Genomic DNA, 71036 nt, shown 5'->3' on the forward strand with positions numbered 1-71036 from the left:
TCCTCACAATGTGATCTGTCGTTCTCGGATTGTAATGCTACCTCCGGTTTTAGGGTGGAGAACATTCTTTGGGACTCTTATTCTGAAAAAAAAAACAGACACAGTGACTGAAACTATGCTGCACGGTATGATGTGGAACACGGCCTGCTCAGGTTTGTGCATTTTCCCTGTAGTCCGGTGTGTTTCGTGTTCCGTGTAAACGTGAAAGTCGTCCTGTTTCGAGCAATGTGTGAAATTATTTAGCAAAGCAAGAATGGAAATTCCAGTAATGTCAAGCAGCTCATGGTTATTTGACGAAATCATAAGCGAACCCATATTCTCACGCACTCACAGATACATTTGTACCTGAAAAGAGTCTGAGAAGAGTGACTCAGCTTACCATTGATTTTTGTCTGGATTGATGGGCTATCAATATTTGCTGCGAAATTTTCATTGTAGCGGGTCACATCCCAGCAGCTGTGCGAGTTCGAGAGGAATCATGGAACTCTTTTGATGTGACTTTGCATCTGTGCTCATGCACGAGCACAATTGGAAATACAAGAAAATGAGGCGGCCGGGCCGGCTGGTAGTGTGGCCGAGCGGTCTAAGGCGCTGGATCCAGGTTCCAGTCTCGAAAGGGGCGTGGGTTCGAATCCCACCACTGCCATTTCTGTTAATCAACTCCAACGCTGCAGCTTGTTAACATGCTGTTTTGGGCCCACTGTATATTGATGTTGAAAACAAAAGTAAAATGGGTTTGCTTCCCAGGGAATTAACTGTGGTGTGGGATACCGCCAAATATTTCAAAATGTCTCTGCTGTCATGATCGTGTTCGCCTCCCGCGCGGAAAATCGCAAACAGTTCTGCCGTCCCAGGCCAGTTGTGCTTTTACTGGAACCGAATGCAGACTGTTATTTCATCGCTGTTGTGAAACGAAGTCCTACGGTGACTCTACTCGATGTTATTTGGGTTTCTAGCTTATGGGAAAATCGTTCCAATGAATTTCGATGTCATACCTTATTGAATTTCTCCCATTTCCTTCATTTCCGTCCTGGAAACATCGGAAGGGAAAGGTAATCTAATCGAGACTGTGATTGGTGAAATTCACTTTTTACGGCCAATTCTTATTATGTTCTTTCTTTCTCTCTTTTCAGCACTGTCTGGAAAGTGGTGGTGCACTAAGGCTGCAGTATGTTTGAAAGAGTAGTTTGGAAATGCCCTGTTGTTAGTTGTGAGATTACTTTATGACTCATGCCCTCGGACTGTATCACATTTAGCACTCATGCATCTCTGTGTCTGAAAATGAATGAGGTATGCCAGTTTTGTTTGTGTTCCGTGTTAAATGCTTTCTGCTTTGCGATTCGCTCAATACATTTCGATTTAACAGGGTTTCTGAGGTAACTTCCAGCAGCAAAAATCCTCAGCTGAGGATCTGGGAAAATTTCACCAAGTACGGTCAGTCGGAGCTAAAGTAAGGAAGTCGTTCGTGTCTGCAGTGTTTCACAATACTACCTTTCCCGTGAGCAGTCGAACAGACTAAATGATTGTGCCACAGACTGCGATGGCAAACTCCGCTAAAAAGTAATCCTTTAAAGCCGGTGGAAGCAACACGACGTTATTGGGGTACACCGTGGAAAAAGATACTTCGGTGGACCTCGTCCATGCTCACCCCATAGCCAAAATTAAACAAGTCCCGTTCCCCAGCATTTGGCCCCAATCCCTCTAAACGCATCTTATCCAGAAACTCACCCGATTACTTTTGCAATTTTATGAGTGTAATAGCCTGCTCCACTTCCTCTGGTAGATCATTCCAAACACGCACAACCTTCTTTGTGGGAAATGTGCCTCAGGTCCTTTCTCACTTTCAGCCCACTCACCTTAAAGCTATGCTGTCGAGTTTTCAACTCACACCAACTTGGGTAAAACACGTAAATACTCAGTTTACCAGCCTTCCATAAGGTCATGTCGCAGCTGTTACGCTGCAGGGAAAGTCGTCCCAACCTATTCCACCTCGCCCTACGGTACAAACATCGACGACATCTTTGTCTATATTTTGTCATCAATTTAAAGTGTCTTTTTTTTACGTTTTCAAGATGTCAATTGCGCTGGACAACAACGAGATATTGGAAACAGAAAGGTGAAACGTAGAACGGATTCAACTTCCAGTGCTGGACGCCACGGAGCCGCCGCACAGGCGGCTGCGGCTTGTTTCTGTAGTGTAGTGGTCATCACTTTCGCCTAACACGCGAACGGTTCCCCAGTTCGAAACTGGGCAGAAACTGCTTTGTTCTTCAACTGCAGCCTTTTTCATGGACAAGAGCTGAGCTTTCTTGCTTGGTTTCGCATCTGCAAACCTGCCTTAGAATTTGCTTGAACAAATCTACTCTCGTAGTGAAATGTAATGCAATTCCATTTAATTACAGTGCAAAGCGTTGTTAAGTTTTTCTCCAACCTGGTTCTAATCATATGCCATTCTGTTTGAGAGTGTAGTTACCGCCTTCTGATCCTTCCACGAAAAGCAGTACCGCATTTGCATTCCTTGCGCAGGCGGCTCGGTTCAAAGACAGGAAAGAAGCAGATGCTTTGGTGTCACAGCGCACCACGAATTCCTGAACTTGTCTGTCTGTCAAATGTACCCCAAGGTCGTCTCAGAAAGACCTCATTTGGAAGCTGTCAATCGTTATTCGACGTGCGGGAATTGGCACCAGATGTCCTGAATCATGTTTTGGAGCAATTCGCACGTTAGTGGCTCATTCAATCAGCAACAGCAATGAAAGAAATTCCACTCTCAGAGGAACCTTTCGACTTGCGCATTCATAGCGTCGCTAGTATTAAGGTCCGCCCCGAGATCTAAGTCATGTTGGAACTGAAACGGAGGAATCGACAGAGAGGCGACAGAATGACATCGCATCCATTTAGTTTTCTTTAAATCACTGACGAGCAGGAAAATGTAAACGGGGAGGGCGAGTGGAGAAGTGAGGCAGTTGCAGCTCTAGTGAAATTCCTTCTTTGTGATTCACTCAGCAGCCAGAGACGTGAAGGTGACTCAGGCGTGAGAGTTCTTCACATCGAGAACAAAAAGCACTCAAGGGCAGTTAGCACCTCTTCTGGAGTGGGGTGTGCGGTGAGGTAATTACCTTGTGACTTCTGTTACTATGTTCAGAAACTGGCTTTTATATTGAGGTGAACAGAAACTGCATTTCTAAAAAGCACCATGGAATTTCACAAAATTTATTGAGTCTCTTCTCGTCGATTCCCACACAGGTTTCCAACTCAGTTTTTTATCCATGTGGCTCATGTCCAGGAGTGAACATCTCTGCAGCAAATTGCACGGTTAAAGTAAAAGGCAATGAAAGTGGCATCTCGAACTGTCTCCGAGGTCAGAACATCCTCACAATGTGATCTGTCGTTCTCGGATTGTAATGCTACCTCCGGTTTTAGGGTGGAGAACATTCTTTGGGACTCTTATTCTGAAAAAAAAAACAGACACAGTGACTGAAACTATGCTGCACGGTATGATGTGGAACACGGCCTGCTCAGGTTTGTGCATTTTCCCTGTAGTCCGGTGTGTTTCGTGTTCCGTGTAAACGTGAAAGTCGTCCTGTTTCGAGCAATGTGTGAAATTATTTAGCAAAGCAAGAATGGAAATTCCAGTAATGTCAAGCAGCTCATGGTTATTTGACGAAATCATAAGCGAACCCATATTCTCACGCACTCACAGATACATTTGTACCTGAAAAGAGTCTGAGAAGAGTGACTCAGCTTACCATTGATTTTTGTCTGGATTGATGGGCTATCAATATTTGCTGCGAAATTTTCATTGTAGCGGGTCACATCCCAGCAGCTGTGCGAGTTCGAGAGGAATCATGGAACTCTTTTGATGTGACTTTGCATCTGTGCTCATGCACGAGCACAATTGGAAATACAAGAAAATGAGGCGGCCGGGCCGGCTGGTAGTGTGGCCGAGCGGTCTAAGGCGCTGGATCCAGGTTCCAGTCTCGAAAGGGGCGTGGGTTCGAATCCCACCACTGCCATTTCTGTTAATCAACTCCAACGCTGCAGCTTGTTAACATGCTGTTTTGGGCCCACTGTATATTGATGTTGAAAACAAAAGTAAAATGGGTTTGCTTCCCAGGGAATTAACTGTGGTGTGGGATACCGCCAAATATTTCAAAATGTCTCTGCTGTCATGATCGTGTTCGCCTCCCGCGCGGAAAATCGCAAACAGTTCTGCCGTCCCAGGCCAGTTGTGCTTTTACTGGAACCGAATGCAGACTGTTATTTCATCGCTGTTGTGAAACGAAGTCCTACGGTGACTCTACTCGATGTTATTTGGGTTTCTAGCTTATGGGAAAATCGTTCCAATGAATTTCGATGTCATACCTTATTGAATTTCTCCCATTTCCTTCATTTCCGTCCTGGAAACATCGGAAGGGAAAGGTAATCTAATCGAGACTGTGATTGGTGAAATTCACTTTTTACGGCCAATTCTTATTATGTTCTTTCTTTCTCTCTTTTCAGCATTGTCTGGAAAGTGGTGGTGCACTAAGGCTGCAGTATGTTTGAAAGAGTAGTTTGGAAATGCCCTGTTGTTAGTTGTGAGATTACTTTATGACTCATGCCCTCGGACTGTATCACATTTAGCACTCATGCATCTCTGTGTCTGAAAATGAATGAGGTATGCCAGTTTTGTTTGTGTTCCGTGTTAAATGCTTTCTGCTTTGCGATTCGCTCAATACATTTCGATTTAACAGGGTTTCTGAGGTAACTTCCAGCAGCAAAAATCCTCAGCTGAGGATCTGGGAAAATTTCACCAAGTACGGTCAGTCGGAGCTAAAGTAAGGAAGTCGTTCGTGTCTGCAGTGTTTCACAATACTACCTTTCCCGTGAGCAGTCGAACAGACTAAATGATTGTGCCACAGACTGCGATGGCAAGCTCCGCTAAAAAGTAATCCTTTAAAGCCGGTGGAAGCAACACGACGTTATTGGGGTACACCGTGGAAAAAGATACTTCGGTGGACCTCGTCCATGCTCACCCCATAGCCAAAATTAAACAAGTCCCGTTCCCCAGCATTTGGCCCCAATCCCTCTAAACGCATCTTATCCAGAAACTCACCCGATTACTTTTGCAATTTTATGAGTGTAATAGCCTGCTCCACTTCCTCTGGTAGATCATTCCAAACACGCACAACCTTCTTTGTGGGAAATGTGCCTCAGGTCCTTTCTCACTTTCAGCCCACTCACCTTAAAGCTATGCTGTCGAGTTTTCAACTCACACCAACTTGGGTAAAACACGTAAATACTCAGTTTACCAGCCTTCCATAAGGTCATGTCGCAGCTGTTACGCTGCAGGGAAAGTCGTCCCAACCTATTCCACCTCGCCCTACGGTACAAACATCGACGACATCTTTGTCTATATTTTGTCATCAATTTAAAGTGTCTTTTTTTTACGTTTTCAAGATGTCAATTGCGCTGGACAACAACGAGATATTGGAAACAGAAAGGTGAAACGTAGAACGGATTCAACTTCCAGTGCTGGACGCCACGGAGCCGCCGCACAGGCGGCTGCGGCTTGTTTCTGTAGTGTAGTGGTCATCACTTTCGCCTAACACGCGAACGGTTCCCCAGTTCGAAACTGGGCAGAAACTGCTTTGTTCTTCAACTGCAGCCTTTTTCATGGACAAGAGCTGAGCTTTCTTGCTTGGTTTCGCATCTGCAAACCTGCCTTAGAATTTGCTTGAACAAATCTACTCTCGTAGTGAAATGTAATGCAATTCCATTTAATTACAGTGCAAAGCGTTGTTAAGTTTTTCTCCAACCTGGTTCTAATCATATGCCATTCTGTTTGAGAGTGTAGTTACCGCCTTCTGATCCTTCCACGAAAAGCAGTACCGCATTTGCATTCCTTGCGCAGGCGGCTCGGTTCAAAGACAGGAAAGAAGCAGATGCTTTGGTGTCACAGCGCACCACGAATTCCTGAACTTGTCTGTCTGTCAAATGTACCCCAAGGTCGTCTCAGAAAGACCTCATTTGGAAGCTGTCAATCGTTATTCGACGTGCGGGAATTGGCACCAGATGTCCTGAATCATGTTTTGGAGCAATTCGCACGTTAGTGGCTCATTCAATCAGCAACAGCAATGAAAGAAATTCCACTCTCAGAGGAACCTTTCGACTTGCGCATTCATAGCGTCGCTAGTATTAAGGTCCGCCCCGAGATCTAAGTCATGTTGGAACTGAAACGGAGGAATCGACAGAGAGGCGACAGAATGACATCGCATCCATTTAGTTTTCTTTAAATCACTGACGAGCAGGAAAATGTAAACGGGGAGGGCGAGTGGAGAAGTGAGGCAGTTGCAGCTCTAGTGAAATTCCTTCTTTGTGATTCACTCAGCAGCCAGAGACGTGAAGGTGACTCAGGCGTGAGAGTTCTTCACATCGAGAACAAAAAGCACTCAAGGGCAGTTAGCACCTCTTCTGGAGTGGGGTGTGCGGTGAGGTAATTACCTTGTGACTTCTGTTACTATGTTCAGAAACTGGCTTTTATATTGAGGTGAACAGAAACTGCATTTCTAAAAAGCACCATGGAATTTCACAAAATTTATTGAGTCTCTTCTCGTCGATTCCCACACAGGTTTCCAACTCAGTTTTTTATCCATGTGGCTCATGTCCAGGAGTGAACATCTCTGCAGCAAATTGCACGGTTAAGGTAAAAGGCAATGAAAGTGGCATCTCGAACTGTCTCCGAGGTCAGAACATCCTCACAATGTGATCTGTCGTTCTCGGATTGTAATGCTACCTCCGGTTTTAGGGTGGAGAACATTCTTTGGGACTCTTATTCTGAAAAAAAAAACAGACACAGTGACTGAAACTATGCTGCACGGTATGATGTGGAACACGGCCTGCTCAGGTTTGTGCATTTTCCCTGTAGTCCGGTGTGTTTCGTGTTCCGTGTAAACGTGAAAGTCGTCCTGTTTCGAGCAATGTGTGAAATTATTTAGCAAAGCAAGAATGGAAATTCCAGTAATGTCAAGCAGCTCATGGTTATTTGACGAAATCATAAGCGAACCCATATTCTCACGCACTCACAGATACATTTGTACCTGAAAAGAGTCTGAGAAGAGTGACTCAGCTTACCATTGATTTTTGTCTGGATTGATGGGCTATCAATATTTGCTGCGAAATTTTCATTGTAGCGGGTCACATCCCAGCAGCTGTGCGAGTTCGAGAGGAATCATGGAACTCTTTTGATGTGACTTTGCATCTGTGCTCATGCACGAGCACAATTGGAAATACAAGAAAATGAGGCGGCCGGGCCGGCTGGTAGTGTGGCCGAGCGGTCTAAGGCGCTGGATCCAGGTTCCAGTCTCGAAAGGGGCGTGGGTTCGAATCCCACCACTGCCATTTCTGTTAATCAACTCCAACGCTGCAGCTTGTTAACATGCTGTTTTGGGCCCACTGTATATTGATGTTGAAAACAAAAGTAAAATGGGTTTGCTTCCCAGGGAATTAACTGTGGTGTGGGATACCGCCAAATATTTCAAAATGTCTCTGCTGTCATGATCGTGTTCGCCTCCCGCGCGGAAAATCGCAAACAGTTCTGCCGTCCCAGGCCAGTTGTGCTTTTACTGGAACCGAATGCAGACTGTTATTTCATCGCTGTTGTGAAACGAAGTCCTACGGTGACTCTACTCGATGTTATTTGGGTTTCTAGCTTATGGGAAAATCGTTCCAATGAATTTCGATGTCATACCTTATTGAATTTCTCCCATTTCCTTCATTTCCGTCCTGGAAACATCGGAAGGGAAAGGTAATCTAATCGAGACTGTGATTGGTGAAATTCACTTTTTACGGCCAATTCTTATTATGTTCTTTCTTTCTCTCTTTTCAGCATTGTCTGGAAAGTGGTGGTGCACTAAGGCTGCAGTATGTTTGAAAGAGTAGTTTGGAAATGCCCTGTTGTTAGTTGTGAGATTACTTTATGACTCATGCCCTCGGACTGTATCACATTTAGCACTCATGCATCTCTGTGTCTGAAAATGAATGAGGTATGCCAGTTTTGTTTGTGTTCCGTGTTAAATGCTTTCTGCTTTGCGATTCGCTCAATACATTTCGATTTAACAGGGTTTCTGAGGTAACTTCCAGCAGCAAAAATCCTCAGCTGAGGATCTGGGAAAATTTCACCAAGTACGGTCAGTCGGAGCTAAAGTAAGGAAGTCGTTCGTGTCTGCAGTGTTTCACAATACTACCTTTCCCGTGAGCAGTCGAACAGACTAAATGATTGTGCCACAGACTGCGATGGCAAACTCCGCTAAAAAGTAATCCTTTAAAGCCGGTGGAAGCAACACGACGTTATTGGGGTACACCGTGGAAAAAGATACTTCGGTGGACCTCGTCCATGCTCACCCCATAGCCAAAATTAAACAAGTCCCGTTCCCCAGCATTTGGCCCCAATCCCTCTAAACGCATCTTATCCAGAAACTCACCCGATTATCTTTGCAATTTTATGAGTGTAATAGCCTGCTCCACTTCCTCTGGTAGATCATTCCAAACACGCACAACCTTCTTTGTGGGAAATGTGCCTCAGGTCCTTTCTCACTTTCAGCCCACTCACCTTAAAGCTATGCTGTCGAGTTTTCAACTCACACCAACTTGGGTAAAACACGTAAATACTCAGTTTACCAGCCTTCCATAAGGTCATGTCGCAGCTGTTACGCTGCAGGGAAAGTCGTCCCAACCTATTCCACCTCGCCCTACGGTACAAACATCGACGACATCTTTGTCTATATTTTGTCATCAATTTAAAGTGTCTTTTTTTTACGTTTTCAAGATGTCAATTGCGCTGGACAACAACGAGATATTGGAAACAGAAAGGTGAAACGTAGAACGGATTCAACTTCCAGTGCTGGACGCCACGGAGCCGCCGCACAGGCGGCTGCGGCTTGTTTCTGTAGTGTAGTGGTCATCACTTTCGCCTGACACGCGAACGGTTCCCCAGTTCGAAACTGGGCAGAAACTGCTTTGTTCTTCAACTGCAGCCTTTTTCATGGACAAGAGCTGAGCTTTCTTGCTTGGTTTCGCATCTGCAAACCTGCCTTAGAATTTGCTTGAACAAATCTACTCTCGTAGTGAAATGTAATGCAATTCCATTTAATTACAGTGCAAAGCGTTGTTAAGTTTTTCTCCAACCTGGTTCTAATCATATGCCATTCTGTTTGAGAGTGTAGTTACCGCCTTCTGATCCTTCCACGAAAAGCAGTACCGCATTTGCATTCCTTGCGCAGGCGGCTCGGTTCAAAGACAGGAAAGAAGCAGATGCTTTGGTGTCACAGCGCACCACGAATTCCTGAACTTGTCTGTCTGTCAAATGTACCCCAAGGTCGTCTCAGAAAGACCTCATTTGGAAGCTGTCAATCGTTATTCGACGTGCGGGAATTGGCACCAGATGTCCTGAATCATGTTTTGGAGCAATTCGCACGTTAGTGGCTCATTCAATCAGCAACAGCAATGAAAGAAATTCCACTCTCAGAGGAACCTTTCGACTTGCGCATTCATAGCGTCGCTAGTATTAAGGTCCGCCCCGAGATCTAAGTCATGTTGGAACTGAAACGGAGGAATCGACAGAGAGGCGACAGAATGACATCGCATCCATTTAGTTTTCTTTAAATCACTGACGAGCAGGAAAATGTAAACGGGGAGGGCGAGTGGAGAAGTGAGGCAGTTGCAGCTCTAGTGAAATTCCTTCTTTGTGATTCACTCAGCAGCCAGAGACGTGAAGGTGACTCAGGCGTGAGAGTTCTTCACATCGAGAACAAAAAGCACTCAAGGGCAGTTAGCACCTCTTCTGGAGTGGGGTGTGCGGTGAGGTAATTACCTTGTGACTTCTGTTACTATGTTCAGAAACTGGCTTTTATATTGAGGTGAACAGAAACTGCATTTCTAAAAAGCACCATGGAATTTCACAAAATTTATTGAGTCTCTTCTCGTCGATTCCCACACAGGTTTCCAACTCAGTTTTTTATCCATGTGGCTCATGTCCAGGAGTGAACATCTCTGCAGCAAATTGCACGGTTAAGGTAAAAGGCAATGAAAGTGGCATCTCGAACTGTCTCCGAGGTCAGAACATCCTCACAATGTGATCTGTCGTTCTCGGATTGTAATGCTACCTCCGGTTTTAGGGTGGAGAACATTCTTTGGGACTCTTATTCTGAAAAAAAAAACAGACACAGTGACTGAAACTATGCTGCACGGTATGATGTGGAACACGGCCTGCTCAGGTTTGTGCATTTTCCCTGTAGTCCGGTGTGTTTCGTGTTCCGTGTAAACGTGAAAGTCGTCCTGTTTCGAGCAATGTGTGAAATTATTTAGCAAAGCAAGAATGGAAATTCCAGTAATGTCAAGCAGCTCATGGTTATTTGACGAAATCATAAGCGAACCCATATTCTCACGCACTCACAGATACATTTGTACCTGAAAAGAGTCTGAGAAGAGTGACTCAGCTTACCATTGATTTTTGTCTGGATTGATGGGCTATCAATATTTGCTGCGAAATTTTCATTGTAGCGGGTCACATCCCAGCAGCTGTGCGAGTTCGAGAGGAATCATGGAACTCTTTTGATGTGACTTTGCATCTGTGCTCATGCACGAGCACAATTGGAAATACAAGAAAATGAGGCGGCCGGGCCGGCTGGTAGTGTGGCCGAGCGGTCTAAGGCGCTGGATCCAGGTTCCAGTCTCGAAAGGGGCGTGGGTTCGAATCCCACCACTGCCATTTCTGTTAATCAACTCCAACGCTGCAGCTTGTTAACATGCTGTTTTGGGCCCACTGTATATTGATGTTGAAAACAAAAGTAAAATGGGTTTGCTTCCCAGGGAATTAACTGTGGTGTGGGATACCGCCAAATATTTCAAAATGTCTCTGCTGTCATGATCGTGTTCGCCTCCCGCGCGGAAAATCGCAAACAGTTCTGCCGTCCCAGGCCAGTTGTGCTTTTACTGGAACCGAATGCAGACTGTTATTTCATCGCTGTTGTGAAACGAAGTCCTACGGTGACTCTACTCGATGTTATTTGGGTTTCTAGCTTATGGGAAAATCGTTCCAATGAATTTCGATGTCATACCTTATTGAATTTCTCCCATTTCCTTCATTTCCGTCCTGGAAACATCAGAAGGGAAAGGTAATCTAATCGAGACTGTGATTGGTGAAATTCACTTTTTACGGCCAATTCTTATTATGTTCTTTCTTTCTCTCTTTTCAGCATTGTCTGGAAAGTGGTGGTGCACTAAGGCTGCAGTATGTTTGAAAGAGTAGTTTGGAAATGCCCTGTTGTTAGTTGTGAGATTACTTTATGACTCATGCCCTCGGACTGTATCACATTTAGCACTCATGCATCTCTGTGTCTGAAAATGAATGAGGTATGCCAGTTTTGTTTGTGTTCCGTGTTAAATGCTTTCTGCTTTGCGATTCGCTCAATACATTTCGATTTAACAGGGTTTCTGAGGTAACTTCCAGCAGCAAAAATCCTCAGCTGAGGATCTGGGAAAATTTCACCAAGTACGGTCAGTCGGAGCTAAAGTAAGGAAGTCGTTCGTGTCTGCAGTGTTTCACAATACTACCTTTCCCGTGAGCAGTCGAACAGACTAAATGATTGTGCCACAGACTGCGATGGCAAACTCCGCTAAAAAGTAATCCTTTAAAGCCGGTGGAAGCAACACGACGTTATTGGGGTACACCGTGGAAAAAGATACTTCGGTGGACCTCGTCCATGCTCACCCCATAGCCAAAATTAAACAAGTCCCGTTCCCCAGCATTTGGCCCCAATCCCTCTAAACGCATCTTATCCAGAAACTCACCCGATTACTTTTGCAATTTTATGAGTGTAATAGCCTGCTCCACTTCCTCTGGTAGATCATTCCAAACACGCACAACCTTCTTTGTGGGAAATGTGCCTCAGGTCCTTTCTCACTTTCAGCCCACTCACCTTAAAGCTATGCTGTCGAGTTTTCAACTCACACCAACTTGGGTAAAACACGTAAATACTCAGTTTACCAGCCTTCCATAAGGTCATGTCGCAGCTGTTACGCTGCAGGGAAAGTCGTCCCAACCTATTCCACCTCGCCCTACGGTACAAACATCGACGACATCTTTGTCTATATTTTGTCATCAATTTAAAGTGTCTTTTTTTTACGTTTTCAAGATGTCAATTGCGCTGGACAACAACGAGATATTGGAAACAGAAAGGTGAAACGTAGAACGGATTCAACTTCCAGTGCTGGACGCCACGGAGCCGCCGCACAGGCGGCTGCGGCTTGTTTCTGTAGTGTAGTGGTCATCACTTTCGCCTAACACGCGAACGGTTCCCCAGTTCGAAACTGGGCAGAAACTGCTTTGTTCTTCAACTGCAGCCTTTTTCATGGACAAGAGCTGAGCTTTCTTGCTTGGTTTCGCATCTGCAAACCTGCCTTAGAATTTGCTTGAACAAATCTACTCTCGTAGTGAAATGTAATGCAATTCCATTTAATTACAGTGCAAAGCGTTGTTAAGTTTTTCTCCAACCTGGTTCTAATCATATGCCATTCTGTTTGAGAGTGTAGTTACCGCCTTCTGATCCTTCCACGAAAAGCAGTACCGCATTTGCATTCCTTGCGCAGGCGGCTCGGTTCAAAGACAGGAAAGAAGCAGATGCTTTGGTGTCACAGCGCACCACGAATTCCTGAACTTGTCTGTCTGTCAAATGTACCCCAAGGTCGTCTCAGAAAGACCTCATTTGGAAGCTGTCAATCGTTATTCGACGTGCGGGAATTGGCACCAGATGTCCTGAATCATGTTTTGGAGCAATTCGCACGTTAGTGGCTCATTCAATCAGCAACAGCAATGAAAGAAATTCCACTCTCAGAGGAACCTTTCGACTTGCGCATTCATAGCGTCGCTAGTATTAAGGTCCGCCCCGAGATCTAAGTCATGTTGGAACTGAAACGGAGGAATCGACAGAGAGGCGACAGAATGACATCGCATCCATTTAGTTTTCTTTAAATCACTGACGAGCAGGAAAATGTAAACGGGGAGGGCGAGTGGAGAAGTGAGGCAGTTGCAGCTCTAGTGAAATTCCTTCTTTGTGATTCACTCAGCAGCCAGAGACGTGAAGGTGACTCAGGCGTGAGAGTTCTTCACATCGAGAACAAAAAGCACTCAAGGGCAGTTAGCACCTCTTCTGGAGTGGGGTGTGCGGTGAGGTAATTACCTTGTGACTTCTGTTACTATGTTCAGAAACTGGCTTTTATATTGAGGTGAACAGAAACTGCATTTCTAAAAAGCACCATGGAATTTCACAAAATTTATTGAGTCTCTTCTCGTCGATTCCCACACAGGTTTCCAACTCAGTTTTTTATCCATGTGGCTCATGTCCAGGAGTGAACATCTCTGCAGCAAATTGCACGGTTAAGGTAAAAGGCAATGAAAGTGGCATCTCGAACTGTCTCCGAGGTCAGAACATCCTCACAATGTGATCTGTCGTTCTCGGATTGTAATGCTACCTCCGGTTTTAGGGTGGAGAACATTCTTTGGGACTCTTATTCTGAAAAAAAAAACAGACACAGTGACTGAAACTATGCTGCACGGTATGATGTGGAACACGGCCTGCTCAGGTTTGTGCATTTTCCCTGTAGTCCGGTGTGTTTCGTGTTCCGTGTAAACGTGAAAGTCGTCCTGTTTCGAGCAATGTGTGAAATTATTTAGCAAAGCAAGAATGGAAATTCCAGTAATGTCAAGCAGCTCATGGTTATTTGACGAAATCATAAGCGAACCCATATTCTCACGCACTCACAGATACATTTGTACCTGAAAAGAGTCTGAGAAGAGTGACTCAGCTTACCATTGATTTTTGTCTGGATTGATGGGCTATCAATATTTGCTGCGAAATTTTCATTGTAGCGGGTCACATCCCAGCAGCTGTGCGAGTTCGAGAGGAATCATGGAACTCTTTTGATGTGACTTTGCATCTGTGCTCATGCACGAGCACAATTGGAAATACAAGAAAATGAGGCGGCCGGGCCGGCTGGTAGTGTGGCCGAGCGGTCTAAGGCGCTGGATCCAGGTTCCAGTCTCGAAAGGGGCGTGGGTTCGAATCCCACCACTGCCATTTCTGTTAATCAACTCCAACGCTGCAGCTTGTTAACATGCTGTTTTGGGCCCACTGTATATTGATGTTGAAAACAAAAGTAAAATGGGTTTGCTTCCCAGGGAATTAACTGTGGTGTGGGATACCGCCAAATATTTCAAAATGTCTCTGCTGTCATGATCGTGTTCGCCTCCCGCGCGGAAAATCGCAAACAGTTCTGCCGTCCCAGGCCAGTTGTGCTTTTACTGGAACCGAATGCAGACTGTTATTTCATCGCTGTTGTGAAACGAAGTCCTACGGTGACTCTACTCGATGTTATTTGGGTTTCTAGCTTATGGGAAAATCGTTCCAATGAATTTCGATGTCATACCTTATTGAATTTCTCCCATTTCCTTCATTTCCGTCCTGGAAACATCAGAAGGGAAAGGTAATCTAATCGAGACTGTGATTGGTGAAATTCACTTTTTACGGCCAATTCTTATTATGTTCTTTCTTTCTCTCTTTTCAGCATTGTCTGGAAAGTGGTGGTGCACTAAGGCTGCAGTATGTTTGAAAGAGTAGTTTGGAAATGCCCTGTTGTTAGTTGTGAGATTACTTTATGACTCATGCCCTCGGACTGTATCACATTTAGCACTCATGCATCTCTGTGTCTGAAAATGAATGAGGTATGCCAGTTTTGTTTGTGTTCCGTGTTAAATGCTTTCTGCTTTGCGATTCGCTCAATACATTTCGATTTAACAGGGTTTCTGAGGTAACTTCCAGCAGCAAAAATCCTCAGCTGAGGATCTGGGAAAATTTCACCAAGTACGGTCAGTCGGAGCTAAAGTAAGGAAGTCGTTCGTGTCTGCAGTGTTTCACAATACTACCTTTCCCGTGAGCAGTCGAACAGACTAAATGATTGTGCCACAGACTGCGATGGCAAACTCCGCTAAAAAGTAATCCTTTAAAGCCGGTGGAAGCAACACGACGTTATTGGGGTACACCGTGGAAAAAGATACTTCGGTGGACCTCGTCCATGCTCACCCCATAGCCAAAATTAAACAAGTCCCGTTCCCCAGCATTTGGCCCCAATCCCTCTAAACGCATCTTATCCAGAAACTCACCCGATTACTTTTGCAATTTTATGAGTGTAATAGCCTGCTCCACTTCCTCTGGTAGATCATTCCAAACACGCACAACCTTCTTTGTGGGAAATGTGCCTCAGGTCCTTTCTCACTTTCAGCCCACTCACCTTAAAGCTATGCTGTCGAGTTTTCAACTCACACCAACTTGGGTAAAACACGTAAATACTCAGTTTACCAGCCTTCCATAAGGTCATGTCGCAGCTGTTACGCTGCAGGGAAAGTCGTCCCAACCTATTCCACCTCGCCCTACGGTACAAACATCGACGACATCTTTGTCTATATTTTGTCATCAATTTAAAGTGTCTTTTTTTTACGTTTTCAAGATGTCAATTGCGCTGGACAACAACGAGATATTGGAAACAGAAAGGTGAAACGTAGAACGGATTCAACTTCCAGTGCTGGACGCCACGGAGCCGCCGCACAGGCGGCTGCGGCTTGTTTCTGTAGTGTAGTGGTCATCACTTTCGCCTAACACGCGAACGGTTCCCCAGTTCGAAACTGGGCAGAAACTGCTTTGTTCTTCAACTGCAGCCTTTTTCATGGACAAGAGCTGAGCTTTCTTGCTTGGTTTCGCATCTGCAAACCTGCCTTAGAATTTGCTTGAACAAATCTACTCTCGTAGTGAAATGTAATGCAATTCCATTTAATTACAGTGCAAAGCGTTGTTAAGTTTTTCTCCAACCTGGTTCTAATCATATGCCATTCTGTTTGAGAGTGTAGTTACCGCCTTCTGATCCTTCCACGAAAAGCAGTACCGCATTTGCATTCCTTGCGCAGGCGGCTCGGTTCAAAGACAGGAAAGAAGCAGATGCTTTGGTGTCACAGCGCACCACGAATTCCTGAACTTGTCTGTCTGTCAAATGTACCCCAAGGTCGTCTCAGAAAGACCTCATTTGGAAGCTGTCAATCGTTATTCGACGTGCGGGAATTGGCACCAGATGTCCTGAATCATGTTTTGGAGCAATTCGCACGTTAGTGGCTCATTCAATCAGCAACAGCAATGAAAGAAATTCCACTCTCAGAGGAACCTTTCGACTTGCGCATTCATAGCGTCGCTAGTATTAAGGTCCGCCCCGAGATCTAAGTCATGTTGGAACTGAAACGGAGGAATCGACAGAGAGGCGACAGAATGACATCGCATCCATTTAGTTTTCTTTAAATCACTGACGAGCAGGAAAATGTAAACGGGGAGGGCGAGTGGAGAAGTGAGGCAGTTGCAGCTCTAGTGAAATTCCTTCTTTGTGATTCACTCAGCAGCCAGAGACGTGAAGGTGACTCAGGCGTGAGAGTTCTTCACATCGAGAACAAAAAGCACTCAAGGGCAGTTAGCACCTCTTCTGGAGTGGGGTGTGCGGTGAGGTAATTACCTTGTGACTTCTGTTACTATGTTCAGAAACTGGCTTTTATATTGAGGTGAACAGAAACTGCATTTCTAAAAAGCACCATGGAATTTCACAAAATTTATTGAGTCTCTTCTCGTCGATTCCCACACAGGTTTCCAACTCAGTTTTTTATCCATGTGGCTCATGTCCAGGAGTGAACATCTCTGCAGCAAATTGCACGGTTAAGGTAAAAGGCAATGAAAGTGGCATCTCGAACTGTCTCCGAGGTCAGAACATCCTCACAATGTGATCTGTCGTTCTCGGATTGTAATGCTACCTCCGGTTTTAGGGTGGAGAACATTCTTTGGGACTCTTATTCTGAAAAAAAAAACAGACACAGTGACTGAAACTATGCTGCACGGTATGATGTGGAACACGGCCTGCTCAGGTTTGTGCATTTTCCCTGTAGTCCGGTGTGTTTCGTGTTCCGTGTAAACGTGAAAGTCGTCCTGTTTCGAGCAATGTGTGAAATTATTTAGCAAAGCAAGAATGGAAATTCCAGTAATGTCAAGCAGCTCATGGTTATTTGACGAAATCATAAGCGAACCCATATTCTCACGCACTCACAGATACATTTGTACCTGAAAAGAGTCTGAGAAGAGTGACTCAGCTTACCATTGATTTTTGTCTGGATTGATGGGCTATCAATATTTGCTGCGAAATTTTCATTGTAGCGGGTCACATCCCAGCAGCTGTGCGAGTTCGAGAGGAATCATGGAACTCTTTTGATGTGACTTTGCATCTGTGCTCATGCACGAGCACAATTGGAAATACAAGAAAATGAGGCGGCCGGGCCGGCTGGTAGTGTGGCCGAGCGGTCTAAGGCGCTGGATCCAGGTTCCAGTCTCGAAAGGGGCGTGGGTTCGAATCCCACCACTGCCATTTCTGTTAATCAACTCCAACGCTGCAGCTTGTTAACATGCTGTTTTGGGCCCACTGTATATTGATGTTGAAAACAAAAGTAAAATGGGTTTGCTTCCCAGGGAATTAACTGTGGTGTGGGATACCGCCAAATATTTCAAAATGTCTCTGCTGTCATGATCGTGTTCGCCTCCCGCGCGGAAAATCGCAAACAGTTCTGCCGTCCCAGGCCAGTTGTGCTTTTACTGGAACCGAATGCAGACTGTTATTTCATCGCTGTTGTGAAACGAAGTCCTACGGTGACTCTACTCGATGTTATTTGGGTTTCTAGCTTATGGGAAAATCGTTCCAATGAATTTCGATGTCATACCTTATTGAATTTCTCCCATTTCCTTCATTTCCGTCCTGGAAACATCGGAAGGGAAAGGTAATCTAATCGAGACTGTGATTGGTGAAATTCACTTTTTACGGCCAATTCTTATTATGTTCTTTCTTTCTCTCTTTTCAGCATTGTCTGGAAAGTGGTGGTGCACTAAGGCTGCAGTATGTTTGAAAGAGTAGTTTGGAAATGCCCTGTTGTTAGTTGTGAGATTACTTTATGACTCATGCCCTCGGACTGTATCACATTTAGCACTCATGCATCTCTGTGTCTGAAAATGAATGAGGTATGCCAGTTTTGTTTGTGTTCCGTGTTAAATGCTTTCTGCTTTGCGATTCGCTCAATACATTTCGATTTAACAGGGTTTCTGAGGTAACTTCCAGCAGCAAAAATCCTCAGCTGAGGATCTGGGAAAATTTCACCAAGTACGGTCAGTCGGAGCTAAAGTAAGGAAGTCGTTCGTGTCTGCAGTGTTTCACAATACTACCTTTCCCGTGAGCAGTCGAACAGACTAAATGATTGTGCCACAGACTGCGATGGCAAACTCCGCTAAAAAGTAATCCTTTAAAGCCGGTGGAAGCAACACGACGTTATTGGGGTACACCGTGGAAAAAGATACTTCGGTGGACCTCGTCCATGCTCACCCCATAGCCAAAATTAAACAAGTCCCGTTCCCCAGCATTTGGCCCCAATCCCTCTAAACGCATCTTATCCAGAAACTCACCCGATTACTTTTGCAATTTTATGAGTGTAATAGCCTGCTCCACTTCCTCTGGTAGATCATTCCAAACACGCACAACCTTCTTTGTGGGAAATGTGCCTCAGGTCCTTTCTCACTTTCAGCCCACTCACCTTAAAGCTATGCTGTCGAGTTTTCAACTCACACCAACTTGGGTAAAACACGTAAATACTCAGTTTACCAGCCTTCCATAAGGTCATGTCGCAGCTGTTACGCTGCAGGGAAAGTCGTCCCAACCTATTCCACCTCGCCCTACGGTACAAACATCGACGACATCTTTGTCTATATTTTGTCATCAATTTAAAGTGTCTTTTTTTTACGTTTTCAAGATGTCAATTGCGCTGGACAACAACGAGATATTGGAAACAGAAAGGTGAAACGTAGAACGGATTCAACTTCCAGTGCTGGACGCCACGGAGCCGCCGCACAGGCGGCTGCGGCTTGTTTCTGTAGTGTAGTGGTTATCACTTTCGCCTAACACGCGAACGGTTCCCCAGTTCGAAACTGGGCAGAAACTGCTTTGTTCTTCAACTGCAGCCTTTTTCATGGACAAGAGCTGAGCTTTCTTGCTTGGTTTCGCATCTGCAAACCTGCCTTAGAATTTGCTTGAACAAATCTACTCTCGTAGTGAAATGTAATGCAATTCCATTTAATTACAGTGCAAAGCGTTGTTAAGTTTTTCTCCAACCTGGTTCTAATCATATGCCATTCTGTTTGAGAGTGTAGTTACCGCCTTCTGATCCTTCCACGAAAAGCAGTACCGCATTTGCATTCCTTGCGCAGGCGGCTCGGTTCAAAGACAGGAAAGAAGCAGATGCTTTGGTGTCACAGCGCACCACGAATTCCTGAACTTGTCTGTCTGTCAAATGTACCCCAAGGTCGTCTCAGAAAGACCTCATTTGGAAGCTGTCAATCGTTATTCGACGTGCGGGAATTGGCACCAGATGTCCTGAATCATGTTTTGGAGCAATTCGCACGTTAGTGGCTCATTCAATCAGCAACAGCAATGAAAGAAATTCCACTCTCAGAGGAACCTTTCGACTTGCGCATTCATAGCGTCGCTAGTATTAAGGTCCGCCCCGAGATCTAAGTCATGTTGGAACTGAAACGGAGGAATCGACAGAGAGGCGACAGAATGACATCGCATCCATTTGGTTTTCTTTAAATCACTGACGAGCAGGAAAATGTAAACGGGGAGGGCGAGTGGAGAAGTGAGGCAGTTGCAGCTCTAGTGAAATTCCTTCTTTGTGATTCACTCAGCAGCCAGAGACGTGAAGGTGACTCAGGCGTGAGAGTTCTTCACATCGAGAACAAAAAGCACTCAAGGGCAGTTAGCACCTCTTCTGGAGTGGGGTGTGCGGTGAGGTAATTACCTTGTGACTTCTGTTACTATGTTCAGAAACTGGCTTTTATATTGAGGTGAACAGAAACTGCATTTCTAAAAAGCACCATGGAATTTCACAAAATTTATTGAGTCTCTTCTCGTCGATTCCCACACAGGTTTCCAACTCAGTTTTTTATCCATGTGGCTCATGTCCAGGAGTGAACATCTCTGCAGCAAATTGCACGGTTAAGGTAAAAGGCAATGAAAGTGGCATCTCGAACTGTCTCCGAGGTCAGAACATCCTCACAATGTGATCTGTCGTTCTCGGATTGTAATGCTACCTCCGGTTTTAGGGTGGAGAACATTCTTTGGGACTCTTATTCTGAAAAAAAAAACAGACACAGTGACTGAAACTATGCTGCACGGTATGATGTGGAACACGGCCTGCTCAGGTTTGTGCATTTTCCCTGTAGTCCGGTGTGTTTCGTGTTCCGTGTAAACGTGAAAGTCGTCCTGTTTCGAGCAATGTGTGAAATTATTTAGCAAAGCAAGAATGGAAATTCCAGTAATGTCAAGCAGCTCATGGTTATTTGACGAAATCATAAGCGAACCCATATTCTCACGCACTCACAGATACATTTGTACCTGAAAAGAGTCTGAGAAGAGTGACTCAGCTTACCATTGATTTTTGTCTGGATTGATGGGCTATCAATATTTGCTGCGAAATTTTCATTGTAGCGGGTCACATCCCAGCAGCTGTGCGAGTTCGAGAGGAATCATGGAACTCTTTTGATGTGACTTTGCATCTGTGCTCATGCACGAGCACAATTGGAAATACAAGAAAATGAGGCGGCCGGGCCGGCTGGTAGTGTGGCCGAGCGGTCTAAGGCGCTGGATCCAGGTTCCAGTCTCGAAAGGGGCGTGGGTTCGAATCCCACCACTGCCATTTCTGTTAATCAACTCCAACGCTGCAGCTTGTTAACATGCTGTTTTGGGCCCACTGTATATTGATGTTGAAAACAAAAGTAAAATGGGTTTGCTTCCCAGGGAATTAACTGTGGTGTGGGATACCGCCAAATATTTCAAAATGTCTCTGCTGTCATGATCGTGTTCGCCTCCCGCGCGGAAAATCGCAAACAGTTCTGCCGTCCCAGGCCAGTTGTGCTTTTACTGGAACCGAATGCAGACTGTTATTTCATCGCTGTTGTGAAACGAAGTCCTACGGTGACTCTACTCGATGTTATTTGGGTTTCTAGCTTATGGGAAAATCGTTCCAATGAATTTCGATGTCATACCTTATTGAATTTCTCCCATTTCCTTCATTTCCGTCCTGGAAACATCAGAAGGGAAAGGTAATCTAATCGAGACTGTGATTGGTGAAATTCACTTTTTACGGCCAATTCTTATTATGTTCTTTCTTTCTCTCTTTTCAGCATTGTCTGGAAAGTGGTGGTGCACTAAGGCTGCAGTATGTTTGAAAGAGTAGTTTGGAAATGCCCTGTTGTTAGTTGTGAGATTACTTTATGACTCATGCCCTCGGACTGTATCACATTTAGCACTCATGCATCTCTGTGTCTGAAAATGAATGAGGTATGCCAGTTTTGTTTGTGTTCCGTGTTAAATGCTTTCTGCTTTGCGATTCGCTCAATACATTTCGATTTAACAGGGTTTCTGAGGTAACTTCCAGCAGCAAAAATCCTCAGCTGAGGATCTGGGAAAATTTCACCAAGTACGGTCAGTCGGAGCTAAAGTAAGGAAGTCGTTCGTGTCTGCAGTGTTTCACAATACTACCTTTCCCGTGAGCAGTCGAACAGACTAAATGATTGTGCCACAGACTGCGATGGCAAACTCCGCTAAAAAGTAATCCTTTAAAGCCGGTGGAAGCAACACGACGTTATTGGGGTACACCGTGGAAAAAGATACTTCGGTGGACCTCGTCCATGCTCACCCCATAGCCAAAATTAAACAAGTCCCGTTCCCCAGCATTTGGCCCCAATCCCTCTAAACGCATCTTATCCAGAAACTCACCCGATTACTTTTGCAATTTTATGAGTGTAATAGCCTGCTCCACTTCCTCTGGTAGATCATTCCAAACACGCACAACCTTCTTTGTGGGAAATGTGCCTCAGGTCCTTTCTCACTTTCAGCCCACTCACCTTAAAGCTATGCTGTCGAGTTTTCAACTCACACCAACTTGGGTAAAACACGTAAATACTCAGTTTACCAGCCTTCCATAAGGTCATGTCGCAGCTGTTACGCTGCAGGGAAAGTCGTCCCAACCTATTCCACCTCGCCCTACGGTACAAACATCGACGACATCTTTGTCTATATTTTGTCATCAATTTAAAGTGTCTTTTTTTTACGTTTTCAAGATGTCAATTGCGCTGGACAACAACGAGATATTGGAAACAGAAAGGTGAAACGTAGAACGGATTCAACTTCCAGTGCTGGACGCCACGGAGCCGCCGCACAGGCGGCTGCGGCTTGTTTCTGTAGTGTAGTGGTCATCACTTTCGCCTAACACGCGAACGGTTCCCCAGTTCGAAACTGGGCAGAAACTGCTTTGTTCTTCAACTGCAGCCTTTTTCATGGACAAGAGCTGAGCTTTCTTGCTTGGTTTCGCATCTGCAAACCTGCCTTAGAATTTGCTTGAACAAATCTACTCTCGTAGTGAAATGTAATGCAATTCCATTTAATTACAGTGCAAAGCGTTGTTAAGTTTTTCTCCAACCTGGTTCTAATCATATGCCATTCTGTTTGAGAGTGTAGTTACCGCCTTCTGATCCTTCCACGAAAAGCAGTACCGCATTTGCATTCCTTGCGCAGGCGGCTCGGTTCAAAGACAGGAAAGAAGCAGATGCTTTGGTGTCACAGCGCACCACGAATTCCTGAACTTGTCTGTCTGTCAAATGTACCCCAAGGTCGTCTCAGAAAGACCTCATTTGGAAGCTGTCAATCGTTATTCGACGTGCGGGAATTGGCACCAGATGTCCTGAATCATGTTTTGGAGCAATTCGCACGTTAGTGGCTCATTCAATCAGCAACAGCAATGAAAGAAATTCCACTCTCAGAGGAACCTTTCGACTTGCGCATTCATAGCGTCGCTAGTATTAAGGTCCGCCCCGAGATCTAAGTCATGTTGGAACTGAAACGGAGGAATCGACAGAGAGGCGACAGAATGACATCGCATCCATTTAGTTTTCTTTAAATCACTGACGAGCAGGAAAATGTAAACGGGGAGGGCGAGTGGAGAAGTGAGGCAGTTGCAGCTCTAGTGAAATTCCTTCTTTGTGATTCACTCAGCAGCCAGAGACGTGAAGGTGACTCAGGCGTGAGAGTTCTTCACATCGAGAACAAAAAGCACTCAAGGGCAGTTAGCACCTCTTCTGGAGTGGGGTGTGCGGTGAGGTAATTACCTTGTGACTTCTGTTACTATGTTCAGAAACTGGCTTTTATATTGAGGTGAACAGAAACTGCATTTCTAAAAAGCACCATGGAATTTCACAAAATTTATTGAGTCTCTTCTCGTCGATTCCCACACAGGTTTCCAACTCAGTTTTTTATCCATGTGGCTCATGTCCAGGAGTGAACATCTCTGCAGCAAATTGCACGGTTAAGGTAAAAGGCAATGAAAGTGGCATCTCGAACTGTCTCCGAGGTCAGAACATCCTCACAATGTGATCTGTCGTTCTCGGATTGTAATGCTACCTCCGGTTTTAGGGTGGAGAACATTCTTTGGGACTCTTATTCTGAAAAAAAAAACAGACACAGTGACTGAAACTATGCTGCACGGTATGATGTGGAACACGGCCTGCTCAGGTTTGTGCATTTTCCCTGTAGTCCGGTGTGTTTCGTGTTCCGTGTAAACGTGAAAGTCGTCCTGTTTCGAGCAATGTGTGAAATTATTTAGCAAAGCAAGAATGGAAATTCCAGTAATGTCAAGCAGCTCATGGTTATTTGACGAAATCATAAGCGAACCCATATTCTCACGCACTCACAGATACATTTGTACCTGAAAAGAGTCTGAGAAGAGTGACTCAGCTTACCATTGATTTTTGTCTGGATTGATGGGCTATCAATATTTGCTGCGAAATTTTCATTGTAGCGGGTCACATCCCAGCAGCTGTGCGAGTTCGAGAGGAATCATGGAACTCTTTTGATGTGACTTTGCATCTGTGCTCATGCACGAGCACAATTGGAAATACAAGAAAATGAGGCGGCCGGGCCGGCTGGTAGTGTGGCCGAGCGGTCTAAGGCGCTGGATCCAGGTTCCAGTCTCGAAAGGGGCGTGGGTTCGAATCCCACCACTGCCATTTCTGTTAATCAACTCCAACGCTGCAGCTTGTTAACATGCTGTTTTGGGCCCACTGTATATTGATGTTGAAAACAAAAGTAAAATGGGTTTGCTTCCCAGGGAATTAACTGTGGTGTGGGATACCGCCAAATATTTCAAAATGTCTCTGCTGTCATGATCGTGTTCGCCTCCCGCGCGGAAAATCGCAAACAGTTCTGCCGTCCCAGGCCAGTTGTGCTTTTACTGGAACCGAATGCAGACTGTTATTTCATCGCTGTTGTGAAACGAAGTCCTACGGTGACTCTACTCGATGTTATTTGGGTTTCTAGCTTATGGGAAAATCGTTCCAATGAATTTCGATGTCATACCTTATTGAATTTCTCCCATTTCCTTCATTTCCGTCCTGGAAACATCGGAAGGGAAAGGTAATCTAATCGAGACTGTGATTGGTGAAATTCACTTTTTACGGCCAATTCTTATTATGTTCTTTCTTTCTCTCTTTTCAGCATTGTCTGGAAAGTGGTGGTGCACTAAGGCTGCAGTATGTTTGAAAGAGTAGTTTGGAAATGCCCTGTTGTTAGTTGTGAGATTACTTTATGACTCATGCCCTCGGACTGTATCACATTTAGCACTCATGCATCTCTGTGTCTGAAAATGAATGAGGTATGCCAGTTTTGTTTGTGTTCCGTGTTAAATGCTTTCTGCTTTGCGATTCGCTCAATACATTTCGATTTAACAGGGTTTCTGAGGTAACTTCCAGCAGCAAAAATCCTCAGCTGAGGATCTGGGAAAATTTCACCAAGTACGGTCAGTCGGAGCTAAAGTAAGGAAGTCGTTCGTGTCTGCAGTGTTTCACAATACTACCTTTCCCGTGAGCAGTCGAACAGACTAAATGATTGTGCCACAGACTGCGATGGCAAACTCCGCTAAAAAGTAATCCTTTAAAGCCGGTGGAAGCAACACGACGTTATTGGGGTACACCGTGGAAAAAGATACTTCGGTGGACCTCGTCCATGCTCACCCCATAGCCAAAATTAAACAAGTCCCGTTCCCCAGCATTTGGCCCCAATCCCTCTAAACGCATCTTATCCAGAAACTCACCCGATTACTTTTGCAATTTTATGAGTGTAATAGCCTGCTCCACTTCCTCTGGTAGATCATTCCAAACACGCACAACCTTCTTTGTGGGAAATGTGCCTCAGGTCCTTTCTCACTTTCAGCCCACTCACCTTAAAGCTATGCTGTCGAGTTTTCAACTCACACCAACTTGGGTAAAACACGTAAATACTCAGTTTACCAGCCTTCCATAAGGTCATGTCGCAGCTGTTACGCTGCAGGGAAAGTCGTCCCAACCTATTCCACCTCGCCCTACGGTACAAACATCGACGACATCTTTGTCTATATTTTGTCATCAATTTAAAGTGTCTTTTTTTTACGTTTTCAAGATGTCAATTGCGCTGGACAACAACGAGATATTGGAAACAGAAAGGTGAAACGTAGAACGGATTCAACTTCCAGTGCTGGACGCCACGGAGCCGCCGCACAGGCGGCTGCGGCTTGTTTCTGTAGTGTAGTGGTTATCACTTTCGCCTAACACGCGAACGGTTCCCCAGTTCGAAACTGGGCAGAAACTGCTTTGTTCTTCAACTGCAGCCTTTTTCATGGACAAGAGCTGAGCTTTCTTGCTTGGTTTCGCATCTGCAAACCTGCCTTAGAATTTGCTTGAACAAATCTACTCTCGTAGTGAAATGTAATGCAATTCCATTTAATTACAGTGCAAAGCGTTGTTAAGTTTTTCTCCAACCTGGTTCTAATCATATGCCATTCTGTTTGAGAGTGTAGTTACCGCCTTCTGATCCTTCCACGAAAAGCAGTACCGCATTTGCATTCCTTGCGCAGGCGGCTCGGTTCAAAGACAGGAAAGAAGCAGATGCTTTGGTGTCACAGCGCACCACGAATTCCTGAACTTGTCTGTCTGTCAAATGTACCCCAAGGTCGTCTCAGAAAGACCTCATTTGGAAGCTGTCAATCGTTATTCGACGTGCGGGAATTGGCACCAGATGTCCTGAATCATGTTTTGGAGCAATTCGCACGTTAGTGGCTCATTCAATCAGCAACAGCAATGAAAGAAATTCCACTCTCAGAGGAACCTTTCGACTTGCGCATTCATAGCGTCGCTAGTATTAAGGTCCGCCCCGAGATCTAAGTCATGTTGGAACTGAAACGGAGGAATCGACAGAGAGGCGACAGAATGACATCGCATCCATTTGGTTTTCTTTAAATCACTGACGAGCAGGAAAATGTAAACGGGGAGGGCGAGTGGAGAAGTGAGGCAGTTGCAGCTCTAGTGAAATTCCTTCTTTGTGATTCACTCAGCAGCCAGAGACGTGAAGGTGACTCAGGCGTGAGAGTTCTTCACATCGAGAACAAAAAGCACTCAAGGGCAGTTAGCACCTCTTCTGGAGTGGGGTGTGCGGTGAGGTAATTACCTTGTGACTTCTGTTACTATGTTCAGAAACTGGCTTTTATATTGAGGTGAACAGAAACTGCATTTCTAAAAAGCACCATGGAATTTCACAAAATTTATTGAGTCTCTTCTCGTCGATTCCCACACAGTTTTCCAACTCAGTTTTTTATCCATGTGGCTCATGTCCAGGAGTGAACATCTCTGCAGCAAATTGCACGGTTAAGGTAAAAGGCAATGAAAGTGGCATCTCGAACTGTCTCCGAGGTCAGAACATCCTCACAATGTGATCTGTCGTTCTCGGATTGTAATGCTACCTCCGGTTTTAGGGTGGAGAACATTCTTTGGGACTCTTATTCTGAAAAAAAAAACAGACACAGTGACTGAAACTATGCTGCACGGTATGATGTGGAACACGGCCTGCTCAGGTTTGTGCATTTTCCCTGTAGTCCGGTGTGTTTCGTGTTCCGTGTAAACGTGAAAGTCGTCCTGTTTCGAGCAATGTGTGAAATTATTTAGCAAAGCAAGAATGGAAATTCCAGTAATGTCAAGCAGCTCATGGTTATTTGACGAAATCATAAGCGAACCCATATTCTCACGCACTCACAGATACATTTGTACCTGAAAAGAGTCTGAGAAGAGTGACTCAGCTTACCATTGATTTTTGTCTGGATTGATGGGCTATCAATATTTGCTGCGAAATTTTCATTGTAGCGGGTCACATCCCAGCAGCTGTGCGAGTTCGAGAGGAATCATGGAACTCTTTTGATGTGACTTTGCATCTGTGCTCATGCACGAGCACAATTGGAAATACAAGAAAATGAGGCGGCCGGGCCGGCTGGTAGTGTGGCCGAGCGGTCTAAGGCGCTGGATCCAGGTTCCAGTCTCGAAAGGGGCGTGGGTTCGAATCCCACCACTGCCATTTCTGTTAATCAACTCCAACGCTGCAGCTTGTTAACATGCTGTTTTGGGCCCACTGTATATTGATGTTGAAAACAAAAGTAAAATGGGTTTGCTTCCCAGGGAATTAACTGTGGTGTGGGATACCGCCAAATATTTCAAAATGTCTCTGCTGTCATGATCGTGTTCGCCTCCCGCGCGGAAAATCGCAAACAGTTCTGCCGTCCCAGGCCAGTTGTGCTTTTACTGGAACCGAATGCAGACTGTTATTTCATCGCTGTTGTGAAACGAAGTCCTACGGTGACTCTACTCGATGTTATTTGGGTTTCTAGCTTATGGGAAAATCGTTCCAATGAATTTCGATGTCATACCTTATTGAATTTCTCCCATTTCCTTCATTTCCGTCCTGGAAACATCGGAAGGGAAAGGTAATCTAATCGAGACTGTGATTGGTGAAATTCACTTTTTACGGCCAATTCTTATTATGTTCTTTCTTTCTCTCTTTTCAGCATTGTCTGGAAAGTGGTGGTGCACTAAGGCTGCAGTATGTTTGAAAGAGTAGTTTGGAAATGCCCTGTTGTTAGTTGTGAGATTACTTTATGACTCATGCCCTCGGACTGTATCACATTTAGCACTCATGCATCTCTGTGTCTGAAAATGAATGAGGTATGCCAGTTTTGTTTGTGTTCCGTGTTAAATGCTTTCTGCTTTGCGATTCGCTCAATACATTTCGATTTAACAGGGTTTCTGAGGTAACTTCCAGCAGCAAAAATCCTCAGCTGAGGATCTGGGAAAATTTCACCAAGTACGGTCAGTCGGAGCTAAAGTAAGGAAGTCGTTCGTGTCTGCAGTGTTTCACAATACTACCTTTCCCGTGAGCAGTCGAACAGACTAAATGATTGTGCCACAGACTGCGATGGCAAACTCCGCTAAAAAGTAATCCTTTAAAGCCGGTGGAAGCAACACGACGTTATTGGGGTACACCGTGGAAAAAGATACTTCGGTGGACCTCGTCCATGCTCACCCCATAGCCAAAATTAAACAAGTCCCGTTCCCCAGCATTTGGCCCCAATCCCTCTAAACGCATCTTATCCAGAAACTCACCCGATTACTTTTGCAATTTTATGAGTGTAATAGCCTGCTCCACTTCCTCTGGTAGATCATTCCAAACACGCACAACCTTCTTTGTGGGAAATGTGCCTCAGGTCCTTTCTCACTTTCAGCCCACTCACCTTAAAGCTATGCTGTCGAGTTTTCAACTCACACCAACTTGGGTAAAACACGTAAATACTCAGTTTACCAGCCTTCCATAAGGTCATGTCGCAGCTGTTACGCTGCAGGGAAAGTCGTCCCAACCTATTCCACCTCGCCCTACGGTACAAACATCGACGACATCTTTGTCTATATTTTGTCATCAATTTAAAGTGTCTTTTTTTTACGTTTTCAAGATGTCAATTGCGCTGGACAACAACGAGATATTGGAAACAGAAAGGTGAAACGTAGAACGGATTCAACTTCCAGTGCTGGACGCCACGGAGCCGCCGCACAGGCGGCTGCGGCTTGTTTCTGTAGTGTAGTGGTTATCACTTTCGCCTAACACGCGAACGGTTCCCCAGTTCGAAACTGGGCAGAAACTGCTTTGTTCTTCAACTGCAGCCTTTTTCATGGACAAGAGCTGAGCTTTCTTGCTTGGTTTCGCATCTGCAAACCTGCCTTAGAATTTGCTTGAACAAATCTACTCTCGTAGTGAAATGTAATGCAATTCCATTTAATTACAGTGCAAAGCGTTGTTAAGTTTTTCTCCAACCTGGTTCTAATCATATGCCATTCTGTTTGAGAGTGTAGTTACCGCCTTCTGATCCTTCCACGAAAAGCAGTACCGCATTTGCATTCCTTGCGCAGGCGGCTCGGTTCAAAGACAGGAAAGAAGCAGATGCTTTGGTGTCACAGCGCACCACGAATTCCTGAACTTGTCTGTCTGTCAAATGTACCCCAAGGTCGTCTCAGAAAGACCTCATTTGGAAGCTGTCAATCGTTATTCGACGTGCGGGAATTGGCACCAGATGTCCTGAATCATGTTTTGGAGCAATTCGCACGTTAGTGGCTCATTCAATCAGCAACAGCAATGAAAGAAATTCCACTCTCAGAGGAACCTTTCGACTTGCGCATTCATAGCGTCGCTAGTATTAAGGTCCGCCCCGAGATCTAAGTCATGTTGGAACTGAAACGGAGGAATCGACAGAGAGGCGACAGAATGACATCGCATCCATTTGGTTTTCTTTAAATCACTGACGAGCAGGAAAATGTAAACGGGGAGGGCGAGTGGAGAAGTGAGGCAGTTGCAGCTCTAGTGAAATTCCTTCTTTGTGATTCACTCAGCAGCCAGAGACGTGAAGGTGACTCAGGCGTGAGAGTTCTTCACATCGAGAACAAAAAGCACTCAAGGGCAGTTAGCACCTCTTCTGGAGTGGGGTGTGCGGTGAGGTAATTACCTTGTGACTTCTGTTACTATGTTCAGAAACTGGCTTTTATATTGAGGTGAACAGAAACTGCATTTCTAAAAAGCACCATGGAATTTCACAAAATTTATTGAGTCTCTTCTCGTCGATTCCCACACAGGTTTCCAACTCAGTTTTTTATCCATGTGGCTCATGTCCAGGAGTGAACATCTCTGCAGCAAATTGCACGGTTAAGGTAAAAGGCAATGAAAGTGGCATCTCGAACTGTCTCCGAGGTCAGAACATCCTCACAATGTGATCTGTCGTTCTCGGATTGTAATGCTACCTCCGGTTTTAGGGTGGAGAACATTCTTTGGGACTCTTATTCTGAAAAAAAAAACAGACACAGTGACTGAAACTATGCTGCACGGTATGATGTGGAACACGGCCTGCTCAGGTTTGTGCATTTTCCCTGTAGTCCGGTGTGTTTCGTGTTCCGTGTAAACGTGAAAGTCGTCCTGTTTCGAGCAATGTGTGAAATTATTTAGCAAAGCAAGAATGGAAATTCCAGTAATGTCAAGCAGCTCATGGTTATTTGACGAAATCATAAGCGAACCCATATTCTCACGCACTCACAGATACATTTGTACCTGAAAAGAGTCTGAGAAGAGTGACTCAGCTTACCATTGATTTTTGTCTGGATTGATGGGCTATCAATATTTGCTGCGAAATTTTCATTGTAGCGGGTCACATCCCAGCAGCTGTGCGAGTTCGAGAGGAATCATGGAACTCTTTTGATGTGACTTTGCATCTGTGCTCATGCACGAGCACAATTGGAAATACAAGAAAATGAGGCGGCCGGGCCGGCTGGTAGTGTGGCCGAGCGGTCTAAGGCGCTGGATCCAGGTTCCAGTCTCGAAAGGGGCGTGGGTTCGAATCCCACCACTGCCATTTCTGTTAATCAACTCCAACGCTGCAGCTTGTTAACATGCTGTTTTGGGCCCACTGTATATTGATGTTGAAAACAAAAGTAAAATGGGTTTGCTTCCCAGGGAATTAACTGTGGTGTGGGATACCGCCAAATATTTCAAAATGTCTCTGCTGTCATGATCGTGTTCGCCTCCCGCGCGGAAAATCGCAAACAGTTCTGCCGTCCCAGGCCAGTTGTGCTTTTACTGGAACCGAATGCAGACTGTTATTTCATCGCTGTTGTGAAACGAAGTCCTACGGTGACTCTACTCGATGTTATTTGGGTTTCTAGCTTATGGGAAAATCGTTCCAATGAATTTCGATGTCATACCTTATTGAATTTCTCCCATTTCCTTCATTTCCGTCCTGGAAACATCAGAAGGGAAAGGTAATCTAATCGAGACTGTGATTGGTGAAATTCACTTTTTACGGCCAATTCTTATTATGTTCTTTCTTTCTCTCTTTTCAGCATTGTCTGGAAAGTGGTGGTGCACTAAGGCTGCAGTATGTTTGAAAGAGTAGTTTGGAAATGCCCTGTTGTTAGTTGTGAGATTACTTTATGACTCATGCCCTCGGACTGTATCACATTTAGCACTCATGCATCTCTGTGTCTGAAAATGAATGAGGTATGCCAGTTTTGTTTGTGTTCCGTGTTAAATGCTTTCTGCTTTGCGATTCGCTCAATACATTTCGATTTAACAGGGTTTCTGAGGTAACTTCCAGCAGCAAAAATCCTCAGCTGAGGATCTGGGAAAATTTCACCAAGTACGGTCAGTCGGAGCTAAAGTAAGGAAGTCGTTCGTGTCTGCAGTGTTTCACAATACTACCTTTCCCGTGAGCAGTCGAACAGACTAAATGATTGTGCCACAGACTGCGATGGCAAACTCCGCTAAAAAGTAATCCTTTAAAGCCGGTGGAAGCAACACGACGTTATTGGGGTACACCGTGGAAAAAGATACTTCGGTGGACCTCGTCCATGCTCACCCCATAGCCAAAATTAAACAAGTCCCGTTCCCCAGCATTTGGCCCCAATCCCTCTAAACGCATCTTATCCAGAAACTCACCCGATTACTTTTGCAATTTTATGAGTGTAATAGCCTGCTCCACTTCCTCTGGTAGATCATTCCAAACACGCACAACCTTCTTTGTGGGAAATGTGCCTCAGGTCCTTTCTCACTTTCAGCCCACTCACCTTAAAGCTATGCTGTCGAGTTTTCAACTCACACCAACTTGGGTAAAACACGTAAATACTCAGTTTACCAGCCTTCCATAAGGTCATGTCGCAGCTGTTACGCTGCAGGGAAAGTCGTCCCAACCTATTCCACCTCGCCCTACGGTACAAACATCGACGACATCTTTGTCTATATTTTGTCATCAATTTAAAGTGTCTTTTTTTTACGTTTTCAAGATGTCAATTGCGCTGGACAACAACGAGATATTGGAAACAGAAAGGTGAAACGTAGAACGGATTCAACTTCCAGTGCTGGACGCCACGGAGCCGCCGCACAGGCGGCTGCGGCTTGTTTCTGTAGTGTAGTGGTCATCACTTTCGCCTAACACGCGAACGGTTCCCCAGTTCGAAACTGGGCAGAAACTGCTTTGTTCTTCAACTGCAGCCTTTTTCATGGACAAGAGCTGAGCTTTCTTGCTTGGTTTCGCATCTGCAAACCTGCCTTAGAATTTGCTTGAACAAATCTACTCTCGTAGTGAAATGTAATGCAATTCCATTTAATTACAGTGCAAAGCGTTGTTAAGTTTTTCTCCAACCTGGTTCTAATCATATGCCATTCTGTTTGAGAGTGTAGTTACCGCCTTCTGATCCTTCCACGAAAAGCAGTACCGCATTTGCATTCCTTGCGCAGGCGGCTCGGTTCAAAGACAGGAAAGAAGCAGATGCTTTGGTGTCACAGCGCACCACGAATTCCTGAACTTGTCTGTCTGTCAAATGTACCCCAAGGTCGTCTCAGAAAGACCTCATTTGGAAGCTGTCAATCGTTATTCGACGTGCGGGAATTGGCACCAGATGTCCTGAATCATGTTTTGGAGCAATTCGCACGTTAGTGGCTCATTCAATCAGCAACAGCAATGAAAGAAATTCCACTCTCAGAGGAACCTTTCGACTTGCGCATTCATAGCGTCGCTAGTATTAAGGTCCGCCCCGAGATCTAAGTCATGTTGGAACTGAAACGGAGGAATCGACAGAGAGGCGACAGAATGACATCGCATCCATTTGGTTTTCTTTAAATCACTGACGAGCAGGAAAATGTAAACGGGGAGGGCGAGTGGAGAAGTGAGGCAGTTGCAGCTCTAGTGAAATTCCTTCTTTGTGATTCACTCAGCAGCCAGAGACGTGAAGGTGACTCAGGCGTGAGAGTTCTTCACATCGAGAACAAAAAGCACTCAAGGGCAGTTAGCACCTCTTCTGGAGTGGGGTGTGCGGTGAGGTAATTACCTTGTGACTTCTGTTACTATGTTCAGAAACTGGCTTTTATATTGAGGTGAACAGAAACTGCATTTCTAAAAAGCACCATGGAATTTCACAAAATTTATTGAGTCTCTTCTCGTCGATTCCCACACAGGTTTCCAACTCAGTTTTTTATCCATGTGGCTCATGTCCAGGAGTGAACATCTCTGCAGCAAATTGCACGGTTAAGGTAAAAGGCAATGAAAGTGGCATCTCGAACTGTCTCCGAGGTCAGAACATCCTCACAATGTGATCTGTCGTTCTCGGATTGTAATGCTACCTCCGGTTTTAGGGTGGAGAACATTCTTTGGGACTCTTATTCTGAAAAAAAAAACAGACACAGTGACTGAAACTATGCTGCACGGTATGATGTGGAACACGGCCTGCTCAGGTTTGTGCATTTTCCCTGTAGTCCGGTGTGTTTCGTGTTCCGTGTAAACGTGAAAGTCGTCCTGTTTCGAGCAATGTGTGAAATTATTTAGCAAAGCAAGAATGGAAATTCCAGTAATGTCAAGCAGCTCATGGTTATTTGACGAAATCATAAGCGAACCCATATTCTCACGCACTCACAGATACATTTGTACCTGAAAAGAGTCTGAGAAGAGTGACTCAGCTTACCATTGATTTTTGTCTGGATTGATGGGCTATCAATATTTGCTGCGAAATTTTCATTGTAGCGGGTCACATCCCAGCAGCTGTGCGAGTTCGAGAGGAATCATGGAACTCTTTTGATGTGACTTTGCATCTGTGCTCATGCACGAGCACAATTGGAAATACAAGAAAATGAGGCGGCCGGGCCGGCTGGTAGTGTGGCCGAGCGGTCTAAGGCGCTGGATCCAGGTTCCAGTCTCGAAAGGGGCGTGGGTTCGAATCCCACCACTGCCATTTCTGTTAATCAACTCCAACGCTGCAGCTTGTTAACATGCTGTTTTGGGCCCACTGTATATTGATGTTGAAAACAAAAGTAAAATGGGTTTGCTTCCCAGGGAATTAACTGTGGTGTGGGATACCGCCAAATATTTCAAAATGTCTCTGCTGTCATGATCGTGTTCGCCTCCCGCGCGGAAAATCGCAAACAGTTCTGCCGTCCCAGGCCAGTTGTGCTTTTACTGGAACCGAATGCAGACTGTTATTTCATCGCTGTTGTGAAACGAAGTCCTACGGTGACTCTACTCGATGTTATTTGGGTTTCTAGCTTATGGGAAAATCGTTCCAATGAATTTCGATGTCATACCTTATTGAATTTCTCCCATTTCCTTCATTTCCGTCCTGGAAACATCAGAAGGGAAAGGTAATCTAATCGAGACTGTGATTGGTGAAATTCACTTTTTACGGCCAATTCTTATTATGTTCTTTCTTTCTCTCTTTTCAGCATTGTCTGGAAAGTGGTGGTGCACTAAGGCTGCAGTATGTTTGAAAGAGTAGTTTGGAAATGCCCTGTTGTTAGTTGTGAGATTACTTTATGACTCATGCCCTCGGACTGTATCACATTTAGCACTCATGCATCTCTGTGTCTGAAAATGAATGAGGTATGCCAGTTTTGTTTGTGTTCCGTGTTAAATGCTTTCTGCTTTGCGATTCGCTCAATACATTTCGATTTAACAGGGTTTCTGAGGTAACTTCCAGCAGCAAAAATCCTCAGCTGAGGATCTGGGAAAATTTCACCAAGTACGGTCAGTCGGAGCTAAAGTAAGGAAGTCGTTCGTGTCTGCAGTGTTTCACAATACTACCTTTCCCGTGAGCAGTCGAACAGACTAAATGATTGTGCCACAGACTGCGATGGCAAACTCCGCTAAAAAGTAATCCTTTAAAGCCGGTGGAAGCAACACGACGTTATTGGGGTACACCGTGGAAAAAGATACTTCGGTGGACCTCGTCCATGCTCACCCCATAGCCAAAATTAAACAAGTCCCGTTCCCCAGCATTTGGCCCCAATCCCTCTAAACGCATCTTATCCAGAAACTCACCCGATTACTTTTGCAATTTTATGAGTGTAATAGCCTGCTCCACTTCCTCTGGTAGATCATTCCAAACACGCACAACCTTCTTTGTGGGAAATGTGCCTCAGGTCCTTTCTCACTTTCAGCCCACTCACCTTAAAGCTATGCTGTCGAGTTTTCAACTCACACCAACTTGGGTAAAACACGTAAATACTCAGTTTACCAGCCTTCCATAAGGTCATGTCGCAGCTGTTACGCTGCAGGGAAAGTCGTCCCAACCTATTCCACCTCGCCCTACGGTACAAACATCGACGACATCTTTGTCTATATTTTGTCATCAATTTAAAGTGTCTTTTTTTTACGTTTTCAAGATGTCAATTGCGCTGGACAACAACGAGATATTGGAAACAGAAAGGTGAAACGTAGAACGGATTCAACTTCCAGTGCTGGACGCCACGGAGCCGCCGCACAGGCGGCTGCGGCTTGTTTCTGTAGTGTAGTGGTCATCACTTTCGCCTAACACGCGAACGGTTCCCCAGTTCGAAACTGGGCAGAAACTGCTTTGTTCTTCAACTGCAGCCTTTTTCATGGACAAGAGCTGAGCTTTCTTGCTTGGTTTCGCATCTGCAAACCTGCCTTAGAATTTGCTTGAACAAATCTACTCTCGTAGTGAAATGTAATGCAATTCCATTTAATTACAGTGCAAAGCGTTGTTAAGTTTTTCTCCAACCTGGTTCTAATCATATGCCATTCTGTTTGAGAGTGTAGTTACCGCCTTCTGATCCTTCCACGAAAAGCAGTACCGCATTTGCATTCCTTGCGCAGGCGGCTCGGTTCAAAGACAGGAAAGAAGCAGATGCTTTGGTGTCACAGCGCACCACGAATTCCTGAACTTGTCTGTCTGTCAAATGTACCCCAAGGTCGTCTCAGAAAGACCTCATTTGGAAGCTGTCAATCGTTATTCGACGTGCGGGAATTGGCACCAGATGTCCTGAATCATGTTTTGGAGCAATTCGCACGTTAGTGGCTCATTCAATCAGCAACAGCAATGAAAGAAATTCCACTCTCAGAGGAACCTTTCGACTTGCGCATTCATAGCGTCGCTAGTATTAAGGTCCGCCCCGAGATCTAAGTCATGTTGGAACTGAAACGGAGGAATCGACAGAGAGGCGACAGAATGACATCGCATCCATTTAGTTTTCTTTAAATCACTGACGAGCAGGAAAATGTAAACGGGGAGGGCGAGTGGAGAAGTGAGGCAGTTGCAGCTCTAGTGAAATTCCTTCTTTGTGATTCACTCAGCAGCCAGAGACGTGAAGGTGACTCAGGCGTGAGAGTTCTTCACATCGAGAACAAAAAGCACTCAAGGGCAGTTAGCACCTCTTCTGGAGTGGGGTGTGCGGTGAGGTAATTACCTTGTGACTTCTGTTACTATGTTCAGAAACTGGCTTTTATATTGAGGTGAACAGAAACTGCATTTCTAAAAAGCACCATGGAATTTCACAAAATTTATTGAGTCTCTTCTCGTCGATTCCCACACAGGTTTCCAACTCAGTTTTTTATCCATGTGGCTCATGTCCAGGAGTGAACATCTCTGCAGCAAATTGCACGGTTAAGGTAAAAGGCAATGAAAGTGGCATCTCGAACTGTCTCCGAGGTCAGAACATCCTCACAATGTGATCTGTCGTTCTCGGATTGTAATGCTACCTCCGGTTTTAGGGTGGAGAACATTCTTTGGGACTCTTATTCTGAAAAAAAAAACAGACACAGTGACTGAAACTATGCTGCACGGTATGATGTGGAACACGGCCTGCTCAGGTTTGTGCATTTTCCCTGTAGTCCGGTGTGTTTCGTGTTCCGTGTAAACGTGAAAGTCGTCCTGTTTCGAGCAATGTGTGAAATTATTTAGCAAAGCAAGAATGGAAATTCCAGTAATGTCAAGCAGCTCATGGTTATTTGACGAAATCATAAGCGAACCCATATTCTCACGCACTCACAGATACATTTGTACCTGAAAAGAGTCTGAGAAGAGTGACTCAGCTTACCATTGATTTTTGTCTGGATTGATGGGCTATCAATATTTGCTGCGAAATTTTCATTGTAGCGGGTCACATCCCAGCAGCTGTGCGAGTTCGAGAGGAATCATGGAACTCTTTTGATGTGACTTTGCATCTGTGCTCATGCACGAGCACAATTGGAAATACAAGAAAATGAGGCGGCCGGGCCGGCTGGTAGTGTGGCCGAGCGGTCTAAGGCGCTGGATCCAGGTTCCAGTCTCGAAAGGGGCGTGGGTTCGAATCCCACCACTGCCATTTCTGTTAATCAACTCCAACGCTGCAGCTTGTTAACATGCTGTTTTGGGCCCACTGTATATTGATGTTGAAAACAAAAGTAAAATGGGTTTGCTTCCCAGGGAATTAACTGTGGTGTGGGATACCGCCAAATATTTCAAAATGTCTCTGCTGTCATGATCGTGTTCGCCTCCCGCGCGGAAAATCGCAAACAGTTCTGCCGTCCCAGGCCAGTTGTGCTTTTACTGGAACCGAATGCAGACTGTTATTTCATCGCTGTTGTGAAACGAAGTCCTACGGTGACTCTACTCGATGTTATTTGGGTTTCTAGCTTATGGGAAAATCGTTCCAATGAATTTCGATGTCATACCTTATTGAATTTCTCCCATTTCCTTCATTTCCGTCCTGGAAACATCGGAAGGGAAAGGTAATCTAATCGAGACTGTGATTGGTGAAATTCACTTTTTACGGCCAATTCTTATTATGTTCTTTCTTTCTCTCTTTTCAGCATTGTCTGGAAAGTGGTGGTGCACTAAGGCTGCAGTATGTTTGAAAGAGTAGTTTGGAAATGCCCTGTTGTTAGTTGTGAGATTACTTTATGACTCATGCCCTCGGACTGTATCACATTTAGCACTCATGCATCTCTGTGTCTGAAAATGAATGAGGTATGCCAGTTTTGTTTGTGTTCCGTGTTAAATGCTTTCTGCTTTGCGATTCGCTCAATACATTTCGATTTAACAGGGTTTCTGAGGTAACTTCCAGCAGCAAAAATCCTCAGCTGAGGATCTGGGAAAATTTCACCAAGTAGTCGGAGCTAAAGTAAGGAAGTCGTTCGTGTCTGCAGTGTTTCACAATACTACCTTTCCCGTGAGCAGTCGAACAGACTAAATGATTGTGCCACAGACTGCGATGGCAAACTCCGCTAAAAAGTAATCCTTTAAAGCCGGTGGAAGCAACACGACGTTATTGGGGTACACCGTGGAAAAAGATACTTCGGTGGACCTCGTCCATGCTCACCCCATAGCCAAAATTAAACAAGTCCCGTTCCCCAGCATTTGGCCCCAATCCCTCTAAACGCATCTTATCCAGAAACTCACCCGATTACTTTTGCAATTTTATGAGTGTAATAGCCTGCTCCACTTCCTCTGGTAGATCATTCCAAACACGCACAACCTTCTTTGTGGGAAATGTGCCTCAGGTCCTTTCTCACTTTCAGCCCACTCACCTTAAAGCTATGCTGTCGAGTTTTCAACTCACACCAACTTGGGTAAAACACGTAAATACTCAGTTTACCAGCCTTCCATAAGGTCATGTCGCAGCTGTTACGCTGCAGGGAAAGTCGTCCCAACCTATTCCACCTCGCCCTACGGTACAAACATCGACGACATCTTTGTCTATATTTTGTCATCAATTTAAAGTGTCTTTTTTTTACGTTTTCAAGATGTCAATTGCGCTGGACAACAACGAGATATTGGAAACAGAAAGGTGAAACGTAGAACGGATTCAACTTCCAGTGCTGGACGCCACGGAGCCGCCGCACAGGCGGCTGCGGCTTGTTTCTGTAGTGTAGTGGTTATCACTTTCGCCTAACACGCGAACGGTTCCCCAGTTCGAAACTGGGCAGAAACTGCTTTGTTCTTTAACTGCAGCCTTTTTCATGGACAAGAGCTGAGCTTTCTTGCTTGGTTTCGCATCTGCAAACCTGCCTTAGAATTTGCTTGAACAAATCTACTCTCGTAGTGAAATGTAATGCAATTCCATTTAATTACAGTGCAAAGCGTTGTTAAGTTTTTCTCCAACCTGGTTCTAATCATATGCCATTCTGTTTGAGAGTGTAGTTACCGCCTTCTGATCCTTCCACGAAAAGCAGTACCGCATTTGCATTCCTTGCGCAGGCGGCTCGGTTCAAAGACAGGAAAGAAGCAGATGCTTTGGTGTCACAGCGCACCACGAATTCCTGAACTTGTCTGTCTGTCAAATGTACCCCAAGGTCGTCTCAGAAAGACCTCATTTGGAAGCTGTCAATCGTTATTCGACGTGCGGGAATTGGCACCAGATGTCCTGAATCATGTTTTGGAGCAATTCGCACGTTAGTGGCTCATTCAATCAGCAACAGCAATGAAAGAAATTCCACTCTCAGAGGAACCTTTCGACTTGCGCATTCATAGCGTCGCTAGTATTAAGGTCCGCCCCGAGATCTAAGTCATGTTGGAACTGAAACGGAGGAATCGACAGAGAGGCGACAGAATGACATCGCATCCATTTAGTTTTCTTTAAATCACTGACGAGCAGGAAAATGTAAACGGGGAGGGCGAGTGGAGAAGTGAGGCAGTTGCAGCTCTAGTGAAATTCCTTCTTTGTGATTCACTCAGCAGCCAGAGACGTGAAGGTGACTCAGGCGTGAGAGTTCTTCACATCGAGAACAAAAAGCACTCAAGGGCAGTTAGCACCTCTTCTGGAGTGGGGTGTGCGGTGAGGTAATTACCTTGTGACTTCTGTTACTATGTTCAGAAACTGGCTTTTATATTGAGGTGAACAGAAACTGCATTTCTAAAAAGCACCATGGAATTTCACAAAATTTATTGAGTCTCTTCTCGTCGATTCCCACACAGGTTTCCAACTCAGTTTTTTATCCATGTGGCTCATGTCCAGGAGTGAACATCTCTGCAGCAAATTGCACGGTTAAGGTAAAAGGCAATGAAAGTGGCATCTCGAACTGTCTCCGAGGTCAGAACATCCTCACAATGTGATCTGTCGTTCTCGGATTGTAATGCTACCTCCGGTTTTAGGGTGGAGAACATTCTTTGGGACTCTTATTCTGAAAAAAAAAACAGACACAGTGACTGAAACTATGCTGCACGGTATGATGTGGAACACGGCCTGCTCAGGTTTGTGCATTTTCCCTGTAGTCCGGTGTGTTTCGTGTTCCGTGTAAACGTGAAAGTCGTCCTGTTTCGAGCAATGTGTGAAATTATTTAGCAAAGCAAGAATGGAAATTCCAGTAATGTCAAGCAGCTCATGGTTATTTGACGAAATCATAAGCGAACCCATATTCTCACGCACTCACAGATACATTTGTACCTGAAAAGAGTCTGAGAAGAGTGACTCAGCTTACCATTGATTTTTGTCTGGATTGATGGGCTATCAATATTTGCTGCGAAATTTTCATTGTAGCGGGTCACATCCCAGCAGCTGTGCGAGTTCGAGAGGAATCATGGAACTCTTTTGATGTGACTTTGCATCTGTGCTCATGCACGAGCACAATTGGAAATACAAGAAAATGAGGCGGCCGGGCCGGCTGGTAGTGTGGCCGAGCGGTCTAAGGCGCTGGATCCAGGTTCCAGTCTCGAAAGGGGCGTGGGTTCGAATCCCACCACTGCCATTTCTGTTAATCAACTCCAACGCTGCAGCTTGTTAACATGCTGTTTTGGGCCCACTGTATATTGATGTTGAAAACAAAAGTAAAATGGGTTTGCTTCCCAGGGAATTAACTGTGGTGTGGGATACCGCCAAATATTTCAAAATGTCTCTGCTGTCATGATCGTGTTCGCCTCCCGCGCGGAAAATCGCAAACAGTTCTGCCGTCCCAGGCCAGTTGTGCTTTTACTGGAACCGAATGCAGACTGTTATTTCATCGCTGTTGTGAAACGAAGTCCTACGGTGACTCTACTCGATGTTATTTGGGTTTCTAGCTTATGGGAAAATCGTTCCAATGAATTTCGATGTCATACCTTATTGAATTTCTCCCATTTCCTTCATTTCCGTCCTGGAAACATCGGAAGGGAAAGGTAATCTAATCGAGACTGTGATTGGTGAAATTCACTTTTTACGGCCAATTCTTATTATGTTCTTTCTTTCTCTCTTTTCAGCATTGTCTGGAAAGTGGTGGTGCACTAAGGCTGCAGTATGTTTGAAAGAGTAGTTTGGAAATGCCCTGTTGTTAGTTGTGAGATTACTTTATGACTCATGCCCTCGGACTGTATCACATTTAGCACTCATGCATCTCTGTGTCTGAAAATGAATGAGGTATGCCAGTTTTGTTTGTGTTCCGTGTTAAATGCTTTCTGCTTTGCGATTCGCTCAATACATTTCGATTTAACAGGGTTTCTGAGGTAACTTCCAGCAGCAAAAATCCTCAGCTGAGGATCTGGGAAAATTTCACCAAGTACGGTCAGTCGGAGCTAAAGTAAGGAAGTCGTTCGTGTCTGCAGTGTTTCACAATACTACCTTTCCCGTGAGCAGTCGAACAGACTAAATGATTGTGCCACAGACTGCGATGGCAAACTCCGCTAAAAAGTAATCCTTTAAAGCCGGTGGAAGCAACACGACGTTATTGGGGTACACCGTGGAAAAAGATACTTCGGTGGACCTCGTCCATGCTCACCCCATAGCCAAAATTAAACAAGTCCCGTTCCCCAGCATTTGGCCCCAATCCCTCTAAACGCATCTTATCCAGAAACTCACCCGATTACTTTTGCAATTTTATGAGTGTAATAGCCTGCTCCACTTCCTCTGGTAGATCATTCCAAACACGCACAACCTTCTTTGTGGGAAATGTGCCTCAGGTCCTTTCTCACTTTCAGCCCACTCACCTTAAAGCTATGCTGTCGAGTTTTCAACTCACACCAACTTGGGTAAAACACGTAAATACTCAGTTTACCAGCCTTCCATAAGGTCATGTCGCAGCTGTTACGCTGCAGGGAAAGTCGTCCCAACCTATTCCACCTCGCCCTACGGTACAAACATCGACGACATCTTTGTCTATATTTTGTCATCAATTTAAAGTGTCTTTTTTTTACGTTTTCAAGATGTCAATTGCGCTGGACAACAACGAGATATTGGAAACAGAAAGGTGAAACGTAGAACGGATTCAACTTCCAGTGCTGGACGCCACGGAGCCGCCGCACAGGCGGCTGCGGCTTGTTCCTGTAGTGTAGTGGTTATCACTTTCGCCTAACACGCGAACGGTTCCCCAGTTCGAAACTGGGCAGAAACTGCTTTGTTCTTCAACTGCAGCCTTTTTCATGGACAAGAGCTGAGCTTTCTTGCTTGGTTTCGCATCTGCAAACCTGCCTTAGAATTTGCTTGAACAAATCTACTCTCGTAGTGAAATGTAATGCAATTCCATTTAATTACAGTGCAAAGCGTTGTTAAGTTTTTCTCCAACCTGGTTCTAATCATATGCCATTCTGTTTGAGAGTGTAGTTACCGCCTTCTGATCCTTCCACGAAAAGCAGTACCGCATTTGCATTCCTTGCGCAGGCGGCTCGGTTCAAAGACAGGAAAGAAGCAGATGCTTTGGTGTCACAGCGCACCACGAATTCCTGAACTTGTCTGTCTGTCAAATGTACCCCAAGGTCGTCTCAGAAAGACCTCATTTGGAAGCTGTCAATCGTTATTCGACGTGCGGGAATTGGCACCAGATGTCCTGAATCATGTTTTGGAGCAATTCGCACGTTAGTGGCTCATTCAATCAGCAACAGCAATGAAAGAAATTCCACTCTCAGAGGAACCTTTCGACTTGCGCATTCATAGCGTCGCTAGTATTAAGGTCCGCCCCGAGATCTAAGTCATGTTGGAACTGAAACGGAGGAATCGACAGAGAGGCGACAGAATGACATCGCATCCATTTGGTTTTCTTTAAATCACTGACGAGCAGGAAAATGTAAACGGGGAGGGCGAGTGGAGAAGTGAGGCAGTTGCAGCTCTAGTGAAATTCCTTCTTTGTGATTCACTCAGCAGCCAGAGACGTGAAGGTGACTCAGGCGTGAGAGTTCTTCACATCGAGAACAAAAAGCACTCAAGGGCAGTTAGCACCTCTTCTGGAGTGGGGTGTGCGGTGAGGTAATTACCTTGTGACTTCTGTTACTATGTTCAGAAACTGGCTTTTATATTGAGGTGAACAGAAACTGCATTTCTAAAAAGCACCATGGAATTTCACAAAATTTATTGAGTCTCTTCTCGTCGATTCCCACACAGGTTTCCAACTCAGTTTTTTATCCATGTGGCTCATGTCCAGGAGTGAACATCTCTGCAGCAAATTGCACGGTTAAGGTAAAAGGCAATGAAAGTGGCATCTCGAACTGTCTCCGAGGTCAGAACATCCTCACAATGTGATCTGTCGTTCTCGGATTGTAATGCTACCTCCGGTTTTAGGGTGGAGAACATTCTTTGGGACTCTTATTCTGAAAAAAAAAACAGACACAGTGACTGAAACTATGCTGCACGGTATGATGTGGAACACGGCCTGCTCAGGTTTGTGCATTTTCCCTGTAGTCCGGTGTGTTTCGTGTTCCGTTTAAACGTGAAAGTCGTCCTGTTTCGAGCAATGTGTGAAATTATTTAGCAAAGCAAGAATGGAAATTCCAGTAATGTCAAGCAGCTCATGGTTATTTGACGAAATCATAAGCGAACCCATATTCTCACGCACTCACAGATACATTTGTACCTGAAAAGAGTCTGAGAAGAGTGACTCAGCTTACCATTGATTTTTGTCTGGATTGATGGGCTATCAATATCTGCTGCGAAATTTTCATTGCAGCGGGTCACATCCCAGCAGCTGTGCGAGTTCGAGAGGAATCATGGAACTCTTTTGATGTGACTTTGCATCTGTGCTCATGCACGAGCACAATTGGAAATACAAGAAAATGAGGCGGCCGGGCCGGCTGGTAGTGTGGCCCAGCGGTCTAAGGCGCTGGATCCAGGTTCCAGTCTCGAAAGGGGCGTGGGTTCGAATCCCACCACTGCCATTTCTGTTAATCAACTCCAACGCTGCAGCTTGTTAACATGCTGTTTTGGGCCCACTGTATATTGATGTTGAAAACAAAAGTAAAATGGGTTTGCTTCCCAGGGAATTAACTGTGGTGTGGGATACCGCCAAATATTTCAAAATGTCTCTGCTGTCATGATCGTGTTCGCCTCCCGCGCGGAAAATCGCAAACAGTTCTGCCGTCCCAGGCCAGTTGTGCTTTTACTGGAACCGAATGCAGACTGTTATTTCATCGCTGTTGTGAAACGAAGTCCTACGGTGACTCTACTCGATGTTATTTGGGTTTCTAGCTTATGGGAAAATCGTTCCAATGAATTTCGATGTCATACCTTATTGAATTTCTCCCATTTCCTTCATTTCCGTCCTGGAAACATCGGAAGGGAAAGGTAATCTAATCGAGACTGTGATTGGTGAAATTCACTTTTTACGGCCAATTCTTATTATGTTCTTTCTTTCTCTCTTTTCAGCATTGTCTGGAAAGTGGTGGTGCACTAAGGCTGCAGTATGTTTGAAAGAGTAGTTTGGAAATGCCCTGTTGTTAGTTGTGAGATTACTTTATGACTCATGCCCTCGGACTGTATCACATTTAGCACTCATGCATCTCTGTGTCTGAAAATGAATGAGGTATGCCAGTTTTGTTTGTGTTCCGTGTTAAATGCTTTCTGCTTTGCGATTCGCTCAATACATTTCGATTTAACAGGGTTTCTGAGGTAACTTCCAGCAGCAAAAATCCTCAGCTGAGGATCTGGGAAAATTTCACCAAGTACGGTCAGTCGGAGCTAAAGTAAGGAAGTCGTTCGTGTCTGCAGTGTTTCACAATACTACCTTTCCCGTGAGCAGTCGAACAGACTAAATGATTGTGCCACAGACTGCGATGGCAAACTCCGCTAAAAAGTAATCCTTTAAAGCCGGTGGAAGCAACACGACGTTATTGGGGTACACCGTGGAAAAAGATACTTCGGTGGACCTCGTCCATGCTCACCCCATAGCCAAAATTAAACAAGTCCCGTTCCCCAGCATTTGGCCCCAATCCCTCTAAACGCATCTTATCCAGAAACTCACCCGATTACTTTTGCAATTTTATGAGTGTAATAGCCTGCTCCACTTCCTCTGGTAGATCATTCCAAACACGCACAACCTTCTTTGTGGGAAATGTGCCTCAGGTCCTTTCTCACTTTCAGCCCACTCACCTTAAAGCTATGCTGTCGAGTTTTCAACTCACACCAACTTGGGTAAAACACGTAAATACTCAGTTTACCAGCCTTCCATAAGGTCATGTCGCAGCTGTTACGCTGCAGGGAAAGTCGTCCCAACCTATTCCACCTCGCCCTACGGTACAAACATCGACGACATCTTTGTCTATATTTTGTCATCAATTTAAAGTGTCTTTTTTTTACGTTTTCAAGATGTCAATTGCGCTGGACAACAACGAGATATTGGAAACAGAAAGGTGAAACGTAGAACGGATTCAACTTCCAGTGCTGGACGCCACGGAGCCGCCGCACAGGCGGCTGCGGCTTGTTTCTGTAGTGTAGTGGTTATCACTTTCGCCTAACACGCGAACGGTTCCCCAGTTCGAAACTGGGCAGAAACTGCTTTGTTCTTCAACTGCAGCCTTTTTCATGGACAAGAGCTGAGCTTTCTTGCTTGGTTTCGCATCTGCAAACCTGCCTTAGAATTTGCTTGAACAAATCTACTCTCGTAGTGAAATGTAATGCAATTCCATTTAATTACAGTGCAAAGCGTTGTTAAGTTTTTCTCCAACCTGGTTCTAATCATATGCCATTCTGTTTGAGAGTGTAGTTACCGCCTTCTGATCCTTCCACGAAAAGCAGTACCGCATTTGCATTCCTTGCGCAGGCGGCTCGGTTCAAAGACAGGAAAGAAGCAGATGCTTTGGTGTCACAGCGCACCACGAATTCCTGAACTTGTCTGTCTGTCAAATGTACCCCAAGGTCGTCTCAGAAAGACCTCATTTGGAAGCTGTCAATCGTTATTCGACGTGCGGGAATTGGCACCAGATGTCCTGAATCATGTTTTGGAGCAATTCGCACGTTAGTGGCTCATTCAATCAGCAACAGCAATGAAAGAAATTCCACTCTCAGAGGAACCTTTCGACTTGCGCATTCATAGCGTCGCTAGTATTAAGGTCCGCCCCGAGATCTAAGTCATGTTGGAACTGAAACGGAGGAATCGACAGAGAGGCGACAGAATGACATCGCATCCATTTAGTTTTCTTTAAATCACTGACGAGCAGGAAAATGTAAACGGGGAGGGCGAGTGGAGAAGTGAGGCAGTTGCAGCTCTAGTGAAATTCCTTCTTTGTGATTCACTCAGCAGCCAGAGACGTGAAGGTGACTCAGGCGTGAGAGTTCTTCACATCGAGAACAAAAAGCACTCAAGGGCAGTTAGCACCTCTTCTGGAGTGGGGTGTGCGGTGAGGTAATTACCTTGTGACTTCTGTTACTATGTTCAGAAACTGGCTTTTATATTGAGGTGAACAGAAACTGCATTTCTAAAAAGCACCATGGAATTTCACAAAATTTATTGAGTCTCTTCTCGTCGATTCCCACACAGGTTTCCAACTCAGTTTTTTATCCATGTGGCTCATGTCCAGGAGTGAACATCTCTGCAGCAAATTGCACGGTTAAGGTAAAAGGCAATGAAAGTGGCATCTCGAACTGTCTCCGAGGTCAGAACATCCTCACAATGTGATCTGTCGTTCTCGGATTGTAATGCTACCTCCGGTTTTAGGGTGGAGAACATTCTTTGGGACTCTTATTCTGAAAAAAAAAACAGACACAGTGACTGAAACTATGCTGCACGGTATGATGTGGAACACGGCCTGCTCAGGTTTGTGCATTTTCCCTGTAGTCCGGTGTGTTTCGTGTTCCGTGTAAACGTGAAAGTCGTCCTGTTTCGAGCAATGTGTGAAATTATTTAGCAAAGCAAGAATGGAAATTCCAGTAATGTCAAGCAGCTCATGGTTATTTGACGAAATCATAAGCGAACCCATATTCTCACGCACTCACAGATACATTTGTACCTGAAAAGAGTCTGAGAAGAGTGACTCAGCTTACCATTGATTTTTGTCTGGATTGATGGGCTATCAATATTTGCTGCGAAATTTTCATTGTAGCGGGTCACATCCCAGCAGCTGTGCGAGTTCGAGAGGAATCATGGAACTCTTTTGATGTGACTTTGCATCTGTGCTCATGCACGAGCACAATTGGAAATACAAGAAAATGAGGCGGCCGGGCCGGCTGGTAGTGTGGCCGAGCGGTCTAAGGCGCTGGATCCAGGTTCCAGTCTCGAAAGGGGCGTGGGTTCGAATCCCACCACTGCCATTTCTGTTAATCAACTCCAACGCTGCAGCTTGTTAACATGCTGTTTTGGGCCCACTGTATATTGATGTTGAAAACAAAAGTAAAATGGGTTTGCTTCCCAGGGAATTAACTGTGGTGTGGGATACCGCCAAATATTTCAAAATGTCTCTGCTGTCATGATCGTGTTCGCCTCCCGCGCGGAAAATCGCAAACAGTTCTGCCGTCCCAGGCCAGTTGTGCTTTTACTGGAACCGAATGCAGACTGTTATTTCATCGCTGTTGTGAAACGAAGTCCTACGGTGACTCTACTCGATGTTATTTGGGTTTCTAGCTTATGGGAAAATCGTTCCAATGAATTTCGATGTCATACCTTATTGAATTTCTCCCATTTCCTTCATTTCCGTCCTGGAAACATCGGAAGGGAAAGGTAATCTAATCGAGACTGTGATTGGTGAAATTCACTTTTTACGGCCAATTCTTATTATGTTCTTTCTTTCTCTCTTTTCAGCATTGTCTGGAAAGTGGTGGTGCACTAAGGCTGCAGTATGTTTGAAAGAGTAGTTTGGAAATGCCCTGTTGTTAGTTGTGAGATTACTTTATGACTCATGCCCTCGGACTGTATCACATTTAGCACTCATGCATCTCTGTGTCTGAAAATGAATGAGGTATGCCAGTTTTGTTTGTGTTCCGTGTTAAATGCTTTCTGCTTTGCGATTCGCTCAATACATTTCGATTTAACAGGGTTTCTGAGGTAACTTCCAGCAGCAAAAATCCTCAGCTGAGGATCTGGGAAAATTTCACCAAGTACGGTCAGTCGGAGCTAAAGTAAGGAAGTCGTTCGTGTCTGCAGTGTTTCACAATACTACCTTTCCCGTGAGCAGTCGAACAGACTAAATGATTGTGCCACAGACTGCGATGGCAAACTCCGCTAAAAAGTAATTCTTTAAAGCCGGTGGAAGCAACACGACGTTATTGGGGTACACCGTGGAAAAAGATACTTCGGTGGACCTCGTCCATGCTCACCCCATAGCCAAAATTAAACAAGTCCCGTTCCCCAGCATTTGGCCCCAATCCCTCTAAACGCATCTTATCCAGAAACTCACCCGATTACTTTTGCAATTTTATGAGTGTAATAGCCTGCTCCACTTCCTCTGGTAGATCATTCCAAACACGCACAACCTTCTTTGTGGGAAATGTGCCTCAGGTCCTTTCTCACTTTCAGCCCACTCACCTTAAAGCTATGCTGTCGAGTTTTCAACTCACACCAACTTGGGTAAAACACGTAAATACTCAGTTTACCAGCCTTCCATAAGGTCATGTCGCAGCTGTTACGCTGCAGGGAAAGTCGTCCCAACCTATTCCACCTCGCCCTACGGTACAAACATCGACGACATCTTTGTCTATATTTTGTCATCAATTTAAAGTGTCTTTTTTTTACGTTTTCAAGATGTCAATTGCGCTGGACAACAACGAGATATTGGAAACAGAAAGGTGAAACGTAGAACGGATTCAACTTCCAGTGCTGGACGCCACGGAGCCGCCGCACAGGCGGCTGCGGCTTGTTCCTGTAGTGTAGTGGTTATCACTTTCGCCTAACACGCGAACGGTTCCCCAGTTCGAAACTGGGCAGAAACTGCTTTGTTCTTCAACTGCAGCCTTTTTCATGGACAAGAGCTGAGCTTTCTTGCTTGGTTTCGCATCTGCAAACCTGCCTTAGAATTTGCTTGAACAAATCTACTCTCGTAGTGAAATGTAATGCAATTCCATTTAATTACAGTGCAAAGCGTTGTTAAGTTTTTCTCCAACCTGGTTCTAATCATATGCCATTCTGTTTGAGAGTGTAGTTACCGCCTTCTGATCCTTCCACGAAAAGCAGTACCGCATTTGCATTCCTTGCGCAGGCGGCTCGGTTCAAAGACAGGAAAGAAGCAGATGCTTTGGTGTCACAGCGCACCACGAATTCCTGAACTTGTCTGTCTGTCAAATGTACCCCAAGGTCGTCTCAGAAAGACCTCATTTGGAAGCTGTCAATCGTTATTCGACGTGCGGGAATTGGCACCAGATGTCCTGAATCATGTTTTGGAGCAATTCGCACGTTAGTGGCTCATTCAATCAGCAACAGCAATGAAAGAAATTCCACTCTCAGAGGAACCTTTCGACTTGCGCATTCATAGCGTCGCTAGTATTAAGGTCCGCCCCGAGATCTAAGTCATGTTGGAACTGAAACGGAGGAATCGACAGAGAGGCGACAGAATGACATCGCATCCATTTGGTTTTCTTTAAATCACTGACGAGCAGGAAAATGTAAACGGGGAGGGCGAGTGGAGAAGTGAGGCAGTTGCAGCTCTAGTGAAATTCCTTCTTTGTGATTCACTCAGCAGCCAGAGACGTGAAGGTGACTCAGGCGTGAGAGTTCTTCACATCGAGAACAAAAAGCACTCAAGGGCAGTTAGCACCTCTTCTGGAGTGGGGTGTGCGGTGAGGTAATTACCTTGTGACTTCTGTTACTATGTTCAGAAACTGGCTTTTATATTGAGGTGAACAGAAACTGCATTTCTAAAAAGCACCATGGAATTTCACAAAATTTATTGAGTCTCTTCTCGTCGATTCCCACACAGGTTTCCAACTCAGTTTTTTATCCATGTGGCTCATGTCCAGGAGTGAACATCTCTGCAGCAAATTGCACGGTTAAGGTAAAAGGCAATGAAAGTGGCATCTCGAACTGTCTCCGAGGTCAGAACATCCTCACAATGTGATCTGTCGTTCTCGGATTGTAATGCTACCTCCGGTTTTAGGGTGGAGAACATTCTTTGGGACTCTTATTCTGAAAAAAAAAAACAGACACAGTGACTGAAACTATGCTGCACGGTATGATGTGGAACACGGCCTGCTCAGGTTTGTGCATTTTCCCTGTAGTCCGGTGTGTTTCGTGTTCCGTTTAAACGTGAAAGTCGTCCTGTTTCGAGCAATGTGTGAAATTATTTAGCAAAGCAAGAATGGAAATTCCAGTAATGTCAAGCAGCTCATGGTTATTTGACGAAATCATAAGCGAACCCATATTCTCACGCACTCACAGATACATTTGTACCTGAAAAGAGTCTGAGAAGAGTGACTCAGCTTACCATTGATTTTTGTCTGGATTGATGGGCTATCAATATCTGCTGCGAAATTTTCATTGCAGCGGGTCACATCCCAGCAGCTGTGCGAGTTCGAGAGGAATCATGGAACTCTTTTGATGTGACTTTGCATCTGTGCTCATGCACGAGCACAATTGGAAATACAAGAAAATGAGGCGGCCGGGCCGGCTGGTAGTGTGGCCCAGCGGTCTAAGGCGCTGGATCCAGGTTCCAGTCTCGAAAGGGGCGTGGGTTCGAATCCCACCACTGCCATTTCTGTTAATCAACTCCAACGCTGCAGCTTGTTAACATGCTGTTTTGGGCCCACTGTATATTGATGTTGAAAACAAAAGTAAAATGGGTTTGCTTCCCAGGGAATTAACTGTGGTGTGGGATACCGCCAAATATTTCAAAATGTCTCTGCTGTCATGATCGTGTTCGCCTCCCGCGCGGAAAATCGCAAACAGTTCTGCCGTCCCAGGCCAGTTGTGCTTTTACTGGAACCGAATGCAGACTGTTATTTCATCGCTGTTGTGAAACGAAGTCCTACGGTGACTCTACTCGATGTTATTTGGGTTTCTAGCTTATGGGAAAATCGTTCCAATGAATTTCGATGTCATACCTTATTGAATTTCTCCCATTTCCTTCATTTCCGTCCTGGAAACATCGGAAGGGAAAGGTAATCTAATCGAGACTGTGATTGGTGAAATTCACTTTTTACGGCCAATTCTTATTATGTTCTTTCTTTCTCTCTTTTCAGCATTGTCTGGAAAGTGGTGGTGCACTAAGGCTGCAGTATGTTTGAAAGAGTAGTTTGGAAATGCCCTGTTGTTAGTTGTGAGATTACTTTATGACTCATGCCCTCGGACTGTATCACATTTAGCACTCATGCATCTCTGTGTCTGAAAATGAATGAGGTATGCCAGTTTTGTTTGTGTTCCGTGTTAAATGCTTTCTGCTTTGCGATTCGCTCAATACATTTCGATTTAACAGGGTTTCTGAGGTAACTTCCAGCAGCAAAAATCCTCAGCTGAGGATCTGGGAAAATTTCACCAAGTACGGTCAGTCGGAGCTAAAGTAAGGAAGTCGTTCGTGTCTGCAGTGTTTCACAATACTACCTTTCCCGTGAGCAGTCGAACAGACTAAATGATTGTGCCACAGACTGCGATGGCAAACTCCGCTAAAAAGTAATCCTTTAAAGCCGGTGGAAGCAACACGACGTTATTGGGGTACACCGTGGAAAAAGATACTTCGGTGGACCTCGTCCATGCTCACCCCATAGCCAAAATTAAACAAGTCCCGTTCCCCAGCATTTGGCCCCAATCCCTCTAAACGCATCTTATCCAGAAACTCACCCGATTACTTTTGCAATTTTATGAGTGTAATAGCCTGCTCCACTTCCTCTGGTAGATCATTCCAAACACGCACAACCTTCTTTGTGGGAAATGTGCCTCAGGTCCTTTCTCACTTTCAGCCCACCCACCTTAAAGCTATGCTGTCGAGTTTTCAACTCACACCAACTTGGGTAAAACACGTAAATACTCAGTTTACCAGCCTTCCATAAGGTCATGTCGCAGCTGTTACGCTGCAGGGAAAGTCGTCCCAACCTATTCCACCTCGCCCTACGGTACAAACATCGACGACATCTTTGTCTATATTTTGTCATCAATTTAAAGTGTCTTTTTTTTACGTTTTCAAGATGTCAATTGCGCTGGACAACAACGAGATATTGGAAACAGAAAGGTGAAACGTAGAACGGATTCAACTTCCAGTGCTGGACGCCACGGAGCCGCCGCACAGGCGGCTGCGGCTTGTTTCTGTAGTGTAGTGGTTATCACTTTCGCCTAACACGCGAACGGTTCCCCAGTTCGAAACTGGGCAGAAACTGCTTTGTTCTTCAACTGCAGCCTTTTTCATGGACAAGAGCTGAGCTTTCTTGCTTGGTTTCGCATCTGCAAACCTGCCTTAGAATTTGCTTGAACAAATCTACTCTCGTAGTGAAATGTAATGCAATTCCATTTAATTACAGTGCAAAGCGTTGTTAAGTTTTTCTCCAACCTGGTTCTAATCATATGCCATTCTGTTTGAGAGTGTAGTTACCGCCTTCTGATCCTTCCACGAAAAGCAGTACCGCATTTGCATTCCTTGCGCAGGCGGCTCGGTTCAAAGACAGGAAAGAAGCAGATGCTTTGGTGTCACAGCGCACCACGAATTCCTGAACTTGTCTGTCTGTCAAATGTACCCCAAGGTCGTCTCAGAAAGACCTCATTTGGAAGCTGTCAATCGTTATTCGACGTGCGGGAATTGGCACCAGATGTCCTGAATCATGTTTTGGAGCAATTCGCACGTTAGTGGCTCATTCAATCAGCAACAGCAATGAAAGAAATTCCACTCTCAGAGGAACCTTTCGACTTGCGCATTCATAGCGTCGCTAGTATTAAGGTCCGCCCCGAGATCTAAGTCATGTTGGAACTGAAACGGAGGAATCGACAGAGAGGCGACAGAATGACATCGCATCCATTTGGTTTTCTTTAAATCACTGACGAGCAGGAAAATGTAAACGGGGAGGGCGAGTGGAGAAGTGAGGCAGTTGCAGCTCTAGTGAAATTCCTTCTTTGTGATTCACTCAGCAGCCAGAGACGTGAAGGTGACTCAGGCGTGAGAGTTCTTCACATCGAGAACAAAAAGCACTCAAGGGCAGTTAGCACCTCTTCTGGAGTGGGGTGTGCGGTGAGGTAATTACCTTGTGACTTCTGTTACTTTGTTCAGAAACTGGCTTTTATATTGAGGTGAACAGAAACTGCATTTCTAAAAAGCACCATGGAATTTCACAAAATTTATTGAGTCTCTTCTCGTCGATTCCCACACAGGTTTCCAACTCAGTTTTTTATCCATGTGGCTCATGTCCAGGAGTGAACATCTCTGCAGCAAATTGCACGGTTAAGGTAAAAGGCAATGAAAGTGGCATCTCGAACTGTCTCCGAGGTCAGAACATCCTCACAATGTGATCTGTCGTTCTCGGATTGTAATGCTACCTCCGGTTTTAGGGTGGAGAACATTCTTTGGGACTCTTATTCTGAAAAAAAAAAACAGACACAGTGACTGAAACTATGCTGCACGGTATGATGTGGAACACGGCCTGCTCAGGTTTGTGCATTTTCCCTGTAGTCCGGTGTGTTTCGTGTTCCGTTTAAACGTGAAAGTCGTCCTGTTTCGAGCAATGTGTGAAATTATTTAGCAAAGCAAGAATGGAAATTCCAGTAATGTCAAGCAGCTCATGGTTATTTGACGAAATCATAAGCGAACCCATATTCTCACGCACTCACAGATACATTTGTACCTGAAAAGAGTCTGAGAAGAGTGACTCAGCTTACCATTGATTTTTGTCTGGATTGATGGGCTATCAATATCTGCTGCGAAATTTTCATTGCAGCGGGTCACATCCCAGCAGCTGTGCGAGTTCGAGAGGAATCATGGAACTCTTTTGATGTGACTTTGCATCTGTGCTCATGCACGAGCACAATTGGAAATACAAGAAAATGAGGCGGCCGGGCCGGCTGGTAGTGTGGCCCAGCGGTCTAAGGCGCTGGATCCAGGTTCCAGTCTCGAAAGGGGCGTGGGTTCGAATCCCACCACTGCCATTTCTGTTAATCAACTCCAACGCTGCAGCTTGTTAACATGCTGTTTTGGGCCCACTGTATATTGATGTTGAAAACAAAAGTAAAATGGGTTTGCTTCCCAGGGAATTAACTGTGGTGTGGGATACCGCCAAATATTTCAAAATGTCTCTGCTGTCATGATCGTGTTCGCCTCCCGCGCGGAAAATCGCAAACAGTTCTGCCGTCCCAGGCCAGTTGTGCTTTTACTGGAACCGAATGCAGACTGTTATTTCATCGCTGTTGTGAAACGAAGTCCTACGGTGACTCTACTCGATGTTATTTGGGTTTCTAGCTTATGGGAAAATCGTTCCAATGAATTTCGATGTCATACCTTATTGAATTTCTCCCATTTCCTTCATTTCCGTCCTGGAAACATCGGAAGGGAAAGGTAATCTAATCGAGACTGTGATTGGTGAAATTCACTTTTTACGGCCAATTCTTATTATGTTCTTTCTTTCTCTCTTTTCAGCATTGTCTGGAAAGTGGTGGTGCACTAAGGCTGCAGTATGTTTGAAAGAGTAGTTTGGAAATGCCCTGTTGTTAGTTGTGAGATTACTTTATGACTCATGCCCTCGGACTGTATCACATTTAGCACTCATGCATCTCTGTGTCTGAAAATGAATGAGGTATGCCAGTTTTGTTTGTGTTCCGTGTTAAATGCTTTCTGCTTTGCGATTCGCTCAATACATTTCGATTTAACAGGGTTTCTGAGGTAACTTCCAGCAGCAAAAATCCTCAGCTGAGGATCTGGGAAAATTTCACCAAGTACGGTCAGTCGGAGCTAAAGTAAGGAAGTCGTTCGTGTCTGCAGTGTTTCACAATACTACCTTTCCCGTGAGCAGTCGAACAGACTAAATGATTGTGCCACAGACTGCGATGGCAAACTCCGCTAAAAAGTAATCCTTTAAAGCCGGTGGAAGCAACACGACGTTATTGGGGTACACCGTGGAAAAAGATACTTCGGTGGACCTCGTCCATGCTCACCCCATAGCCAAAATTAAACAAGTCCCGTTCCCCAGCATTTGGCCCCAATCCCTCTAAACGCATCTTATCCAGAAACTCACCCGATTACTTTTGCAATTTTATGAGTGTAATAGCCTGCTCCACTTCCTCTGGTAGATCATTCCAAACACGCACAACCTTCTTTGTGGGAAATGTGCCTCAGGTCCTTTCTCACTTTCAGCCCACCCACCTTAAAGCTATGCTGTCGAGTTTTCAACTCACACCAACTTGGGTAAAACACGTAAATACTCAGTTTACCAGCCTTCCATAAGGTCATGTCGCAGCTGTTACGCTGCAGGGAAAGTCGTCCCAACCTATTCCACCTCGCCCTACGGTACAAACATCGACGACATCTTTGTCTATATTTTGTCATCAATTTAAAGTGTCTTTTTTTTACGTTTTCAAGATGTCAATTGCGCTGGACAACAACGAGATATTGGAAACAGAAAGGTGAAACGTAGAACGGATTCAACTTCCAGTGCTGGACGCCACGGAGCCGCCGCACAGGCGGCTGCGGCTTGTTTCTGTAGTGTAGTGGTCATCACTTTCGCCTAACACGCGAACGGTTCCCCAGTTCGAAACTGGGCAGAAACTGCTTTGTTCTTCAACTGCAGCCTTTTTCATGGACAAGAGCTGAGCTTTCTTGCTTGGTTTCGCATCTGCAAACCTGCCTTAGAATTTGCTTGAACAAATCTACTCTCGTAGTGAAATGTAATGCAATTCCATTTAATTACAGTGCAAAGCGTTGTTAAGTTTTTCTCCAACCTGGTTCTAATCATATGCCATTCTGTTTGAGAGTGTAGTTACCGCCTTCTGATCCTTCCACGAAAAGCAGTACCGCATTTGCATTCCTTGCGCAGGCGGCTCGGTTCAAAGACAGGAAAGAAGCAGATGCTTTGGTGTCACAGCGCACCACGAATTCCTGAACTTGTCTGTCTGTCAAATGTACCCCAAGGTCGTCTCAGAAAGACCTCATTTGGAAGCTGTCAATCGTTATTCGACGTGCGGGAATTGGCACCAGATGTCCTGAATCATGTTTTGGAGCAATTCGCACGTTAGTGGCTCATTCAATCAGCAACAGCAATGAAAGAAATTCCACTCTCAGAGGAACCTTTCGACTTGCGCATTCATAGCGTCGCTAGTATTAAGGTCCGCCCCGAGATCTAAGTCATGTTGGAACTGAAACGGAGGAATCGACAGAGAGGCGACAGAATGACATCGCATCCATTTGGTTTTCTTTAAATCACTGACGAGCAGGAAAATGTAAACGGGGAGGGCGAGTGGAGAAGTGAGGCAGTTGCAGCTCTAGTGAAATTCCTTCTTTGTGATTCACTCAGCAGCCAGAGACGTGAAGGTGACTCAGGCGTGAGAGTTCTTCACATCGAGAACAAAAAGCACTCAAGGGCAGTTAGCACCTCTTCTGGAGTGGGGTGTGCGGTGAGGTAATTACCTTGTGACTTCTGTTACTATGTTCAGAAACTGGCTTTTATATTGAGGTGAACAGAAACTGCATTTCTAAAAAGCACCATGGAATTTCACAAAATTTATTGAGTCTCTTCTCGTCGATTCCCACACAGGTTTCCAACTCAGTTTTTTATCCATGTGGCTCATGTCCAGGAGTGAACATCTCTGCAGCAAATTGCACGGTTAAGGTAAAAGGCAATGAAAGTGGCATCTCGAACTGTCTCCGAGGTCAGAACATCCTCACAATGTGATCTGTCGTTCTCGGATTGTAATGCTACCTCCGGTTTTAGGGTGGAGAACATTCTTTGGGACTCTTATTCTGAAAAAAAAACAGACACAGTGACTGAAACTATGCTGCACGGTATGATGTGGAACACGGCCTGCTCAGGTTTGTGCATTTTCCCTGTAGTCCGGTGTGTTTCGTGTTCCGTTTAAACGTGAAAGTCGTCCTGTTTCGAGCAATGTGTGAAATTATTTAGCAAAGCAAGAATGGAAATTCCAGTAATGTCAAGCAGCTCATGGTTATTTGACGAAATCATAAGCGAACCCATATTCTCACGCACTCACAGATACATTTGTACCTGAAAAGAGTCTGAGAAGAGTGACTCAGCTTACCATTGATTTTTGTCTGGATTGATGGGCTATCAATATCTGCTGCGAAATTTTCATTGCAGCGGGTCACATCCCAGCAGCTGTGCGAGTTCGAGAGGAATCATGGAACTCTTTTGATGTGACTTTGCATCTGTGCTCATGCACGAGCACAATTGGAAATACAAGAAAATGAGGCGGCCGGGCCGGCTGGTAGTGTGGCCCAGCGGTCTAAGGCGCTGGATCCAGGTTCCAGTCTCGAAAGGGGCGTGGGTTCGAATCCCACCACTGCCATTTCTGTTAATCAACTCCAACGCTGCAGCTTGTTAACATGCTGTTTTGGGCCCACTGTATATTGATGTTGAAAACAAAAGTAAAATGGGTTTGCTTCCCAGGGAATTAACTGTGGTGTGGGATACCGCCAAATATTTCAAAATGTCTCTGCTGTCATGATCGTGTTCGCCTCCCGCGCGGAAAATCGCAAACAGTTCTGCCGTCCCAGGCCAGTTGTGCTTTTACTGGAACCGAATGCAGACTGTTATTTCATCGCTGTTGTGAAACGAAGTCCTACGGTGACTCTACTCGATGTTATTTGGGTTTCTAGCTTATGGGAAAATCGTTCCAATGAATTTCGATGTCATACCTTATTGAATTTCTCCCATTTCCTTCATTTCCGTCCTGGAAACATCGGAAGGGAAAGGTAATCTAATCGAGACTGTGATTGGTGAAATTCACTTTTTACGGCCAATTCTTATTATGTTCTTTCTTTCTCTCTTTTCAGCATTGTCTGGAAAGTGGTGGTGCACTAAGGCTGCAGTATGTTTGAAAGAGTAGTTTGGAAATGCCCTGTTGTTAGTTGTGAGATTACTTTATGACTCATGCCCTCGGACTGTATCACATTTAGCACTCATGCATCTCTGTGTCTGAAAATGAATGAGGTATGCCAGTTTTGTTTGTGTTCCGTGTTAAATGCTTTCTGCTTTGCGATTCGCTCAATACATTTCGATTTAACAGGGTTTCTGAGGTAACTTCCAGCAGCAAAAATCCTCAGCTGAGGATCTGGGAAAATTTCACCAAGTACGGTCAGTCGGAGCTAAAGTAAGGAAGTCGTTCGTGTCTGCAGTGTTTCACAATACTACCTTTCCCGTGAGCAGTCGAACAGACTAAATGATTGTGCCACAGACTGCGATGGCAAACTCCGCTAAAAAGTAATCCTTTAAAGCCGGTGGAAGCAACACGACGTTATTGGGGTACACCGTGGAAAAAGATACTTCGGTGGACCTCGTCCATGCTCACCCCATAGCCAAAATTAAACAAGTCCCGTTCCCCAGCATTTGGCCCCAATCCCTCTAAACGCATCTTATCCAGAAACTCACCCGATTACTTTTGCAATTTTATGAGTGTAATAGCCTGCTCCACTTCCTCTGGTAGATCATTCCAAACACGCACAACCTTCTTTGTGGGAAATGTGCCTCAGGTCCTTTCTCACTTTCAGCCCACTCACCTTAAAGCTATGCTGTCGAGTTTTCAACTCACACCAACTTGGGTAAAACACGTAAATACTCAGTTTACCAGCCTTCCATAAGGTCATGTCGCAGCTGTTACGCTGCAGGGAAAGTCGTCCCAACCTATTCCACCTCGCCCTACGGTACAAACATCGACGACATCTTTGTCTATATTTTGTCATCAATTTAAAGTGTCTTTTTTTTACGTTTTCAAGATGTCAATTGCGCTGGACAACAACGAGATATTGGAAACAGAAAGGTGAAACGTAGAACGGATTCAACTTCCAGTGCTGGACGCCACGGAGCCGCCGCACAGGCGGCTGCGGCTTGTTTCTGTAGTGTAGTGGTCATCACTTTCGCCTAACACGCGAACGGTTCCCCAGTTCGAAACTGGGCAGAAACTGCTTTGTTCTTCAACTGCAGCCTTTTTCATGGACAAGAGCTGAGCTTTCTTGCTTGGTTTCGCATCTGCAAACCTGCCTTAGAATTTGCTTGAACAAATCTACTCTCGTAGTGAAATGTAATGCAATTCCATTTAATTACAGTGCAAAGCGTTGTTAAGTTTTTCTCCAACCTGGTTCTAATCATATGCCATTCTGTTTGAGAGTGTAGTTACCGCCTTCTGATCCTTCCACGAAAAGCAGTACCGCATTTGCATTCCTTGCGCAGGCGGCTCGGTTCAAAGACAGGAAAGAAGCAGATGCTTTGGTGTCACAGCGCACCACGAATTCCTGAACTTGTCTGTCTGTCAAATGTACCCCAAGGTCGTCTCAGAAAGACCTCATTTGGAAGCTGTCAATCGTTATTCGACGTGCGGGAATTGGCACCAGATGTCCTGAATCATGTTTTGGAGCAATTCGCACGTTAGTGGCTCATTCAATCAGCAACAGCAATGAAAGAAATTCCACTCTCAGAGGAACCTTTCGACTTGCGCATTCATAGCGTCGCTAGTATTAAGGTCCGCCCCGAGATCTAAGTCATGTTGGAACTGAAACGGAGGAATCGACAGAGAGGCGACAGAATGACATCGCATCCATTTGGTTTTCTTTAAATCACTGACGAGCAGGAAAATGTAAACGGGGAGGGCGAGTGGAGAAGTGAGGCAGTTGCAGCTCTAGTGAAATTCCTTCTTTGTGATTCACTCAGCAGCCAGAGACGTGAAGGTGACTCAGGCGTGAGAGTTCTTCACATCGAGAACAAAAAGCACTCAAGGGCAGTTAGCACCTCTTCTGGAGTGGGGTGTGCGGTGAGGTAATTACCTTGTGACTTCTGTTACTATGTTCAGAAACTGGCTTTTATATTGAGGTGAACAGAAACTGCATTTCTAAAAAGCACCATGGAATTTCACAAAATTTATTGAGTCTCTTCTCGTCGATTCCCACACAGGTTTCCAACTCAGTTTTTTATCCATGTGGCTCATGTCCAGGAGTGAACATCTCTGCAGCAAATTGCACGGTTAAGGTAAAAGGCAATGAAAGTGGCATCTCGAACTGTCTCCGAGGTCAGAACATCCTCACAATGTGATCTGTCGTTCTCGGATTGTAATGCTACCTCCGGTTTTAGGGTGGAGAACATTCTTTGGGACTCTTATTCTGAAAAAAAAACAGACACAGTGACTGAAACTATGCTGCACGGTATGATGTGGAACACGGCCTGCTCAGGTTTGTGCATTTTCCCTGTAGTCCGGTGTGTTTCGTGTTCCGTTTAAACGTGAAAGTCGTCCTGTTTCGAGCAATGTGTGAAATTATTTAGCAAAGCAAGAATGGAAATTCCAGTAATGTCAAGCAGCTCATGGTTATTTGACGAAATCATAAGCGAACCCATATTCTCACGCACTCACAGATACATTTGTACCTGAAAAGAGTCTGAGAAGAGTGACTCAGCTTACCATTGATTTTTGTCTGGATTGATGGGCTATCAATATCTGCTGCGAAATTTTCATTGCAGCGGGTCACATCCCAGCAGCTGTGCGAGTTCGAGAGGAATCATGGAACTCTTTTGATGTGACTTTGCATCTGTGCTCATGCACGAGCACAATTGGAAATACAAGAAAATGAGGCGGCCGGGCCGGCTGGTAGTGTGGCCCAGCGGTCTAAGGCGCTGGATCCAGGTTCCAGTCTCGAAAGGGGCGTGGGTTCGAATCCCACCACTGCCATTTCTGTTAATCAACTCCAACGCTGCAGCTTGTTAACATGCTGTTTTGGGCCCACTGTATATTGATGTTGAAAACAAAAGTAAAATGGGTTTGCTTCCCAGGGAATTAACTGTGGTGTGGGATACCGCCAAATATTTCAAAATGTCTCTGCTGTCATGATCGTGTTCGCCTCCCGCGCGGAAAATCGCAAACAGTTCTGCCGTCCCAGGCCAGTTGTGCTTTTACTGGAACCGAATGCAGACTGTTATTTCATCGCTGTTGTGAAACGAAGTCCTACGGTGACTCTACTCGATGTTATTTGGGTTTCTAGCTTATGGGAAAATCGTTCCAATGAATTTCGATGTCATACCTTATTGAATTTCTCCCATTTCCTTCATTTCCGTCCTGGAAACATCGGAAGGGAAAGGTAATCTAATCGAGACTGTGATTGGTGAAATTCACTTTTTACGGCCAATTCTTATTATGTTCTTTCTTTCTCTCTTTTCAGCATTGTCTGGAAAGTGGTGGTGCACTAAGGCTGCAGTATGTTTGAAAGAGTAGTTTGGAAATGCCCTGTTGTTAGTTGTGAGATTACTTTATGACTCATGCCCTCGGACTGTATCACATTTAGCACTCATGCATCTCTGTGTCTGAAAATGAATGAGGTATGCCAGTTTTGTTTGTGTTCCGTGTTAAATGCTTTCTGCTTTGCGATTCGCTCAATACATTTCGATTTAACAGGGTTTCTGAGGTAACTTCCAGCAGCAAAAATCCTCAGCTGAGGATCTGGGAAAATTTCACCAAGTACGGTCAGTCGGAGCTAAAGTAAGGAAGTCGTTCGTGTCTGCAGTGTTTCACAATACTACCTTTCCCGTGAGCAGTCGAACAGACTAAATGATTGTGCCACAGACTGCGATGGCAAACTCCGCTAAAAAGTAATCCTTTAAAGCCGGTGGAAGCAACACGACGTTATTGGGGTACACCGTGGAAAAAGATACTTCGGTGGACCTCGTCCATGCTCACCCCATAGCCAAAATTAAACAAGTCCCGTTCCCCAGCATTTGGCCCCAATCCCTCTAAACGCATCTTATCCAGAAACTCACCCGATTACTTTTGCAATTTTATGAGTGTAATAGCCTGCTCCACTTCCTCTGGTAGATCATTCCAAACACGCACAACCTTCTTTGTGGGAAATGTGCCTCAGGTCCTTTCTCACTTTCAGCCCACTCACCTTAAAGCTATGCTGTCGAGTTTTCAACTCACACCAACTTGGGTAAAACACGTAAATACTCAGTTTACCAGCCTTCCATAAGGTCATGTCGCAGCTGTTACGCTGCAGGGAAAGTCGTCCCAACCTATTCCACCTCGCCCTACGGTACAAACATCGACGACATCTTTGTCTATATTTTGTCATCAATTTAAAGTGTCTTTTTTTTACGTTTTCAAGATGTCAATTGCGCTGGACAACAACGAGATATTGGAAACAGAAAGGTGAAACGTAGAACGGATTCAACTTCCAGTGCTGGACGCCACGGAGCCGCCGCACAGGCGGCTGCGGCTTGTTTCTGTAGTGTAGTGGTTATCACTTTCGCCTAACACGCGAACGGTTCCCCAGTTCGAAACTGGGCAGAAACTGCTTTGTTCTTCAACTGCAGCCTTTTTCATGGACAAGAGCTGAGCTTTCTTGCTTGGTTTCGCATCTGCAAACCTGCCTTAGAATTTGCTTGAACAAATCTACTCTCGTAGTGAAATGTAATGCAATTCCATTTAATTACAGTGCAAAGCGTTGTTAAGTTTTTCTCCAACCTGGTTCTAATCATATGCCATTCTGTTTGAGAGTGTAGTTACCGCCTTCTGATCCTTCCACGAAAAGCAGTACCGCATTTGCATTCCTTGCGCAGGCGGCTCGGTTCAAAGACAGGAAAGAAGCAGATGCTTTGGTGTCACAGCGCACCACGAATTCCTGAACTTGTCTGTCTGTCAAATGTACCCCAAGGTCGTCTCAGAAAGACCTCATTTGGAAGCTGTCAATCGTTATTCGACGTGCGGGAATTGGCACCAGATGTCCTGAATCATCCCTGTCACAGATTGAGGTTCAATCCCATTCACTAACTGAGATTAAATCCCTGTAATTGACTGAGGTTCAATCCCATTCATTGACTGAGATTCAATCCTTGTCACTGACTGAGATTCAATCCCTGTCACGGTCTGAGGGTCAATCCCTGTCACTGACGGAGATCAATTCCTGTCACTGACTGAGATTCAATCCCTGTCACTGACTAAGATTCAATCCCTGTCACTGACTGAGATTCAATCTCTGTCACTGAATGATTGTCAATCCCTGTCACTGTCTGAGGGTCAATCCTTGTCACTGACTGAGATTCAATTCCTGTCACTGACAGAGGTTCCAATCCAGTCACTGTCTGAGATTCAATTCCTGTCACTAACTGAGATTCAAACCCAGTCACTGACTGAGGTTCAATCCCTGTCCCTGAATGAGATTCAATTCCAGTTACTGACTGATGGTCATTCCCTGTCACAGATTGAGAATCAAATGCTGTCCCTGACTGTGGGTCAATCCCTGTCATTGTCTGAGATTCAATCCCTGTCACTGACTGTGGGTCAATCCCTGTCACAGACTGAGGTTCAATCCCAGTCAGTGACTGAGATTCAATCGCTGACACTGACTGAGATTCACTCCCTATCACTGACTGAGATTCAATTCCTGTCACTGACTAAGATTCAATCCCTGTCACCGACTGAGATTCAATCCCTGACACTGACTGAGATTCACTCCTATCACTGACTGAGATTAAATTCCTGTCACTGACTAAGATTCAATCCCTGTCACTGACTGAGATTCAATCCCTGTCACTGACAAATTATCAATCCATGACACTGTGTGAGGGTCAACGCCTGTCACTGACTGAGATTCAATCCCTGTCACTGACTGAGATTCAATTCCTGTCACTGACTGAGGTTCAATCCCTGTCACTGACTCAGATAAAATCCCTGTCACTGACTGAGATTCAATCCCCGTCACTGACTGATTGTCAATCCCTGTCACTGTCTGAGGGACATTTCCTGTCACTGACTGAGATTCAATTCCTGTCACTGACTGAGGTTCAAACCCAGTCACTGTCTGAGATTCAATTCCTGTCACTGACAGAGGTTCAATCCCAGTCACTGACTGAGGTTCAATTCCTGTCACAAATTGAGATTCAATCACTGCCACTGAGTGAGATTCAATTCCTGTCACGGACTGAAGGTAAATCCCTGACACTGACTGCGATTCAAATCATGTCACAGACTGAGATTCACTCCCTGTCACTGATTGAGAATCAATGCCTGTCACTGACAGAGATTAAATTCATGTCACTGACGGAGATCAATCACTGGCATTGATTAAGATACCATCCCTGTCACTGACTGAGATTCAATCCCTGTCACTGACTGAGATTCAATCCCTGTCACTGACTGAGATTCAATCACTGTCACTGACTGATTGTCAATCCCTGACACTGTGTGACGGTTAATCCCTGTCACTGACTGAGATTCAATTCCTGTCAGTGATTGAGGTTCAATCCTTGTCACTGAATCAGATTCAATTCCTGTCACTGACTGAGATTCAATCCCTGTCACTGTCTGAGGGTCAATCCCCGTCACTGTCTGAGGGTCAATCCTTGTCACTGACAGAGATTCAATCCCTGCAAATGACTGAGGTTCAATCCCTATCATTGACTGAGATTCAATTCGTGTCACTGACTGAGATTCAATCCCTGTTACTGACTGATTGTCAATCCCTGTCACTGCCTGAGGGTCAATCCCTGTCACTGACGGAGATTCAATTCCTGTCACTGACTGAGATTCAATCCCTGTCACTGACTAAGATTCAAACCCTGTCACAGACTGTTTGTCAATGCCTTTCACTGTCTGAGGGTCAATCCTTGTCACTGACTGATTGTCAACCCCTGTCACTGACTGAGGTGCAATCACTGTCACTGACTGAGTTTCTAGCCCTGTCACTGACTGAGGTTCAAACCCTGTCACTGACTGAGATTCAATGCCTGTCACTGACTGAGGTTCAATCCCTGTCACTGACTGAGATTCAATCCCTGTCACTGACTGATTGTCAATCCCTGTCACTGTATGAGAATTAATGCCTGTCACTGACTGAGGGTCAATCCCTGTCCCTGAATGAATCTCCATCCCGTTCACTGACTGAGATTCAATGCCTGTCACTGACAGAGTTTAAATTGCTGTCACTGACTGAGATTCAATCCCTGTCATTGACTGAGATTCAATCCCTATCACAGACTGAGATAAAATCCCTGACACTGAATGAGATTCAATCTCTTTCACTGGGTGATTTTCAATCCCTGTCACTGACTGAGATTCAATTCCTGTCACTGACAGAGATTCAATCCCTGACACTGAATGAGATTCAATCTCTGTCACTGACTGAGGGTCAATCCCTGTCACTGACTGAGGTTCAATCCGTGGCACTGACTGAGATTCAATGCCTGTCACTGACTGAGATTCAATCCCTGTCACTGACTGTGGTTCAATTCCTATTACTGACTGAAATTCAATTCCTGTCACTGACTGAGATTCAATCCCTGTCACAGACTGAGATTTAATCCCTGTCACTGACTGAGATTCAATCCCTGTCATAGATTGAGGTTCAATCCCAGTCACAGACGAAGATTCATTCCCTGTAACTGACTGAGGTTCAATCCATATCATTGACTGAGATTCAATTCCTGTCACTGACTGAGATTCAATGCCTGTCACTGACTGAGATTCAATCCCTATCACTGAGTGAGATTCAATCCCTGGCACAGAATGAGATTCAATCCCTGTCACTGTCTGAGGGTTAATCCTTGTCCCTGACTGAATCTCCATCCCGGTCACTGACTGAGATTCAATGCCTGTCACTGACTGAGATTCAATCACTGTCACTGACAGAGTTTAAATTGCTCTCACTGACTGAGATTCAATCCCTGTCATTGACTGAGATTCAATCCCTGTTACTGACTGCGATTCAATTCCTGTCACTGACTGAGGTTCAATCCCTGTCACTGACTGAGGTTCAATCCCTGTCACTGACTGCGATTCAATTCCTGTCACTGACTGAGAATCAATTCCTGTCACTGACTGAAATTCAATCCCTGTCACTGAATGAGATTCAATTCCTGTTACTGACTGAGGTCCAATCCATGTCCCTGACTGAATCTGCATCCCGGTCACTGACTGAGATTCAATGCCTGTCACTGACTGAGACTCAATTCCTCTCACTGACAGAGTTTGAATTCCAGTCACTGACTGAGATTCAATGCCTGTCACTGACTGAGATTCAATCCCTGTCACTGACTGAGATTCAAACCCTGACACTGAATGAGATTCAATCTCTGTCACTGACTGAGGTTCAATCCCTATCACTGACTGAGATTCAATGCCTGTCACTGACTGAGATTCAATCCCGGTCACTGACTGAGATTCAATGCCTGTGACTGACTGAGATTAAATTCCTGTCACTGACTGAGATTTAATTGCTGTCACTGACTGAGATTCAATTCCAGTCATTGACTGAGGTTCAATCCCTGTCACTGACTAAGGGTCAATCCCTGTCACAGACTGAGGTTCAATCCCAGTCAGTGACTGAGATTCAATCCCTGTCACCGACTGAGGTTCACTCCCTGTCACTGACTGAGATTCAATTCCTGTCACTGACTAAGATTCAATCCATATCACTGACTGAGATTCAATCCCTGTCACTGACTGATTGTCAATCCATGACACTGTCTGAGGGTCAATCCCTGTCACTGACTGAGATTCAATTCCTGTCACTGGCTGAGATTCAATCCCTGTCAATGACTCAGATTCAATTCCTGTCACTGACTGAGGTTCAATCCCTGTCACTGACTGAGGTTCAATCCCTGTCACTGACTGAGATTCAACGCCTGTCACTGACTGAGATTCAATCCCTGTCACTAAATGAGTTTCAATCCCTGTTACTGACTGAGATTCAATTCCTTTCACTGACTGAGATTCAATCCCTGTCACTGAATGAGATTCAATCCCGGTCACTGACTGAGATTCAATGCCTGTCAATGACTGAGATTCAATTCCTGTCAGTGACTGAGATTTAATTGCTGTCACTGACTGAGATTCAATTCCTGTCACCATCTGAGATTCAATCCCTGTCACTGACTGAGGGTCAATCCCTGTCACAGACTGAGCTTCAATCCCAGTCAGTGACTGAGATTCAATCCCTGTCACCGACTGAGATTCAATCCCTGTCACTGACTGAGATTCAATCCCTGTCACTGACTGATTGACAATCCATGACACTGTCTGAGGGTGAATCCCTTTCACTGACTGAGATTCAATTCCTGTCCCTGACTGAGATTCAATCCCTGTCACTGACTCAGATTCAATCCCTCTCTCTGACTGGGATTCAATCCCTGTCACTGACTGATTGTCAATCCCTGTCACAGTCTGAGGGACAATTGCTGTCACTGACTGAGATTCAATTCCTGTCACTGACTGAGGTTCAAACCCAGTCACTGTCTGAGATTCAATTCCTGTCACAAATTGAAATTCAATCCCTGTCACTGAGTGAGATTCAATCTCTGTCACTGAATGAGATTCAATCCCTATCACAGACTGAGATAAAATCCCTGACACTGAATGAGATTCAATCTCTTTCACTGGGTCAATTTCAATCCCTGTTACTGATTGACATTCAATTCCTGTCACTGACAGAGATTCAATCCCTGACACTGAATGAGATTCAATTTCTGTCACTGACTGAGGGTCAATCCCTGTCACTGACTGAGATTCAATTCCTGTCACGGACTGAGGTTCAATCCCTGTCACTGACTGAGGTCCAATCCGTGGCACTGACTGAGATTCAATGCCTGTCACTGACTGAGATTCAATCCCTGTCACTGACTGAGATTCAATCCCTGTCACTGACTGAGATTCAATTCCTGTCACTAACTGAGATTTAATTGCAGTCACTGACTGAGATTCTGTCTCTGTCACTGACTGAGGTTCCATCCCTATCACTGACTGAGGTTCAATCCCTGTTATTGATTGAGATTCAATGCCTGTGACTGACTGAGATTCAATCCCTGTCACTGACTGAGATTCAATACCTGTGACTGACTGAGATTCAATCCCTGTCACTGACTGAGATTCAAACCCTGTCACTGACTGAGATTCAGTCCCTGTAAGTGACTGTGGTTCAATCCCTATCATTGACTGAGATTCAATTCCTGTCACTGACTGAGATTCAAACCCTGTCACTGACTGAGATTCAATCCCTGTCACTGACTGAGATTCAATGCCTGTGACTGACTGAGATTCAATCCCTGTCACTGACTGAGATTCAATTCCTGTCACTGACTGAGATTCAATCCCTGTCACTGACTGAGATTCAATCCCTGTCACTGACTGATTGACAATCCATGACACTGTCTGAGGGTGAATCCCTTTCACTGACTGAGATTCAATTCCTGTCCCTGACTGAGATTCAATCCCTGTCACTGACTCAGATTCAATCCCTCTCTCTGACTGGGATTCAATCCCTGTCACTGACTGATTGTCAATCCCTGTCACAGTCTGAGGGACAATTGCTGTCACTGACTGAGATTCAATTCCTGTCACTGACTGAGGTTCAAACCCAGTCACTGTCTGAGATTCAATTCCTGTCACAAATTGAAATTCAATCCCTGTCACTGAGTGAGATTCAATCCCTGTCACTGAATGAGATTCAATCCCTATCACAGACTGAGATAAAATCCCTGACACTGAATGAGATTCAATCTCTTTCACTGGGTCAATTTCAATCCCTGTTACTGACTGACATTCAATTCCTGTCACTGACAGAGATTCAATCCCTGACACTGAATGAGATTCAATTTCTGTCACTGACTGAGGGTCAATCCCTGTCACTGACTGAGATTCAATTCCTGTCACGGACTGAGGTTCAATCCCTGTCACTGACTGAGGTCCAATCCGTGGCACTGACTGAGATTCAATGCCTGTCACTGACTGAGATTCAATCCCTGTCACTGACTGAGATTCAATCCCTGTCACTGACTGAGATTCAATTCCTGTCACTAACTGAGATTTAATTGCAGTCACTGACTGAGATTCTGTCTCTGTCACTGACTGAGGTTCCATCCCTATCACTGACTGAGGTTCAATCCCTGTTATTGATTGAGATTCAATGCCTGTCACTGACTGAGATTCAATCCCTGTCACTGACTGAGATTCAATACCTGTGACTGACTGAGATTCAATCCCTGTCACTGACTGAGATTCAAACCCTGTCACTGACTGAGATTCAGTCCCTGTAAGTGACTGTGGTTCAATCCCTATCATTGACTGAGATTCAATTCCTGTCACTGACTGAGATTCAAACCCTGTCACTGACTGAGATTCAATCCCTGTCACTGACTGAGATTCAATGCCTGTGACTGACTGAGATTCAATCCCTGTCACTGACTGAGATTCAATTCCTGTCACTGACTGAGATTCAATCCCTTTCACTGACTAAGATTTAAACCCTGTCTCTGACTGATTGTCAATCCCTGACACTGTCTGAGATTCAATCCCTGTCACTGACTGAGATTCAATCCCTGTCACAGATTGAGGTTCAATCCCAGTCACTGACTGAGATTAAATCCCTGTAACTGACTGAGGTTCAATCCCTGTCTTTGACTGAGATTCAATCCCTGTCACTGACTGAGATTCAATCCCTGTCACTGAATGATTGTCAATCCCTGTCACTGAAAAATTATCAATCCATGACACTGTCTGAGGGTCAATCCCTGTCACTGACGGAGATCAATTCCTGTCACTGACTGAGATTCAATCCCTGTCACTGACTAAGATTCAATCCCTGTCACTGACTGAGATTCAATCTCTGTCACTGAATGATTGTCAATCCCTGTCACTGTCTGGGGGCCAATCCTTGTCACTGACTGAGAATCAATTCCTGTCACTGACAGAGGTTCCAATCCAGTCACTGTCTGAGATTCAATTCCTGTCACTGACTGAGATTCAATCCAAGTCACTGACTGAGGTTTAGTCCCTGTCCCTGACTGAATCTCCAGCCGGTCACTGAGTGAGATTCAATCGCTGTCACTGAATGAGATTCAATTCCAGTTACTGACTGATGGTCATTCCCTGTCACAGATTGAGAATCAATTGCTGTCCCTGACTGTGGGTCAATCCCTGTCATTGTCTGAGATTCAATCCCTGTCACTGACTGTGGGTCAATCTCTGTCACAGACTGAGGCTCAATCCCAGTCAGTGACTGAGATTCAATCCCTGACACTGACTGAGATTTACTCCCTATCACTGACTGTGATTCAATTCCTGTCATTGACTAAGATTCAATCTCTGTCACTGACTGAGATTCAATCCCTGTCACTGACTCAGATAAAATCCCTGTCACTGACTGAGATTGAATACCTGTCACTGATTGATTGTCAATCCCTGTCACTGTCTGAGGGACAATTCCTGTCACTGACTGAGATTCAATTCCTGTCACTGACTGAGGTTCAAACCCAGTCACTGTCTGAGATTCAATTCCTGTCACTGACTGAGGTTCAATCCCTGTCACTGACTGAGATTCAATTCCTGTCACAAATTGAGATTCAATCACTGTCACTGAGTGAGATTCAATCCCTGTCACTGAATGAGATTCAATTCCTGTCACGGACTGAAGGTCAATCCCTGTCACTGACTGCGATTCAAATCATGTCACAGACTGAGATTCAATCCCTGTCACTGA

At 45.0% G+C, this 71036-nt stretch overlaps 15 non-coding genes across 15 annotated transcripts; all 15 read left to right on the forward strand.

Annotated features, from left to right (window-relative positions):
- The first annotated feature begins 564 nt into the window (after positions 1-564).
- Positions 565-646, forward strand: trnal-cag (transfer RNA leucine (anticodon CAG)). Its single transcript has one exon. It is a non-coding gene; the product is annotated as a tRNA-Leu (tRNA).
- A 3285-nt stretch (positions 647-3931) lies between these two features.
- trnal-cag (transfer RNA leucine (anticodon CAG)) lies at positions 3932-4013 on the forward strand. The gene has a single exon. It is a non-coding gene; the product is annotated as a tRNA-Leu (tRNA).
- A 3285-nt stretch (positions 4014-7298) lies between these two features.
- Positions 7299-7380, forward strand: trnal-cag (transfer RNA leucine (anticodon CAG)). Its single transcript has one exon. It is a non-coding gene; the product is annotated as a tRNA-Leu (tRNA).
- Positions 7381-8920: 1540 nt separating this feature from the next.
- Positions 8921-8994, forward strand: trnav-gac (transfer RNA valine (anticodon GAC)). The gene has a single exon. It is a non-coding gene; the product is annotated as a tRNA-Val (tRNA).
- Positions 8995-10665: 1671 nt separating this feature from the next.
- Positions 10666-10747, forward strand: trnal-cag (transfer RNA leucine (anticodon CAG)). Its single transcript has one exon. It is a non-coding gene; the product is annotated as a tRNA-Leu (tRNA).
- A 3285-nt stretch (positions 10748-14032) lies between these two features.
- trnal-cag (transfer RNA leucine (anticodon CAG)) lies at positions 14033-14114 on the forward strand. The gene has a single exon. It is a non-coding gene; the product is annotated as a tRNA-Leu (tRNA).
- A 3285-nt stretch (positions 14115-17399) lies between these two features.
- trnal-cag (transfer RNA leucine (anticodon CAG)) lies at positions 17400-17481 on the forward strand. The gene has a single exon. It is a non-coding gene; the product is annotated as a tRNA-Leu (tRNA).
- Positions 17482-20766: 3285 nt separating this feature from the next.
- Positions 20767-20848, forward strand: trnal-cag (transfer RNA leucine (anticodon CAG)). Its single transcript has one exon. It is a non-coding gene; the product is annotated as a tRNA-Leu (tRNA).
- A 3285-nt stretch (positions 20849-24133) lies between these two features.
- trnal-cag (transfer RNA leucine (anticodon CAG)) lies at positions 24134-24215 on the forward strand. Its single transcript has one exon. It is a non-coding gene; the product is annotated as a tRNA-Leu (tRNA).
- A 3285-nt stretch (positions 24216-27500) lies between these two features.
- On the forward strand, positions 27501-27582 carry trnal-cag (transfer RNA leucine (anticodon CAG)). The gene has a single exon. It is a non-coding gene; the product is annotated as a tRNA-Leu (tRNA).
- A 3285-nt stretch (positions 27583-30867) lies between these two features.
- Positions 30868-30949, forward strand: trnal-cag (transfer RNA leucine (anticodon CAG)). The gene has a single exon. It is a non-coding gene; the product is annotated as a tRNA-Leu (tRNA).
- A 3285-nt stretch (positions 30950-34234) lies between these two features.
- Positions 34235-34316, forward strand: trnal-cag (transfer RNA leucine (anticodon CAG)). The gene has a single exon. It is a non-coding gene; the product is annotated as a tRNA-Leu (tRNA).
- A 3285-nt stretch (positions 34317-37601) lies between these two features.
- Positions 37602-37683, forward strand: trnal-cag (transfer RNA leucine (anticodon CAG)). The gene has a single exon. It is a non-coding gene; the product is annotated as a tRNA-Leu (tRNA).
- A 3279-nt stretch (positions 37684-40962) lies between these two features.
- Positions 40963-41044, forward strand: trnal-cag (transfer RNA leucine (anticodon CAG)). Its single transcript has one exon. It is a non-coding gene; the product is annotated as a tRNA-Leu (tRNA).
- A 6652-nt stretch (positions 41045-47696) lies between these two features.
- trnal-cag (transfer RNA leucine (anticodon CAG)) lies at positions 47697-47778 on the forward strand. Its single transcript has one exon. It is a non-coding gene; the product is annotated as a tRNA-Leu (tRNA).
- The last annotated feature ends 23258 nt before the right edge of the window (positions 47779-71036 follow it).

Source organism: Chiloscyllium plagiosum, unplaced genomic scaffold, assembly GCF_037043375.1.
Source record: "Chiloscyllium plagiosum isolate Xiang-an unplaced genomic scaffold, Cpla_swu_hap1 HiC_scaffold_38, whole genome shotgun sequence".
NCBI classification, from domain to species: domain Eukaryota; kingdom Metazoa; phylum Chordata; class Chondrichthyes; order Orectolobiformes; family Hemiscylliidae; genus Chiloscyllium; species Chiloscyllium plagiosum.